Source organism: Thunnus thynnus, chromosome 16, assembly GCF_963924715.1.
Source record: "Thunnus thynnus chromosome 16, fThuThy2.1, whole genome shotgun sequence".
Lineage (NCBI taxonomy): Eukaryota > Metazoa > Chordata > Actinopteri > Scombriformes > Scombridae > Thunnus > Thunnus thynnus.
The window spans coordinates 11541543-11612263 of NC_089532.1; the positions used below are offsets into that span (position 1 = coordinate 11541543).

Here is a 70721-nt window from a genome sequence, read left to right on the forward strand (position 1 = left end):
AAACAAATCTAATCTTCTCTGATTCATGGGCGAGCTTGTCTGTATGCATTTGTGATACATTTCCTCTTTGTGTACAGTATGTACTCAGTCTAAGAGATGGAGACAGAGAGCGAATGAGACAGAATGGCTTCTGACAGTAGAACACAGCATGAGCACAACACTCTGGGACAAAGTCACAAAGCCTTTCATAGCGGGACCACCAGTTACTGTTGACAATGCAGGCTGAGTTCATTTACTGGCAATACTACTTGTCAAACAAGTTACATACCCCGAAGGCTGAATTATGACTTCCTGATCCAAAGAAGTGTTGATGGCTCCCTGACAATAAGGAAAAGCAAATTTTCCTCAAAAGCAGCACAGGATGTATGGATGAACTGCTTCTTCTGTGCTTTTTAAAACTAGTTTAATGGTTTGTTTAAAAAAAAAAAAAAAAAAAAAAAGTTATTGGAAAGTTCATCCTCTCTTTACAAAGTGAGAGTTAGCTACATTATCTATGTATGGCAATGTTTATCAGTCGGACAGTCCACCAGTTTGTCCCAGACAGAAATATCTCAACAATTGTTGGATGGATTGCCATAAAATTTAATGCAGACATTCATGGTCCACAGAGGATGAATCCTATTGATTTTTTGAGATTCCCTAATTTTGACTCTAGTGCTACCATGAGGTTGACATTTGTAGCTTTGGGTGAAATCTCTTAATAACTATTGGATGGATTGCCAGGAAATTTAGTTTATACATGATTTCTTCAGGATGAACTGTAATAATTTTAGTAATCTCTTCACTTTTCATCTAGTGTCATCATCAGGTCAAATTTTTAATTTGTCCAATATTTTTCTCCAATTTATGACCAAATAACAGCAAAAATGACCAGTTATAAATCTTTAAAAAGAGCAACTTTTGTGTTGCCAGGTTGGCGAGTCATTGATAGTCAAGTCATTAATAAACGAGTTTCTCTATTTCTAACAAACCATCAAGTCTGCATGTGTAAGTATTTATAACTTATCAATAAATGTAAAAATACATGTTTTTTTTAGGAAAAAAATGATCTGATTTGTACAAAAGAATATCCATATATTATAAAAACACACTTTTAAATAAATTAAATCTAAATATCTAAATATACTCGGCTACACATGAATTCAAAGGGAACAAACCCTTGTGCAGAATAGGTAGGAGGCAACAATCAGTTAAAGTTGAACAAGAATAATGGGAAAGGCCATAGATACATACATTAAACAGTCAACACTGCACTTGGGACGTTATTAAGTTTTCACTGTCTAATAAGACATCAGAAAAAGTCATCTGCAATTATGAATGTTAATAAGTCACTTATAAATATATATATATATATTTTAAAGAATTCATAAAGTTTGCAGGTGTAAATATTCATAAATATTTTGGATTTTGGTCCTGGTGCCCTGCAGCCAGAAGGTCAGTAGTCAAATGATCCACTGGAAAAAATGGGAGATAAACACCAGCCAGAAAGGAATTTCACAACTTGGCAACCCAATAGTCAATTACTGACATATAAACGACCAGTAAATTATTTATTAACCATTGACAAACTGACCAATTAGAAAGTGGTATAACTTATTTGTCCGTGGACACCCTGAAGCTCTTGTCCACCACAACAGTAACCTGTGCTGCCTTTGAAGTCAATCAGGACCAAATAATGTTACTTGAGCACATATGTACTGTATTTTTTACTCAAGAGTGAAAGTAACCACATGTATTCCTGTTGCTGCCACCTTTGTTTTGTAGCCTGCTTATGTACACTTTTTGGTATATTTTGTGGTCAGTAACTACTAACAGTAACTGTTTTCTCAAATAATGTTTTCACCACAGTTGTAATCACATACATCATCACAGAAAACAACTGTGGGCTATCAAATAATGTGAGAATCAAATAATCCGGCAACTGGCAGTGGTAGATCCCCAGAGCAAGATCCATAACAAATGTGGGTGTACTGGGCTGCTTCAGAGACATCAGAAACTTCTATTGGGTCTTTAACTTTGCTTTGTATTTCTCATTTTTCCTCTTAACTCAAACACAACTTCTAACTCTCACTTTGAAGTTGGATCTTATGTAAGATCACGTTCTTCTTTCTAAAAGTAACAGGAAAACTTTAAGCAGCTAATTTGACTTTTACTCAATTTTAAAAGTACTTGTGCTGTCTACTCTCAGCTTAAGCTTTACTCTATTGTCTTGAACTTCATCAAGAGGGTTTTCTGCCCAGATCTCTAAAAAAATAAAATGATTTGCATTAAATTTGGCAGGCAGGTTATGACAGATTGCGTTATGGGACTTCTGCCATCATTCTTAACTAACTGGGACAGGAGTCAAGAAATCTTTTTACATCTGTAGAGAGATCAAGACTTTGGATGTACATTTTGAGAGCTGAGTGTTTGGTTTAATGAACCTCTCTCACAAACTGCTGGGTGACATTATTCCAACAGTTTTACGCTTTCATCTCAGGATGGTGACGACTCCCTGTAGCCCACTACCACTACCGCCCCCTCCTCCTCATCCTCCCGGTAAAGTGATATCACACGGTGTACAGCTGACACTGCCGCTCCCCCTCGCCGCTCTTCCCACCCCGCCCCACCGGGACAGGCGGCAGCGGGTGCTAAACCGCCCCCTGGGAGCCGCGCTGAGGACGCAGCCATGCCGAGCGATGACACTCAGCAGCCGGACTGCCGCCTCGTCTCCATCTGCATCTCCAGCGCTTCACAGAGGAGGATGCCATGAGATTTCCCACAGGCCCTCACTGGCACCTGGCTGTGAGTGAACCGGGGGGGAAGAGGGGATAACCGACGGCGGATAATGACGTGATGGTTCGGTTGTAGAGCGAGCACACGGGGGGTTGGGGTTGGGGGGTGGGGGGGACTCCGGCCGTCTTTAATGACCGGTGGTGGAGAGGAAATCAACGGACTTTATTGTGTGTAAGTGTATGTGTGTGTGTATGTGTGTGTGTATGTGTGTGTTGAGCCGCGTATTGTACGCTACTGGACCGACCGCAGTTACAAAAATAATTAAATAAAAAGAAACGGTGTCTCAAACAGGTTGCAGAGATTTCCTTCAATCTGAGAGGTAAGAAAATCACGTCTTTACAATCATTCGTGCGCACCACTTAACGGCGCTGCACCAATTTATCCGCTTAATTGAGTAAAGATGAGCCTAATCAGTGATGTAACAGCTGGCAAATTGACCTCCAGCGACCAAATTAGTGGAAACATAAGCTATGTGCGTTTCAGAAAAGTATTAATTTACCCGCTAGATGCCGTCCTTTATAGTTTGATTTGACTTACTATGATTAATAATATATACCTGACAGTAAGGTGAGTGAAATCGATTTTAGGTGGGGTTACCCTCCATCCTGTCACTGCTTATAACAATTCAATATAGAGCAGGCTGTTTGCATTAGACTAAGATGAAGAAGAATGATTACATTTCTAGACTTTGTGGGCATAAATGACCATAAAATCTGTTTTATCTTGCATGATTATGACTGCTCTTATGCAGATTTAGTGTAACAACATATGTTTTGTACAAGCCAGATTTGATTTAAACATTTGGTGTACTACAATTACAACTACAATTTTAAAAACAGTTTATATATATATATATATATATATATATATATATATATATAAGAAGAAGAATGATTACATTTCTAGACTTTGTGGGCATAAATGACCATAAAATCTGTTTTATCTTGCATGATTATGACTGCTCTTATGCAGATTTAGTGTAACAACATATGTTTTGTACAAGCCAGATTTGATTTAAACATTTGGTGTACTACAATTACAACTACAATTTTAAAAACAGTTTATATATATATATATATATATATATATATATATATATATATATATATATATATATATATATATATGGGATAACCCCTGAAGACTCACTGACAATGTGAGAGTGACGCGATGAATAAAAGCAGGAGTGATGAATGATACCAGAGGGATGAATGAGTGAATTTATGATGTGAGTGAAGAGGGATCCATCCTACTGACTTTCAAACAGGCTCATTTACTGTAGCTGCAGTGGTGACCACATCGCTGCTGGGGCCCGAGGCGTCTCCTGACATCACGTTTATAACTGATGTCATGTCTTTTCTTCCTTTCCCAGGGGGCTTTGCAGCACAGTCGAGGATGCTATCCCCCAGATGGTGACTTTCGCAGGTAAGTTGAGTGTTTTTATTCTTGCTACACGCTCACTGTTTTGCTACAGCACAGGTCAAAAGGAAGGCAGCTATAAACCTTTTTGCCACAAGCTTCTTCCACTGGTGTCTGATCTCTGCTCTGCACAGGGATTCTGCTCTGGGCGAAATGTGTAAGTGCTCACTTATGTTTTAGCTCTTATATCCTCAACTGGGGTTTGGATTTCAGTTTTCTATTTTTTTTTTCTGCATAGAATTAACCCCTGCCCTGGCAGGCAATCTAGTTCTTAAGTAGCTTGTTCAAGTGTAAAAGATCCAGAATAAATAACACTGAGGTAATTATGACACAAGGTAATCACTCCAAATACAAAAAAGAGACCAGAATGGGGTTATGCGTTGTCAGTCAAATGGAAAAAACGGATGACTGAATTCCGTTTAGACTATCTGAAAATGAAATCATCTACTTTCCCCCCCCCCCCCCTCCGTTTTTTTTCTCTCGCTCCTCGCCGCCTTTGTTCCCTCCTGCCTTGGTAGTGGGTGTCTCTGTCCTAGATGCGGATGTGTTCCTCTCCTCACACGCTGAGATGAGTGCTTTCAGAGGCGGACAAGGCAGAAAGTCCCAATTTTACTACCTGGCTAAATTGCCCTGTGATGGAAAAATGTTGTTATAGGAATGATACTTGAATAATTGAAGCCCCTGGGCTTTAAAATTGCAGGCACTCACTGTGATTTCCAGCACAAAGTCGGAGGCCACCTCAACGAAATATTCATATCATTATTTAAGAATGGATATATCAAGGACCCTCTCAGGTACTGCCACCCTCGCTCTCCATCGCTCTCCTTCACCCTCTGCGTAAGCTCTCTGTTTCCTTCTCTCAGCTCCTCTATTTCTTCTCTTTGAAAAGAATCCATATTCATCCACATAATGACTTACTTTTATCAATGTAATCTGTCTAATGTCTACTTAAAAAGGAGCTTAAAAAGAAACGCTGATGAGTTTCAGCTTTCAGCTTTAAATATAACATAATACCTCTCTCACATAGTTAAATTCGTCTATTTGTCTGCAATGATACGGGATAATGAGAAAAAATGAAATGATAAGGGCGCCTATCTAAAGGGATTTCAAGGAGACACTCTAAAGAATATATAGAAAAGAATAGAGCTGCTACAATTAGTTGCTTAGTTGCAGTCATTTATCAAGTAAAATTGCAAAACATTTGTTGGTTCCAGGTTCTCAAAAAATATGAAGGTTTGCTGCTTTTCTTTGTTTTATCTCAATGCAAATATCTTTGAACTTTGGTGGACAGAATTCAAGATTTAAAAGATATTTTATGTACTTTGGGCTCTTTGGGAATTTGTGATAGACTTTTTAAAAACTGTTTTTGGACATTTTTTAGCTAAAGTCAGAATAGAGTTAGCTTAGCATAAAGACTAGAAACAGGGGGAAACTTGTACAAAGTTGAGAAAATCTGGGGTTTACACTGTGTTATGTGCTGAACTATTTCTTTGCTGGGAGCAGTGACTTCCTGGAGTATCTGCTGGTTGCCTTGCACTCCTGACTAAGAAATAATCCAGCACATAATCCTCAATGAAACCATCACGTATTGCTTTTACACTTTTTTAAACAGATTAAACAAAAGAGATATAACATTTTAATTAGCTTTAGAGATGCTGGTAGGTGGATTTTGTTACCTTCGGAGCTACACTAACTGTTTCCACCTGTGTGTCTTTGTGCTAAACTAAGCTAATCTGTTGCTGATTCTAGCTTCATATTGAATGGACAGATGTGAGAGAGGTATCTCTTTTCATCTGACTCTCATCAAGAAAACAAGTGTTTCCCAAAATGTCGACCTACTCTTTTAACTTTGAGTTTTCTAATTCAATTTTCATCTCTAATTTTCATGGTTCACTCAGGCATCACATGGGAGAAAAAGCTCCTATTGATCACCACATCATCCCACGTAAAACATCCAAGGGAAGCAGTGTTTTTTGCCTCTCCAGTTTTCGATCAGGGATACATTTGGCAGGGGATGTGTAAGCGTGTGAGCTGAATGTGTGCATACATATATACATAGCAGGCATTCACGTGCATGCTCGTGTGTCTCTGTGCATTCGCATTCAGCTGACTGTTAGGCTGGTTTCGTTTCCCACAGAGAAAACAAATTAAAATATGACACCTCTCTCAGCTGCCTCTCATCTCCTGCTTTTCACTTGCCTGTCAAGAGACGACAAAACCGCTAAATATAGTTCTGCAAGTGGAGTGTGAAACCTCTTAACCTTGCCCAACATTTTTAACATCATAAAGGCTGAAACAAGATGATGTTATGGTAGCCGGAACAGAAGTGTAATCATCTCATCAATCATCTGTTTATGAGTGTGTTTGAAGGAGCGAGAGAGAGAGAGAGAGAGAGAGAGAGAGAGAGAGAGAGAGAAAGAGCTAGAAAAGGAGAATATGTCCTCATCTGTACAAATAGAGTTGGATGATATCAAAATTATGACATTTAAAACTTTTTTTCACTTTAAAGAGTGGAACAAATTAAAAGGTGACAGAAATAAAGGAAAAACCTGAATAAATGACCTATAGAAACCTAATGAATGCAGATGCCTCCATACAGGGGGTGTCACTGAATGATTTGAAGAGCTTGAAAATTATGTGAATTATATGCTACATGCTTCACTGTCACCAGATCTCAACCCAACTGATCAACAACTGATTGGATCAACATGTTAAAGAGCTCTCTCCACCTTCCAGCATCATCAAAACACCAAATAAAGGAATATCTTTGTGTTCATCTAGCAGGGCTCCAGAGGCTTGTTGGACCAATAAAGTCCTGGACTTATTTCCACTGTTGTCTCTGATGTTTTCCCAGTACACAGATCTTAATCAAGATGCAGGCGGCATCTATGTCTGACCTAAAATAATGATCTAAAAAACTGAAACATAAAAGCAGGCAATCACTAAAAAAAAAACAAGAAGCAAACAAGTTTCAAAGTATCTTAGATACCAAAAGAAAATCACATCATGAAAGGCAACAGTTGTATGACGTTATTCTATGTGCAAACATCAGTGCATTTAAAGATAAAAATAAAACAATGCATTATGAGATATTTACATTCTATATAGGAGATCTATCTAGCTTAACCTTATGTATTTTTTTCCTTTAATTTTGCACCCATCTGTATATGGAGAAGCAGATGAATCCCTTCACTTTTTCTCACATTATTAACAAGGTTTCAGTCTTCAGACTTTCTTCAGGTAAAATGATTAAAATTAGATATTTATTTTACCTGATGAAGGTCCGAGGACTGAAATGTTTTAATTAAGTAAGAACAAGTGATCGAAACAGTGCAGGATGACACGCCTTGGTAACCTACTGGTTAAGACACATGTCACATGACCACAGTGGTTTGAATCCAGTAAACCTTTGTGGCATGTTACCCCTGTCTCTCTCTCTCCCACCTTCATTTCCTGTCATCTCTCCACTGTCGCTATAATAAAAAGGAATATTATGCCCTCCAAAAAATATACAGCATGTGTATAAAAAAAAAAAAGAGTGCAGGATTCTTTGATTTGTTCACAGTTAAACGTTTTTGATCCTGATAATAAGACTTTATGGGAAATGGTCTTCCTTCTGTATGCCCATAATATGACAAACTGATACTCAATTCAATTTTCTTTGCTCAACAGCTCTCCACACGAGAAAAACAAAAACATCAATATCTCATTATGTGGGTGTCATTATGTCATTAGCTGAAATCATTTTCTAAAACAGTAAGCTATCATCATATCATCATGATACAAATCCACTGAGAATGAACGAGCAATTATATTGATCATCACGGTTCATCACACTCAGAGTTGTTAGTTGGAGTGACAGCGTTGCCGACAGCAAAGGTCTCTCTCTCTCTCACACACCACTTATTGTTGCCTTCATGCTGCCTTCAAAATCCCTTCAAATCTCATGGACGCACATGGTCCTCGGCATTTCTCTCATACAGTGAGGAATGGGATCCTTGAAGCTCACTTGACAGACACAGTCTTACTGGTCACCTGGGACTTGTACGCTTAATGGCTTAAAGGAGGTTTTGTGTTCAGGAAATCAGATGCCTGTTGGCTCTGCCGAGACTGCCTCATCCCTCTTCATTTCTCGTCCAAGTCAGTGACTGATGGGATTTCTGGCAGATCCTCTAACTCCTTTCAGGCCCCGGTTTAATCTAAGGGTTCTTATATGTGCATGTTTGCTCAGATTTGTGTTTGCTTGTTTCCCAGTTGAACCAGACAGCTCTGAACCCACTGAGAGTCATATATGAATTGCGTTGGTTAAGATACTCTGACAGCATTAGAGTTGAGTCTCCCAACCTGTGTCGCTTGGCCTCTTTATCTCTCCACTCTGTTGGAAACTCTCTAAACTGAGACTTTACCTCGACGCTCCCTTTCTGGCATAATTTGGCTGCATGTTAGTCAAAATCACTTATTTTAGCTTGTAGAAAAATGCCATTGTTGTGTCTGTGTTGATACACAAACAGAGCAGTTCATAATTTCTGCATAAATGTGCTATAGTAGCTTCAGCAGTGTAGCACAGGATCATGCCATGAGAGCCAAAGGAATTAAATTGATAGACCAAGAGGGAAACGATGTACAGTGTGGTGAGAGAGGAGGAATTTGCTGAAAGAGTGAATGGGAGGAAGTAAGAAGGAGATATGGAGGAGAAGGAGGACTGAGGAGACACAGATAGTGAGCGAGAAAGAGAGAGAGAGGAGATGAAGAGATGGAGAAAAGAGGAGCAAGAGAGACTTCACAACGCTTTTAACGACATTATCGTGGCCCGTGGTGTATATAATTTAGTATGATGACGCAATGGAGGAACTGCACAAGGGGAGATGTCTTTGAGGGAGGCTCACATGCTCATTTCAACAAATAGACTCACATTTCTCCTTGTGATTGTGACACTGGTTTAAAATTGCCAAAAATGCAGGTGCATTCAGTGTCAAATGTTTAGATTTATCTACCTGTGTGCAAACCATTTTGCAACTACATTTTGTTCGCTTTCAGAGTCAGAAAGCAGAAAGAGACAAACAAAGAAAAGCCTTCTGGGTAGATTTCACTGTAAGCTGGGGAACATGTGTCAGGCAGGAGACAAACCACCCAACCCTAGAGTAACATTTATTTTAACCTGCTGGCTGAGATTTGCTAGTTATGACAAGAAGTGCCAGAATGTTTAAACCATTTCATTCGGCAGTAAGACTCATATTCACTGCAAATTAACAGCCCTCGGATGCGCATGGCTTTTAAAAAAATTACATCAATACTCCAGTAATGAGAAAGAACCTTTTTTTACCAATTTAATTGGGATAATTAAATGTTGTTCTTACACTGAGAAATATCTGGGTGTTTTATTAAATCATCTCGAACAGTAAATAAACAGTCATCTGGTGTTGTAATTAGGGTAATGGTAGTACTTAAAATGTAGCATTTTCTAGCCTGAACTCAGCTGTGTAAATTAGTTTAAGTGTGTGTCAAAATCATGTGTTTTATATTGTCATTTAAAAGGCCAGTTTCTCTGAGTGCATTAACGCTTGGGTTAACTACCATGCAGAAAGAGGATTTGTGTTTATTTGGTATTTCAATGCGACTGCCAGTGAAAGGAAATCAAAGCGTCTGTGCACATTTTCTATCTCTATTGCACACAGCCAATTTATTACTTTCTGTCAGATAAACTGGCTCTTAAGGTCCATTAGAGGCTAGACAGAACATTTGCTGTGTGTGCGCACGCCTTCATTTCTTGTCATTTACAACATTTTTGCTCCTGTGTGCCAATCAGAGGTTTTAGTTTTGCAAAGCAGTTCACTTCAAGAATTTAGAAATCCCAACTCTTGACTATAATTTGATTGTATGTGTGTGTATTAACTTATATATTTTTGTGCCTTTAACCTGGCTTATATGTTCTCACCACCTCTCAACAGCATATTAAAGGATTTTTAAACAATTTGTCAGTCAGGTACCCATATGAACAGTGAAAGAGGTTTTCCTCACTGTAATCATTGCTCCTGTTCATACTGGCTATTAAAAGATCCCCTTCAAATGAGCTTTCAGTGTAAGTGATGGGGGCCAAAATCTACAGTGTATCCACACAGTCATTTTGTGCAAAAATGCATTTTAAAGTTTATCAGAAGAATATATTAGACTTCAGCAGTCTGAGTTAGACATATCAAGTGGATATCTGCCACATTTACATTTCTTTTTAGCATCAAATTCCCTCTTTGTCTTTACTCGGACAGTGTTTCCCTGTTGAGCTGTAGTGGAAGTATAGTAACAAAAAGAGGGACTTTGGCACTAAAAAGATTGAAAGCGTTGAAAGATATCTATTTGATTTGACTCATTTAGTCGAATGAAACCTCATATTAGCCACAGATTAACTTTTAAATATATTTTTGCACAGAAGGAGCAATGGTTAGTATGAACGGGAGGGATGATTATGACATGAAAATGTTCATTTGGGCTCCTGACTATTGTTTTAAGACAGACTTAAAAAACTGTGAGCATGTCCTTTAACTTGCATGTATTTTGTGAATTGTGTAGAACATTCATCTTTACTTATTATACTGTGTTTCCTAATGACTGTATCAGTATGCAGTGTGTACTATCTAGGGCGATCACATGATTACAATTAGCTATTCAACTTTGAGAGTCTCTGTTGAATTGGTCACAGAAGTCTTAAATGACAAAAGATGCACGTACAAATCAGATTTAGTATGCTGAAACTGTACTGCACATATGCATATAACATGCTGGCCATATGGTTAGTGTGCGCAGTAGTTGCTGCTGCATTCAGCATGCTAATACATCTACACCCTGAGTGTCTGTTTCCCATCCAGAGTGATCCTGTTGGAATTCAGTCACACTGTGGTAGTGCATCTGGTCATGTACAATTTTTGCATATAGTTTATAGATTAATGTTATTCCAGATACAATACCTATGCAATAGCTGGTCTGATATTATTCTAGTGCTGTTTTCCACCATTTCATATCATTGTAATTGAATATTTTTGGGTTTTTAGACTGTTGATGAGATGATGACCTGCTGCTATATTTCTCTGTTATGCTAACCATTTCCTCTTGACAGAAACCTCTTTCTCTTCCTGTAGGAGTTCCAGCGAGAGGAGGTTTTGAGAGTAACACTCCACAGGCCTGTCATGGTTTCCTACCTTTTCACACTAATCCATCTCTGCATCTCCTGCTGTCTTCTAATGTAAGTGTCCTTCTCGGCTGGTAGAGCACAGACAATAATACTAATAACCTCTTAAGAACAACATATTATTAGCCACAAAGATATTGTGACAAATTTAAGGGAAAAGAGAATGATACCTGTTGGTGTGTTGTGTACAAAGCTGCAGCCAAAACACAATTAAGTCAACTTATAGAAAGGAAGCAGAGAAAAAGCCTGAGCCAAGCTCTGTCCAAGTTCAAATATATATTTAGCACTTCTAAAGCTCACTTATTAATATGTTGTATCACATTTGCTTAAAGGTAGAGTCAGTCATTCTGGAGAAAGATATTGTTGATATTTGAACTAAACACCCAAACACCCTCCCTTCATGCTCCTTCAGCAGCTCCGCCCCCCAAATTCATGGACATGCATCACCAAGGCAACGACCTAAAGAGAAATATGGCAGAATCCAGAGCGATGCGTCAGCTGTAGAGTCATTTCTGTTCCTCTCACACATTATCACAAGCGGGAAAAAAAAGTCTCATGTGAGCACAACAGTCCATCCACACTCTCCACCGATACATTGATACAGTTAATAGGTTGAAAACACATATACAACGGGATATTTGTGCGATTTAAACAGCTGCCTGCTCAGATTACGCTTCACTGAATGTGACAGAAACAGACACGGAGTTTAAAAAATGCGGGGGGGTTTCTGTGAGACTGTCTTGGATTCAGTGTAGATTGATACTCTCCAGTTCGCCAGCCTTCCCCCACCATTCAGTGGGTGCTGGAGACGGAAGACTGTCATGTCCTCACACAGACAGCTGCTCTGATGACTTCCCCTGTCCTGTGCACAAGCATGAAAACCCCCTGCTGCTTATTGGCCTGAGTAGTATTGTGTAGCTCGCTCCGAGCCACTGTGTTTACATGCCCGTTTACAGAGCCAGTGCTGTGTATGAACACCAGATTTTTTTCCGCTCAGTTTAATCTGCAGGAGTTTCTGAAGGCTTGTGCAACATGTTTTTCTGCCACGGAGGAAATAAAGTCATAACGAGTGAAACAATGGCATAGCCGCAGGTGTGCCAGGGTGTACCTGTGCCACTCAAAGAGGCAGCTGGTACACCTGAAAATCAGATGCACTATGACTTTTAGTTATAGCCTTGCTAAAATGTTTTATTCATAACCTAGGCTATTATGGTCTAAATATAGTAATTGTTCATTTTAAAATAAGTTGAAAATTAAAAATAACATCTACCGTTATGCACAGCCTGCCTATCAATCAAATTTTTAAAGTTTTTTTGAAGGTTTAGGACCTGTGACCCCAGAAAGCATGCCTGGAGACTAGCAGTGTAAATAGTAAACAATACAATTCCTGCAACTAATGCTAGAATATACTCTAGCTGCTAGTTTATCAAAATGAAACAAAGCTCACTGTTTAACTCCTCCAGACCTCGCATTAATGACCAGCTGCACACATGGCCTACAACAGCCGAGGAGGATGTTTATCCATCACCCTCACCATCAACAAAGTGCAACTCCTTCGGCACTGGCGCCTGCGGACATAGAATCAGAGGACGCAGAAATGACTAACTCTACAGATCTCTCAGCAGTAGATGAACCTGCATACCAGCCCAAATTTCGTGCTTTCCCAGTCACCCAGTCAGTGGAAAGAGCAGGGGTGTTTCAGCTAAATGGCATGACCGGTACAGTTGGCTAGAGTATAGCATTAAATTGGATGCTCTATTTTTGCCAACTTTGCCGCCATTTTAACATTGATGTCAAGGAGGACAGATTTAGCCAAGCAGGACTGAGAGACTGGGGGCATCATGTTCAGTTTTATATAAAACACAAAGCTAGTAAAGCCCGTGCTGCTGCTATGGCCAGACACAAAGGTTTCATGGACATTAAAAGGACTGGAAAATCATCAGGAATGCATCAGGTCACAAAAGACAAACAGGAGCAGTTCACTTACTTTATTGAAAGAAACCAGGCACAAGGGAGACACAGAAAGCATGAACAGAGGAAACTTTCTTGAATTGTTTGAACCGATTTGTGCGTATGACCCCGAGATAAAAATGCTCCTTGATGAGCTTCCAAGTTATACAAAAATGATGAGCCCTGACATTCAAAACAACCTCCTTGAAGCTGCAGCATCGCTTCTCCTACAGAAAATCAAAGCGGAAATGCATGCACAGACTGACACCTATTATGCAGTTTTAGCTGACGGATACAAAGACCTCTCGAAGAAGGACTAATAGCTGTCTGTGTGAGGTATGTGCATAATGGCAATCTGAGAGAGAAAGCTGTCAGATTTGTTGCAAAAGAGGATATGACATCCTCTGGCATTGACAACAAAATTTTGGAAGTGCTGGAACCGCTGCAGCTGGACTATGAATTGTATGCAGTTTTCAGTTTTGACCGGGTGTCATCACGTCAGGTGGGAAACCTGGGGTGCAAGTGCTGCTCAAAAAATTTTTCCCCCATACAGTGTATGAACATTCGCCCTGCTTTAATCTCATGAGTTTGACAGCTTTGAAAGTGTCTCCTACTGTGGCCACTTTTTTGATGTTTTAAATTCACTGCACCATTTCATGACTGGAGCCAACAGACAAGCACGATTTCTACACATCCAAAAAGAGCTTCACCCCAACAGACACTGTCTTGAGCTTGTGTGTTTCACAGATATTAGACAGAGTTCAAAGTCTGAGGCTGTCAGTGGAGTTTTGACTTTATATGACATCGTATTAGAAACACTGAGTGAGTTTGCAGAAGGCTCTGGCCAGACCAAAATAGACACTGAGTCTCTCTTGCAGCAAATACAGAACAAGAAATTCATCTTTCTCCTTGTGGCATTCTCTAAGCTGTTCAGGGCCAGTGATTTTGCGACAAAAGGCCTACAGTCTCCATCTGCTTCAGAAACTAATTGCGTCCATGTGATTGAGGGCCTCATAGAAACTTTTGCTACATTTAGGAATAACTTGAATTTGGGGAATTTGAGAGAATCATCAAGAAAAATGATGTGCAGAACTGGGATGTTACAGGTGCTGGTAACAGGAAATTACCTTCCAGGTTTGCTGAATTGCATGCAACCTCTACAGTGGGCAGGTCTGCGCCCATTAGGAGTGACTTGGATTTGCATTCATTGTGGATTTCAATTCTTGACAGACAGCTTATGAAACTTAACCGTTTTCAGTGCAACTCCAAGTAGGCATTACTGTATGGACTTGTAGTGGAAGGGCCTGAACTAACAGTATTTGTGCAACTGATCAAACGAAAGGTGAATGGCGGTCACTTATACCTGTCCATGATTGAAGTCTTAGACTCATGTGATAAAGGCGTATTCCCCAACACGGTCAGTTTACTTCGTGTTTTGATTACATTGCCTGTTACAAGATGTTCCATGGAGCGCCTGTTCTCAACAGTCAGCATGATAAAGTCCAGCAGCAGAGCAACCATGCTCACAGGAAGACTAATAACCTCATTGCTGGCATTTGAAGGGGAACTTAAAGAGACTTTGTAGTCTAATGAAATAACTGAATCATTTAAGGCCAAGTGACACCATCTTACCCTTTAAGCTTGCACAGGTTGTCTGTGTCCCAATAAAGTTTAATGTAAATGTCATTTGGGGGAATGCTGTGTAGGCCTATGAGCCGTGGTTAATTCATCAGATTCAGTTCTAGTTTTGCCTAGTTGTTATCTATTCTATTATAGGCCTATTTTGTTTTATTTGATAAGCCTATAAAGAACGATTGCACTGTGACATTTAAAATAACAATCAAAGAATGGACTGTGCAATGACTAAAGCACTTTTTATACTGTGTTATGGCTATGTTATAGGCAAGCCTATATGGAGAGTAATGGTTGTAGAGAAAATTAGATGTGGCACACCCAGTTTTTCTGATGCACACCCACAGTCTTTTTTCTGGTCACGCTAGTGGAGTGAAATCAACAGCGAGGACAGAATCATCTGTAGCACAGCCGAGATATTTACATTCTGCTTTAGAGGAACTATTTCACTTTTATGAGGAAAAAAAGGCTTCAAAGATGAGGACTGTCTTCTAGAAATTCTCCCAGCAGTGTGAAAGTGTGCTGTATCTTCAAAAAGTCTTTTTCCGAAAACAGTTTATCCGTCCGCTTCTCACTTCTCTGCAAGCTGTTTCCGGCTGTTGTGCGGGTTGTCACACTGTCGCAACAAGACCCTGGGAAGTCACTGCACCCAGCCGTTATTTGCCAAATAATAGTAACACCTTGTTTGTGTACAGATTAAACATGCACTGTGTTAATTAGTGAGCTTTATAGGTGTCAGTAGGGAAATTCTGAACTTCGGACAGAGCCAGGCTAGCTGTTTCCCCCCAGTCTTCCAGTCTTTGTGCTAAGCTAAGCTAACTGATTCCCAGGTCTTGCAGACATAAAACACCTTACTGAGACCCTTAAAGTGGGTTTTTCTTTTAATGTATCATCCATCTGTTTCCGTGAGGCCTGAAACAACCCCAGCTGTCTGATAACAGCTGCATGATAACCAACTAGTTACAACATATTTCATCAGTTGCAGTTACATCATGATGGTACATGAATATACTAATTCAGCCTACATTGGTTATCTTTGCAGGCAATATAGAAACCTTTGTTGGACGTAAGTATGCTGAATATTCTTTAGCAAATTTTAAGTGTGATCTCCAGCTCTGTCAAATCCACTGTGGCCGCATAATAGGCTCATTCACATTCTTCTTTTGCTACTCTTCTTCTTTTCTCTGTTTTCATATTTCCATCTCTGTTGGTCCCCATCTCTCCGCCTCTCTATTGCTTTCATCTTTCTCTGTATTGCTCTCTCTGAAGGGTTTGATGGAGAGCTGGTCGAATGTCAGCGGGAACTATTGTTATAACCGGAGGAATTCTCGCCGGAGTGATACTGCTGTGCATCGTAGCAGTGCTCTGTTACTGTAGACTCCAGGTATCACTGTGTGTGCGTGTATGAGTGTGTGTGTCAGACATTTGAAATAAGGATTTTTTAAAAAATAAAAATATTTAAGAACTTTCAATTAATATAATACGATTTTTTTTCATAGTATAGAAGCAGAGAAGAGATTTCTGGCACAACTTAACCCACTTCCCAGGTGCATGGAGGAACAATTGCATCTTATTCACAAATGTGTTGTAGATTTAACATTTACAACTGATTGAGATGAAAATATACAAGTACGAATAATCTTATAATATAAGCAGGGGTCACGGTTCTCAGGCACCATGTCTGATTTCAGGCATAGAGCAGTTTTAAATTCATAATTCAATACATTGTACACATTTCCTCCTGGACCACTTTTCAGGCTCAGAAATCTTTTCTTGCTTTAATCCCTGAATAAGATATAAAAATGTAACTAATCCTAATCCTGGTATGTATGTGCACAATAGATAGAATAGTTTCTGGATTCTTCCATAGGTTTTAACTTTTCAATTATTTTTTAGTGTAAGGTTTTACATTTTTTATGTTTTATACAAATAGTGTTTTTAATGTAATTACACTACTTCTGATTATAGCAGTTAGCCTTTAAATGTCTTTGTGTGCATTATATTTATTATTAATACACATATTTTATGAGTAAAAATATATATTATCATTTTGCCCAATTTATTCCTTTTCACCCCATATGAATAGAAAAGATCCTTACTGAGCTAGCTAACTAACATTACTATTATATTATTTTAGCTTAATCATTTTTAGAAACTTAATTCATGTGTGATTCCCTGTTTTGTTACTGACTCTGGGTCAGTCTGGACAAACACCTCTTGCTTGATTTCTTTGTTTGTGATATTAGGATACACAAATAAAAATTGACTTAACTTGGTCCGACACTCTCTCCCCTTGCATCTTTCTTGTCTTGCCCCTGCAGTATTACTGCTGTAAGAAGAATGATTCTGAGGTGGACATGGGCTCCGTGGTGGGAGCGGACCCACTCTCTCACTTTCCCTGCAACGCTTGCAACGCCCTCGCCATGGACGGTGCCGCCATCACCCCCGTCTCTCTGGATCAGCTGGACGCAGGTTCTCATCACAACCTCTGCCCTACCTGCTCGCCATACTCCCTCCGCTCTGGACTCACAGGCGACATGCGTAACGGAGGGGAACGGCTGGGCTTCCATACCTACTATGAGAACCCGTCCGTGTCTCTTCCCCTGTCTGTCAACCCGCAGGTCTCCTCCCCTCTGAGTTACTACAGTCCCACGGACATGTTTCCTCCCCCACCTCGTCCCTACAGCACCCAGGTCTGACCTCTGCTGCACCGTGAAGACATGCACACATATAGAAAACTCTTACTTACACACATCTGACATTCACATGCTCTTGCTTGGGACTCAAATTATTTTTTCAATATCTTCCTCCAGGTGGTGGATTATGATACAGCACAATTACACACACATACCCACATAACCACACATGCCCACATTCATCCAGGGGGGAGCCAGCCCACTGATAGAGCCTCTGTGTGGGCAACAAATCCATGGGCCAACCCTGGGAGAGCTGAAGACAGCAGCATGAAACTGTGTTAGATCAGCAGGGAAATGGTATATAACTCTAGTGCAACCTCAAATGTGGTCCTCTGTGACTGAATCATAAGTGATCAGCCCTAAATCCAGGCATTCAAGCCACACTCGAGGGTGGTTCAGGACACATGGTATAAAAAAAACAGTGTAACCAGCCACACAGAAAGACAGCCTAGTCAATTTGTCATGTTGGTATTAGGTATGCAAATTTTAAGAAATTCCCTTAAATAATCAGCCACATTAATGATCAATTACCAAATAATCATTATAAGGTTATCAAGTATGAAATGCATGATTTTCCCCTGTGAAAGCTTATTTTAAACCATTTTTGCAGCACAACCCAAATATACTGTGTTAAGTATTTGAATCATATTAAATAAATAAACACAAGTAAATTGTTTAAGTCATGAATTACATAAAACTAAATTATGCCGTCACTAAAATTTTCTGCTTCTGCTCTCGCTCCACATGCTGTTATTCACAGGCTGAACTCAATTCAAATGCTGAAACACAGTTCTTCACAAATTCCAGGCTTTTCTGTAGGCAACAAATTTAAAAACTTAAAAAGTATAAAATACTTTTTTTTTCATCCACGAACACCTATTTAAAACAATTAACACAGGATGATTTTGCACCTAAATGAATTTGATATTTGAATACATTAAATAAACACAAATAAATTGTTTAAATTAAATGTTTAATGAAGCAAAATAATGCTAATTCATGTAAATCTTTTGCTCCTCACTTCACCTGTTATTCACTTATAGCCAAAAAAGTTTAAACAATAATTCAACATAAATTACTTTATTAAATATGCAGGGCAGGACACTTACAAACAAAGTATAGCCTGTTCTGTTTTTACAGTGCTGTAAGCTACAAATGCTTATATATATATATATATAAGTATAAAAATAAAATGGGAGAAGTAACAGCTGACAGATATCTTGATTATTGGTTGATCATGAAGGATTGTAAAACATAGATAGATTTTAAAGTCTGTACCCAACACAGGTTCAGAACAGCCACGGAAAATCCCCTTTTCTGGCTTTATGGCCAAAGACAAATCTATATTTTTCTCTCTTTACTTACAATTGTAGTTTTCCACACACAGATGAAATACGATCACTGCAGACACATTGTATGAATATATCAGTTACAAGATACAAAGTCTGAAATGGACCACCTCCTCCAGCACCACTTTCGTTTCTGTTATTCTCTCCCCCACCCCCTCTCCCTCCTGCTAGCGTTAACTGAAAGGGGTTGAAGCACTAGCCTGAAACCCCGCCAACCCCTCCCCCTCCAGGTTACTGTACATGAGGGCTAACAGTTTTTCTATTAGTGGTTGTTGTTCCCCCAACTATAGAAACTGCAACACGGATGTTAAGTGTTCCTGTTCAGAGAAAAGACTGTTGAGAAAAGAAGAAGAAAGAAGAAGTTTTTACGGCTTTTGGGAGTCTTGTGAGAAAAAAGTACAGTTGCTGTTACGGCAAACTATTTGAGAGAGTTTCAGTCTGCAAGAAAAAAAAAAAAACGTGGTGTGAATTATGTTTTGCTTGTATTTTCACTCTTGGTAAATGGTAATGAAACCTCTGAAGCCGATGGGTTCTGAAAGTGTCTTCTATATAAGTTGATGTATTTAACTTTTTCATGTTTACAGAATGAGATGGATGAAAAGAAAGAAAATCTTTAGACTTAGGAGGTGTTGTAGGCAGAAATGAGATACTAGGATCATGTACCGTATTTTGTTGATCTCAAAGCTTAAGTTTTTCTATCTATAAGCCATTATATCTGCTACAGTATAGTGACAAGATGCAGTGTTATTCCACAGTACTGTATATGCCTGAATCTATATATTTTTAAGGAGTGTTGTAGTTTTCTGTGAGGGATGTCAGGGTTTTAAGTGTGTTTTAGTGAGTTTGTACCAAATGTGAGTTTTCAATGCTCTTCCATCTTCATATTTCCTAACTTATAATACAGCAAAGGAACACAATGTAAGAGCATGAAAATAGCACTTTTGGAACCGGAAATTCACCTTATAATTGAGATAAAAATGTGAAACACACAATGATATTGAGTGTTACAGATCAAAGACTATTAGTTCAAAGACATATAAAAGATATTTAGTCATATATATATATTCTAACACCACGTTGTTTCCACTGAGCTGTGAGCTTCATCTTCACATCTCCTAACTTTCCTCACCTCACTTCCCCTTATTGTTAAGAAGTATGTGCTAAATTAGATATGTATAACTAATTTTTTTTTTTTGTTAATTCAGATGTCCACAAAGCATACAGTAGGTGTTCACTGCCACTTAGCTAATATACTCAACAGATATGGTCCCTATAGTTTAGTTTTTGTATCACCGGTTCTGTGACGACCAGTTTGTTGCACCACAAAGAGCACCATCGCTGTATCAGAACTGACCTATGCCCCTTCTTATTTTTAGGGTTTCCTTTTTCTTGTTCTGATTGTTGAAAATTGTATTTTTTAGATTTTTCTGTATTGCAATAGAATACGTTTTGGTATGCCCTGATACAGTGTACTTTAAACAAAAGAGAAAAATCCACCGTGTTTCACAAGCCTTTTTTTGAGGAGGAATAAATGTTTATATCTGGACTTTTTTTTTCCTTTTTTTTTGGTCTTTCCTTACTGACTGTACAGTGACACAGACAGTGGATACACTGGATGTTGAAATCCCAGTTTCTAGTAAAAAAAAGAAAAGAAAGAACCACAGACATATGAAAGTTAAAAAAAGCACAGGGGGACACACACGAAAACTTGAGTGAAAAGAAAGACAGAAGTGAAAAGTAGCTACATGTGGAAACTCAAAGAAAGGGAAGTGAAAGTGAGCTGTCATTGGGAGAAAGAAGGCAAAAAAAATTGAAATGAGGGATTTCAGAACCGTAAGCGGAGAAATTCAGAGAAACTACACCAGTGACTTGGAAATGAGACTTAGAGTATGAGTGGGGGAAGAAAAGTAGGTGTCATTTACATGTGGATCTACTGAATCTTCTTTGTTATTCTGCATTCATGCTCCGGTATTCTGTCGCTTTACCTGCTGGACCCGTTTGCTCTCCTGTCAGGCTGCTCAAACCAGGATAATAATAGATCAGGTCACACAAACACCCCGGGGCAAAATATCACAAATACCACATCCTTTACTCCCTCCTGATACATCAGCATTGTGTTTTAACTTGCTGTTATCATTGAGACGTCTGGCAGGTTTACACATCTGTGCCAGCTCCAGTAAGAGTGTGAACAAAAGGAATGGATGAAAATGGATGATAAGTGAAGTGTTTGACAGAAAAAAAACAGTGTGGGAGCTCATTATCACCAAAATCAGAATCAGGCACGTGGCTTTATTTATTTTAGAGGTGGGGGTTGTGTATGTTTGTGTGTGAGAGAGAGAGAGAGAGAGAGAAGAGATATTCAGGTGACAGAATAAGTAGGTGAGCACTGTAGTGGGTGTGTCTAAGTCGTTCTTTCACACATACTCACAGGTCTCATATAAACCCTGTTGAACCTGTTAATGCCAGTTCACCTGTTTACACACACTCCTTCACCTGACACTGTGCGTATGTGACTCTGGCTATTACTTATTAGGTTGTAGTGTGTGAAAGTGTAGCTACACTGTGTCTATCTGTTGGGATATCTCTGTTATTCACCTTTGGACTGCAGAAGTTTCCTCATTTTAAGACGACTTGGACTTTGTAGTATATCTGTTTTTATACTCTCCCGCTGGACTGACTGACCTCTCGCATGCGAGTAAAACAAAAAACAATTCATCTCTCTGAACTCACTTTACTGATTCACTCAAGAGATGCCATTTTCATATCTTGGACTTCAATTTGTTTGATCGAGGTCTGATTGTGTGCTGCCTGAGCTTTATCTGGTGTGATCGACATACCTGGTGGACTTTCTCGATTTCTCTGAGTGGAGTTGGAAGCTTTACCTGCAAAGGCTGCGTTGGTTTGTGATTGTGTGAGTGTCAGCAGCTCCTTGGGGGGGTGGGGGGGCTGCATATTGAGGCAAGATGATGGAAGAAGTGTCCACGATGATGGCGTATGACGCCCAAGTTGTGGAGCAGATGAGTGAGGAGGAGATCCTGGCCTGTCTCGTGGAGGAAACAGGACCTACGTTCACAGTAAGGCTCACTGTTTCATGGATTCATGTCATTGTTTTGCTTTTAGAGAACTGCTCCTACAAGGTTTCTCTTTAAAGTAATCTTGAGTTTGCATGAAAATGGCTTATTTTCACTTTGGCATCAGCACAATGCTTTAAAAAAATGATTGGTGCAAAATTTAGATTATCTTCTATCAACAGATGAAGCGTTACTACATTCATGATGACAGGCTGATGCAAAAAATACAAAACATAGAAGTCGATGCTCTCTGTTTGCCACGCTTTCTAAACTGACTGGCATGAGCACAACAGACTGCACACTGTAACACAGAACACATTCCTCTCTATGACAGATTTGTGACTGGAGATATGTGGAAATGGATTGTGATTGTTAGATATTTGAGATATGGAAATTGTCATTTCAGGCTTTTAAAAAATAAATCCCTCCTTCTACTATTATTCCTTCATGCATCCTAAATTATCATCCTCCCATGTGCTCAACTCTTTCTTATCTTGTCTTTATCCCTATCTTGATCTCTTTGGGCCTGTTCTTGATTTGTCACGCTCACACTGCACCCGTATCTGTTTGGAGGAGATAGCTTTCTTTAGCTCAGTCAAATATGACAGTTTTTTTTTTTTAAAATATTACAGTATTTAATTATCCTTGACTCTCTCCCCTCAGGTCCCAACGAAGAAAGCTAAACTGGGAGAAAGCCGGCTACAAATAATGGATGATGAGGAAGAAGAAGACCCCTTGGACAAATACCTGGTCAGAAATCTATTGACTTCCTCTAGAAATTGATAGATTTGAGCCCATTGTCTCTTTAAAACTCAACTTCAACTTTAGTCTTTAATCTCATCTGCATTTTGAGATATGATGAATTACATTTCTAAAAGCTGTATTCTCCTCTTCTTTTTTCTGAAATGAGCTGATCTCCCTTCTGTAACAGTCTGAATGATGTTCTGTTGTGTCCCACAGTCTCTGATAGATTGTTCTGTGTGTTTTGCAGAAGGAGAACCGTCGGCTTCAGCAGGCCAGCCTCCGACTGGAGCAGGAGAACGACAACCTGGCCCACAGACTGATCACCAGCAAGGTCGCCCTGAGGAACGCTCTGGACAAGGTACACAAAAAAAAAAGGACACAAGAGTCTAATTATAAAATGCAAAGTCACCTGTTGAAGGTCATTTTTCAGAAACTCTAAAGTCTGGAGTGTAACCCTAATAAAACCTACATGAGCAACTCTGTGCTCGACCTGCTTCTTTGTCTTTCCACAAATTTCTTTAACCCTTACTGTTCAGGACAAATTTGGCCCATTTTTACATTTGAGAGCAGTAAAAACACCCTAAACACCATATGAACATATATATATATATATATATATATATATATATATATATTTGCAGCTGTATTTTGTACATATAGAGGGTGTTCTGGGTTAAATCTAACCCATATTTGTTCAAAAATTCCCACCATTCAGAAATGCTGTTGCATTCTTTATATTCTGCAACATTCATTGAAATCATTATGACTGTTGTTCTCCTGTTTTAGGTAACATGGGATCATAATATATAGGTGTGATTGCGAACGTTTTTTCTCCATAAACCAGTAGTGTAAAAACCTAAAGAATACACTCTCTCTGCTCTCTGGAAGCTTAATTAAGGATTACTCACTCATTTATTAATGACTGATAAGACCGACTCTAATAAAATGGCCTGCAGTGCTGACATGCTGTCATTTTATGTAAAGATATAGAAATCATACTGTAATGATATAAGTGTGTAATTTGTTTCATCAAATGGCTTAACAAAAGCCTGAAATATTCTGATGTACACATAATCACAAAATTAAAGGGGTTGTTTAATTTTCATGTGCAAGTTTGCTAGTTGTGTGGCAGAAGCTTGCAATAGAGGGCAAGATTTACTGACTGTTTAGTATTTATTCTGATTTTCTGCAGAACAGTACATGTTTTGTCAGTGATTTATTAACCTTTGTGTTTGTTGACACAAACACTATCTGTTTACAGGCGGAGGACAAAGTGGACGAACTCACCAAAGACCTTCTGTTGACCAGACGTCGACTGCAGGCGACAGAGGAAGAGAAGAGAGGGAAGGAGGAGGAGGCTGCAATGGTAAGAGTGAAGACTTCCATATGTGTGATGACTTTAAAGCACTTAATGGTCATTATAGTGTGTGAATGTATTTGTAGGAGTGCATGAGTAAAAGATTTTCTTCTCTTCTTATAGTTAAAGGAGGTGTTTCGGAGAGAGCTGGAGAAAGCTGAGCAGGAAGTCAAGAGGTCGTCAGGCATCATCGCAGACTACAAACAGGTACAGAGAATTGATGTTAATGTGATTGGAATAAGTGAAAAGTAGACTTAAAAAGACTCCAGATGTTAAAATCAGATGCTCTTCCTTCTGCTCAGATCTGCTCTCAGCTGACAAACCGTCTGGAGAAGCAGCAGGCCGCCCACAGAGAAGAGTTCGATTCACTCAAGGTAAGAATGGCTCTCCTCCTGTGGAGCTCTACTGTCATCCCTCGTGCTATTATCTCGTCCTTTTATCTAATTTTGAAAACCATTTTGCAGAGTTTGATTTTACAACCTTTTCTGAAAATCTGTTCACCCATTTCAAACCTGGTTAACGCCTCAGCAACTTTATTTTCTCATTAGGGATCATTTTATAGCAGCGGGTGTCAGTGGTCGCTATTTAGGCACTCGTCTAATATTCTGCCTGTCATTCTCACTCTCTGCCTTTGCAGAGCGCCATGAAGGCTTGCCCTCATTGTCAACACGTTGTAGAATCGGATGAACCGTCCGCCACAGGTCAGAACTCTCTGACAGCAGCAGCACCAGCGCCAGCAAGGGACCATCTGACAGCTGAATCAGGCCGGGATGAGAACACCACAGATCCCAGAGAGGCAGAGCAGAGGAGGGAGGACCAGGAGAAGGAGTCCCTGAAGGCCCAGGTTAGGGAGCTGGAGCAGGAGTTGGCCCAGACTAAACTTCAGATGGTGGAGGCCAAATGCAAGATCCAGGTAAGATCAGACTATCAGACAACAAGCATAAAATATTTGGACAAAGAGTATGGTAGACTTGCGCACTCTGGGAATTTAAACATTCACGATCCAGGTCAGATCACAGCAGCTAATCATGCTCTGTCACAAATACACATTTTAAGCATGTAAATAAATCTTCAATACACATACACACACACACACACACACACACACACTCTCTCTCTCCCACACACACACACACACACTCTCTCTCTCCCACACACACACACACACACACAGCAGAATATTTGTGCTTCTGGGTACTTTCCAGCGAATATGTGAACTGTCTAACCCCAAACCCAAGAACTGAGCGGTTTCAACTACCTGCCCAATTTCAATTTATTAAGCACAAATCAATTTGATTGAATGTTAGCAGAATATTTGTGCTTCTGGGTACTTTCCAGCGAATATGTGAACTGCCTAACCCCAAACCCAAGAACTGATTGGTTTCAACTACATGCCCAATTTTGATTTATTAAGCACAAATCAATTTGATTGACTCTTAGCAGAGAAAGAGTTTAACTTCAATTAAACCTCATCAATGTGAAGCATCTTCATTAAGCACAGGCTAATATGAAAATGGGGCTGTGTGGAGTGTGTGAAATCACTCCCTGTTTAGTGCACTATACTGTTCATCATTCTATTTGAATGTGGGAATTCTGATTGCGTAAATTTATCCGATTTATAGTGCCCTCAAAAATTGTTTTGAAAAAACTAATGAGTGTCATGCAACAAGCAGTGAATGGTCTGACAGACAGAATGACACAATGATATTAACTTCTAAGAACTGATGGCTACGAGCAGGAATATCATCGGTCAGATAGGGTGACATCTGATTTTTCTGAATATGAAGAACTCATATTGACAGAGTCTGGGAAAGGAGAAGTGACAGAGAAGGTTAGAGGAAATGAGAGAAAATTGTACACAGATGAATAAACGGATGCGTGTCGGAAAGGATCGTCCTTACAGAACTTTCACCAACGCTTTATTGCTGATCTGACATAATCTGAGTTTTAAAGGATGGATTTTCAAGTCTGTCTTGATAATAACTTTTAATAATAATAATAACTTTATTTATAAAGCACTTTGAAAAAACAAATTGCAAAATGTTTTACAAAGACATAAAAACAAGAGGAATTACCAGATAAATAATAAATAAAAGTAGAATTGTTACAAATAATAAAGACAGGAGAGTATGAATTACTAAAACACAGCAAAATCAAGTGTAAAAAAGTACAAAAAGTAAAAACAGAAGAATAACCAATTCAAGAGATTCCTTAAAACAACAGTCAGGTGCCCAAATGAACATTAACACATGTTTTTCTTGCTATAATAATTCCTCCTGTTCATACTGACCATTAAGGGATCCCTTCATGATCACTTTCAATGTAAGTATTGGAGGTCAAAATCCACAGTCTTCCTCCCAAGCAAAAATGTATTTGAAAGTTTATCTGAAAGAAGGAATTTTATACTAAAAATATTACAAATACTTTGAAAGATATTGATTTGATTTCGGCTGATTGACGGCTGGATCTTTAGACAAACTTTAGATAAACTCTTTAATATATTTAATATATCCTTAAAATCAGGACTGTGGATTTTGCATCCCATCACTTACTTACTGACTATAGTTTGAAGACAAACTTGAAAAATTGTGAATGGATGGACAATAACAACATCTGGTTGCACAAATATGGACTAAAACTAATTCATGATAAGATGCTGCTTTTCTCACATACATCTTTTGTAATACTCGCACAGGAGCTGGAGCACCAGAGGGGAATCCTGACCAATGATCTCCAGGAGGCAAATAACAGTTGGATCAGCAAGGCTTTCACCTCCCTGCGGACGTCCAGTGGGGGGCTCGGCAGTATTAGCTTACCCAGAGATGGGGCTCCAGCAATGGGCTGGAACTTCCACAGCGGCTCCCTTTCTGGATGGAGCACCAAAAAGATATTGTGGCCTCACAGACACAATCGAGAAAATATCTGATAGTTTGGACTGTGATTGTACACAAGTGCAGATCGTCATATCATGTTAAACTGGACACTATAGAAGGATCAGACCTGTCTTATGTAAGTGTGAGCTGGATCTTTCACACTTATGCACACTGTTCAATACTGTAGCTGCTATGTCTTATTTTTACATTAGAGGGCAGTTTAGAGCACAAAATGAGCAGATGAGAGTACCTGAGAGCACCTCAGACAGGTATTAATTCACTTTTGTTGTTCAACACTTTCCAACTGCAGTAATGTATCCATTAATGAAGTTCTTTTAATGTTTTTAAAGCTAATAAATGTCCCATATGAGTTTCTGTGTATTACGTTTATTTGCAAACCATCTGAATGCAATATTAAAGCAAGTAAGACACAAACTTTTTTGTTTCAAATTCACGTGTATGACATAAGGAAACCTGACGCATCAGCATAGACTTAATGTAAAACGGTTCTTTCTGTAGGAGGTTTTGCTGTAATACCCCCGCAGACGCAAGTTCCTCTTTCATTTTGATGTGGACTGCCTTTAAAAGCGCTCAGTTAACCTGCTCCAACACACAGAGAGGAATCACCAGCCAGCTCATTATCTCTGGACTTTGCACATAGAATGAAGTAAAGACCATTACAGACAGAAACAGAGCAAGGAACAAAGGGGCAATAGAGGAGAGTAGTCAATATCTTGCATAAGTGAGGCTTTACTATAATATATCCACAAGTATTTAGACAAACTGAACTCAGGTATTAACTTCTCCTGTCTGACGGACTGATGGCTGTGATGGCTGGCAATGTGTGTGTCACTGTGACTCTTCTCGTGTGTGTTGTTGGAAGTCAGGCGCTGCACCTGCCGAGGGCAGCAGGAACATCAGCGAGTAAGTATAAATCTGAAACAGTGTGCATACAGTGTGTGGTGGGGTGGTGAGGTGGGTATGACTAGGCTTACTTTCAGGGACACACACCAAACTTAAGACCAGTTGACTGGGGACGGCTTGTGCAACTGGGGACAAAAGTCATGTCCCTAATTGGTAAAAAAGCAGATTTTTGGGTTGGTGGTTATTTTTAGGGTTAGGGTTAGGGTAAGTCTCCAGGGAATGAAAGTAAGTCTATGTAATGTCTCCGAAAGTGACCTAGGACAACGTGTGTGTGTGTGTGTGTGTGTGTGTGTGTTTGTGCTTTCAACATGCATGAATCAAAGATCAGGAAATGCAATAGCTCAGTTGTGATTTAACTCTTTTCTGTTGTATGTTCTAAAGATTTGCTGCCTTTTTAAATTTTAAATGTAATTCTGTGTTTTTAAGGCCTCTCACATCAGTGTTTATATGTCATTGCTGCCTCTGGAAAATACTTTGTGCATCTTAAAAGCTTTCTCTGAATAAATTATTAGTACTATTACAAGGAAATAGACTGTCCAAAATGGTAATATGTATGTGATTGTTTCTATTACACATTAAAATTCACACTTTGGTTTAGATGTTTTTCTGCCTGCATGGAGTGATAGTTTAGACTTTTTTCCCTTTGTTTGGTTAAGTTTTGCTTTGTCTTTTCTGTTAGGATTACTTGTATATCATGAATTGCTTAAAACCATGTACCATGGATTTGAGAGAATGCCATTTCAATCTAATTTTAGGTCAACTCTTTATTAACATCTGGCCAGGGACAACAGATGAAAATTAGCCCTGTAGGCTAACACTGTCAAATACATAAATAAATAGAATAAAACAGCTTGTATGAAAACAGTGTGACTAAGTGCAATTTCTTCCACCAGGTCCTCGCTCTCCTCCAAAAGTGCATTGTTGGTGTGCAAGCTTTCCAAACCGGACTCTTTGCTCCTGGCCCGAACCTTCCCACTCCCCACCAACACACTACATTGCCACCTACAGGTAAATACAGCAAATAAAACCTCCTTCTGTGTGCTGACCTAAACAGCTCTTTTAGTAACAGACAGACTCCAGTTGTCAAGTGTCATTAAGGAGCTTATTCTCATTAATATCTTTGTAAATGGGTTTATGTGTCCCTTTCAGTGAGAGAAACAGACAGCTGGAGATCAAGCAGTGCCAGCTCTTCCCACCCGGCTCCTCATCCTCTGCACTGAGCCCAGCATCATCCTCCTCTGATCGGGTACCAGCTGTATTTACCTTTGCAGCAGTGATCTGCAGATACACTGAAGAGGGGTTTTCTGTAATTCAGTCAATTTGCCTTTAGCCAAGATGAAACCAAGCACACATCACTCATGTTTATACTGAATATTATGATGAAATTGATGCAGTTTTCAAGGTTGTAAGTGTATTTGTTGATCCAAAAACTCTCCACACAAAGCTTACAGGCTTTAATTTTGGAAAATCCCTGTTCACATTCCCCCTAATAGCTGTGATAAACCACAAACAAGTCTGCCTGGTTAGAGATGTGTGGAGCAGTATTACTTGTTTTTACCATGAAGTTTTGCAAACAAATGAACAAGTTGTTAGTGTGCACACATAATCCAATTTCTGCTTTTTTTTTTGTGGATATTATATTATAATATGTTGTATTTTTGTATTTCAGCTCTGGCACTGCCACCTGCCCGATTTAAAGCTTCTCACTGACTATATCATCAACATCACAGCAGTTTATTCTGTCGGAAGCAGCTCCCATCTAAGCAGTTTTATGTTGGAGGAGATTGGTGAGAACTGAAATGATATATATGAATATATGATGAATATGTGGCATCAGTATTGATAGAAACACAATTTCTCTACTTAACTTGATATGATGATTTTCACCTTTGTGATTGTTAAATGTTGCTTTCTCTGTCTTTCTTTCTCTCTGTAGTGAAACCAGATCCCCCCGTAGACATCGTGGTTTCCACCCAGCATTTTAAAAACTTCAGAAACTTGTCGGTGGAGTGGTCTCCTCCCCCTACTTGGGCTAACCTGGACATCTTCCCCCTACAATACCACTTACAATACCAGTGGGAAAACAGGGGCAAAACACAGTCTGTCAAAGTAAGAATAATCTTCATCAAAGCTGCTAAATGATGATTTTGTCACAACAATGTGACTAAAAAGTATCTCTGACACATGCACAGATACCAAATGTGGAAGTTCAGAATTACCTAGATTTCTCAGTCAACCTCAAAAATAATGTTCCACTTTGAAAGTTTTAAAAAGTCCCTTTGTCTGTGGAAGTCCCAAGTCCTAAGTCCTTTCAACTAAACAGTGTTGTGCACATAATACTTTAATTTTGTAGTAACTCTGTTAGCTGTAAAACAGAAATATTGGGCTTAACAACAAATCCTAAAGTCTTCAGAAGCTAGTGTTTCACCAACAATTATAGTACTACTTTTTCTACAAAAGATAACTTTTTATAAAGGGTTTGTAACTTGTCACTAATGGTTTAATAATGGATAATAAATAATTTAATGCTAATTCTTCTTACATCAGTTGTGCCCTTAATAAGTCCAACTTTTGGGATGCCAGGTTGAGAAGAATTCTTCTGGCAGGTGTTTATCCTCCTGGGGTAGAGTTTGAATCATCTGTACCAAAATCTATGTATCAATAACTAACACATCTAACCGCAGACTTTATTGCTTCTGTGTGAAGTATTTTTAATGATTACCAACATTTATAAATGCATTATTACCAAATGTAAAGGATAAACACCAACCAGAAGGATTTTTCACCACCTGGCAACCCTAAAGTTGTTTTTATTAATGGCTTATAACTAATCTAGAAAACATTACTAAATGATTATTAAAAAAATACTTTAGTTACAACTTAGAAACCCTTTACAAACTAGGACTTATCAGAAAGTGGTATCACAAAATATTTCCAAGTATTAATTGGACAGCAGTCCAGCTGTCCCCTCATATAGCTGCTATGTTTAGATGTGAAAATAATACAGATGATGTTTTAATTTACATCTTCTCTTCCAGCTGCCTCCATTTGAGGACACCAAGGTTGAGCTGAAGCTGGCGTCAGGAAGGACCTACATGTTCCAGGTGTGCGCTAAGGACCTGCTGGGTCTGGGCGAGTGCAGCGCCTGGAGCTCACCTGTAGAAATCACTACACCATGAACAAAACTGTTAATACTCCCTCTCCCTCTCACTCCTTCTGAGCGTCCAGTGAAGTGAAACATAAGAACTGAACACGTACTTGTTGTTCTTTTAACTGCACAAACAATGCCAGCAAAAGTCACTGTTATTTTGTTTTATTTATGAATGAATATATGGATATTATCTGTACAGTGTACAATCAGATTTTCCAGTTAAATTGTTATTATTTATTTATTATTACATTGTAATAATTATTGTTATTAACAATTTCTGACCAATTTTTTGACCCATTTCAGAGATGTTTTACTACCTTTTTAATTTAATAAAAACAACGCATTTAAAATCAATCTACAGTGCCGTCAGTCAATCACATCCACCACAAGTGGGGTGACAAACTCAGAGTGCCTGACACCCAGAGTGAAGGACGGTGCTTTGGGAAGGTGCACATGAAACTTCTCTGGACTGTACGTGCCTGGGCCAGGAATAACAGAGGAACAATTTGGCTTCTTAGTCCTCCTTTGCATGGAGAAGCAGGGCTGACGCTGGCGGTAAATGTCCGGGTTGGTGCTATTGTATTTTCCTGGTCCGGGGCTCTTGGAGAGGTCTTCAGAGGGAGCTCCGACCTTCCTCCGGCCTGAGAAGCTGTAGCTGGCACTGGAGGGTTTGTGGGGAACCTGACAGCCCAGCACATTAGGAAGAATGTAGCTGATGGGGTGAAGAAGACAATATTTAGGTTGAGCTTCAGAGACTTTGATCTCAGATTTAAAGGATAAGGTTGGCCTGTCTGTCTGTCGGCCTGTAGGTCAATCCACCTCTTTGGTCCAGACCAACATATTTCAACAACTATTCGATGGATTGCCATGAAATTTTGTACAGACATCCATGGTGCCCTTACAATGTATCCTAATGACTGCAATGATCACCTGATTTCTCGTTACTCCACCATGAGGTTGACATTTGAGGTTTTGATTGACATGTCTTGAAACTATTGGATAGATTGCCATGAAATAACTTAAAATAACTTAAACCAAAAACCAAGAAAAAGGGTTTTTTTGAGAAACTCTTTTTGAGTGTGTTTAATTTAAAAAAGCAGCCCATTCTTTCCTCTGAAGACATAAACAGGTTACAAAACTATATTTTGATTTCTTTAAAAGCTAAATGACATCCCTAAACAGCTGAGCACTGTAATTTTTAGAAAAAGTTACTCAAATAGGAGTAAGTAGTGCATTTCTTAGGAAACTTTTTTTCAGCAGTGGATGAATACACATTTGGTGTACCAGTGAATATTTACAGCAGCACACGATTTACTGTACATGGGATTGACTCAAAATAAATGACAGTGCCCATGTTCATTACAATAAGACAACATGTCATCTCATGTATGTGTTTTTAATAGTTTTGAACTCTATGGCACAATGCAATGAGCTACAGTCTATCAGGCTTTAGCCATACAGATAATACTTATTAGTAGCAGGTTCAGTTCAGTGTTGGATTTTGCTTTTCTGTGGGATTTGTTGACAGTAAGAAAAATATAGAATATCACCAGCAGTATCTTTTAATCTATGTATGTCCTTCTGCCTTCACCTGTTGGGTGCTGGCACAGCATCCACAGAGCGATATCTGGTGCGTGTGCTGATGGTATAGGATGGTGGTCTGCGGTGAGAGTTGAGCGGTGGAGCCTTCTCTGGGCTGTAGGCACCTGGCCCTGGAGTCTGGAAGGGCTCACCTACAAGCATAAATTGGTTAGGACAATTCTTCTTTTCTATTATTGTCTTTTCTGTATTACCTCTATCACCTGTGCGCCTCCCTCTGCCCAAAATGGAGTAAGATGGGGTGTCTATTCGGCCAAATCGGGTGACTTTGGCATCAATGTGGTACCTTGGTCCTGGGCTGGAGTCCACAGAGACCACTACAGAAAATAAAATAACACAAAGATTCATCCAAAGACACCTTTTGACCTCATGAAATGCTCTGAATCAATTCTAGAAATGTATTTAACACAATAAAGTTACTGTAACATGAACTCTTAATGAACTCTGTAAGTAAAAACTGGGCCACTGCAACCGATATAACAGATAAAAGATGCAGACTATAAGATTTACATGTGATTTGGTTTGCAAGAACTCACTGGCACTGCTCATACGGCTGTGGAAAGTGTAGGCGGGGCTGCTGGGCTTGGTGAAGTCATGGTTGATGTAGCCAACTGTAGAGGGCAGAGCGTATCGTCCAGGGCCCGGGCCTGACATTGAGAGGAGGACGATGAGGACGGTGATGAAGATGATGCAACAGATTCAGCTCTAAGCAGCAGTATAGCACACCCACCGCTCTTTGACTGTATTGTCTCTGATGATTTCCATATGCAGCTCTTTGACTTGTTTTCTATGGTTTTGCATTTTAACGCTCTTCCTCTGCTTGTTTGGGAATGGATTTTAAACAATGTAGAAATGCCAAAAAATGTATGGAGCAATAACTGTAAAATGCAGTGAGAGATTTCACAGCAAAACCACTATAATACGGTCCATGTGTATCTGCAGACACATACACACACACACACACACACACACACACAGACAGAGGCATATACACACTTCTTATACTGACCTCTTTCTCTAGCAGAGATAATTGGCCGTTTCTTCACCACCTCCTCCATACTCTGCCAGCCTCTTTCTTCCTTCTTCTTTGTCCTCTTCTCCTCCTCTTTGGCTCCTCTGTCACTTTGGACACATCCTTTTCTTGTGTGTCTCTCTCCAGGTGATCCAGGTCTCCCAGGCTGAATTATACATGACCGCAAGGTGAAGAAATCCAATCTTGACCCTGGCAGGGTACGGCCCAACCTGCTCTCCACCTCCTTTAGCCAAGGTCCTTTCAGGACAAAAAGGCTTTCATAGCCGGGACCAAAAAAGTCAGCTCTGTCAGGGCTCAAAAGAGGAGAAGCAGTGTTGAATCAGAACAAAATTAGTACTAAAGAGGCCTCTGTACAGCTAATAATGCATTAAACGTATAGATTTGGATGTAAAATGCTTTTTTGAAGCAAAATTATCTTGAGCGGTAAACTACTGCAATATAAATCATATCAGTAACTTGTAATGTAGTTCATTTGTCATCCTATTCCAAGGCGTTAGGTTACCGAACTGCTGAATGTGTAGTGAACCTCTCAGCTACATGTACGTGTGCTGTAACTAATAGCATCTCAGTGCACATGCTATTAAAAATGAAAGAACTTACACTGAGCTTCTGTTGCAGGTGGATATTTGACAAGTTCAACATTGCTGGTAATGAAAAAGATGGACTGGTGAGTATAAAAACTTGACCAGCGTTGTGTATTATTTTACTTTGTAAATGTAATAATGTATTTATGTATATTCACTTCCACATAATCAATGAAAAGCTGTAGCTATGCTCTTGATAAAAACTAAAACATCACATCCTAACAACAAAACTTCAACTTCTGGGATTGTGAGAATTTTGGGACTTAAAAAATTGGGCTACAGCCAGCTTTAACTGCTAGTTTAGCACCCAGGCAGCATCTGAAAAGTGTCAACTGTGGCAGAAAAGCCCTGAGGAGGATTAACTTTTGGCAAAGACAGAGTCATTTACTTTCCAGTGCCCTCTTGCACTCCCATTCTACTAATTCTACCCCCAAACACAGAGGTAACTAAAGCCTTTAGAGCAGAGCAATGACCAAGACAAAACCCCACACGTGTTAAATATTAAGCACCAGTGACTTCGAGTGGCCACCAACTCAGTAACAAGACTCTGCTCTGTCACCAGCGGGAGATGAAGTCGCTACACGGCTAGACAGGAAACACATCCACCATCTTAAGTTTTCCTGTTTCCCAGTGAGACAAAGCAGTGTGTGAAAAGATGTTACTCATTATGAAGAGACTGGGATGCAGGTTCATTAGGGAGATTATTTGTCAGAGATATCAGCTTTTTATTGCCCCTGATTATGTTTTCATTCCTGTTTGTGTGTTTTTCTGTTAGTTAGAAGGAACACCGTCACAGATTTCAATTACATTTGTTGGAAAGTTGTCATTGACCCAGGAAGACCTAATTAGATTTAGATGCATATAACGTCACCATGTGGTCGGCACATTTTGTTTCATGTTTTGCTATAAATGCTGAATTGTGAGGTAGAAGGATTCTTTGGTTCTCACCCATTTTTATGAACTGATCTTTTTTTGTTGTAAAACACTTTTATCATCATTCCTTGAAATGTCAGCAACATTTTGGATGATCTGATATTCCATATGCTGTTCTTTAGGCTAACTGGGTGCCAAATTATTGTGCTACTTTTGTATTATTGCCCAAAACTCTTTAACACATTTGACGATTGTACCCAAATTAAGACGACATGTGCATGATCATGTGCAAAATTTGGTCAACATTTGATCACTAAAAATTTATCCACAATTTATCCCTAATCTCTAATATTCCCCCAAGATGACCATGATTGCTTTTCACTATGTGTATTTTGACACTTACCTGTATCCAGTTGACTTTTTGAACATTAAAATAATACATTTTGAGGATTCTGTAGCTTTGGCAGACAAATGAGCTGTCTGGATTTTTAAACTGGTTGTACTAACTTCTCTATCTGCTGTTGACTGCTAAGGTGTGTGCTAAAAGGCAGAGAGCAACAGTGACACCCTGATTCAATGGACTATCAGGGAATGATTAAAGCTTAAACAGAAAATATTATTAATACTATTAGCAATGACTGTTCAAATGTGTATTTTCTGGCCTTTTCAGGGACATCTTTGGCTTTAAAACATGCCATCCTTCGACTCTACTGTATTGTTGACATAGTTAAAGACATTTAGTCACTTTCATAAATAGATAAAGAGTTAATACAGAATATTAAATACAGTAAATTACTAATGAAACTTTCCATCTTTCTCTCTGATTTGAGAGGAGATTGATACTGTAGTATTGCTCTACATCTGTTTTTGCTTATTTTGGGGTGATATGAAGTGAAAATGCTCTTTTCTATCCATATTATAATATTTGTTCTTATTGTCCACATAAATTTCTGTTTGGAAACATTTCTCTTTTGACAATCTGACCCAAACTATCATGTGTGTTAGCGGTGCTCTACTACTCTGTGTTGCATACAACTCAATCCCAAACTGTGTTTCTGAAAACATTTTTATAGGACAACATTTAGAGATCGATAACAACTTCAGTCATTGATATTTCTTTACTAACTAAACATAACTTAAGAAATAAAACATAACTTTATACAGTTTTAAATATGCTGGTACAATTCAGTACAAAAATAAAGGCAGTGAAACGTCTCCATACACAAACACCATCATGTCATCAGTCACTGTCACTCAGAAACACGTGAATCCTGGGTGAACCAGTTTGGCACATAATCCACTTATATAACAAAGCATGAATTAGAAATACTGTATGATAATTTGTTACTTTTGTAAATCAGGCCCACAGTGAAAGATAAAGCTTTGATTGGAGTATCCACTGACGTTGAACAGCCACTAGATGGTGCTTTGGATCCACAGGAGAAACCCAAAAAATGTCACAGAATACTTTTAGATGCTTCGGCAACACTTCTGGTTGGTTTGAATCATTGTGCACATTTAGAGTAGGTACACAGCCATGTAAAAAATCTTTACTGATGTCCGAGTTAGTCATGCTACAATGTCCTTTTTGAGCAGAGTAGGCCACATGGTCTCTTTCTAGCCATGCAAAGATACCAGGTTGATTAGTCCATTATTCTTCTCTGTCCTTCCAGGTTGCACCTTTTCAGGCAAATCAGTGCTCATGTTGACTGGAAAAGATGCATAAAGGAAGGAAATCCCACAGTTTCTCTTTGAATGGCTGGTGTCTCCACAAATTGTCCAGAGCAAAATTATAATTCCCATATACGAACACAATCTCTCTTTCTCATTTCTCATACACACATAGACAAAAACACAAATCACACCCACTCAGTTCTTTTCTTGACTTGGTTTCTGCTTGTAAAAGCAGCCTGTGCTATGATTTATCCCCTTGGAGAACCTAAATTAAAAGACAAAATCTGTTAAAAATCAGCTTTTGCAAAACAGAATGTTTTTACTTTGAGCATCTGTGTGTGCAGTACATCTCTGTGTGCATGATTAGATATGAATGCATATGTCTGCGTGTGCATGCTTCATCCCTGCATTAGTGATGCTTACCTACCTGGTTGCGTGCTTTATGGGATTTCTGCATCAGCACTCTCCACTGGTCGTACAGCTTCATGGACATGCTGCTGCAGCCGTAGGCGTGTTTCCGCACCCAGCCGAAGAACTGCTTCAGCTCCCTGCGCAGGGTGGAGTTGGAGTCCCCGCTGGATTTGGAGTCACAGGAGCCCGACATCAGCCGCTCTGCATGAAAGGAAAAGAGGGTGGGAGGGAGAGAGAGAGGAAAATGAGTTGGGGTGGCTTTGGCACTCTGCAATGAAACATCTCAGCAGAAAGTGAGAAAGATGAGAAATACAGACAGGAGCAGAATTAGAGGAAAAAAAGTAAAGAAAGAAGAAGTGAGAAATTACCCAAGTATGTGTAGTGTCCCGTATGAGTGTGCCAGGATTACAGCAGATATTAACAGGAAGTTTTGGCTCTGCATGCCTCTCAAAGTAATCTAAACAGTTTCAAGAGAAACTGAGAGTGGGAAACCCTTAGAGAAAAACTCAAGTTTTTGTAAACCACGTCTTATTTCCATAGTTGCAGCTGTCAGTCCAATCAGTTATGATAGTATTTTACTCAGCAATTTCATGATAACTCTGGGGAAGTAACAATCACTGGTAGCTCAACATTACATAATCAAAGCTTGATATAGTTTGGTTTGGAAGTGATTTGATTTGTTTCATCATCCATGAATAAAACTGCCAATATAATACAAAACAGGCTTGTAAATCCAAGAAGGTGAAAACAGCACCACCATCTTTCTCTTCTTTGAGGCTTCCAGCAGCGGGGGGAGAACTGTGGGACGTGTGGTACACCGTGATATAAAACAAATTTTAGTGGTACAAATTGCCTCCTAAAATGGACCAAAATGTTCCCAAAAAGTGAGATCAAGAGCAAAAAAAGCCCTCTGAGTAAATTTCTTGCTGTGTGTGTGTGTGTGTGTGTGTATGAGTGTGCGCTCACCACTGTGGGGTGTGGATGCAGCGGTAGGATGGCTCCACTCGCTCCAGATTCCGGCTTTGCGAGAGCCGTAGATGCCCACAGGGTTACAGCGGACCTGGATAAAATACATCATTAGCTCTGAAACACAGATCAAATCTGACGTATACCAACGTACACTTTGATACATGTACACACACGCACATACCTGGACAAAATACACCGTTCCAGGTCTCAGTCCTGCCAATCTACAAGAAGTCTGGTTCCCAACGTCATCCATCACCTACAAGAATAAAAAAAAGACACACAAACACTGAAAGGTTGAGCGCCAGAGGTCTGACCGCAGTATTAAATACCAATGGGCATAAACTAAAACACAGCGCAGAATCAAGATGTAGAAAACAAAACCGCAAACCATGTACAGACCTAAACATGCATGCACACCACATTGTTTAGTGGCTCCTGATCAGCATGTTTATGAAAATATTTTAATGTTACCCTCTGGGTAAAATCTGCACTCTATTATTTATGACAAAGCCAGATATGCTGAAACACACATACACACAGGAGCGTGCGCAGGTACTCAAACATGGATACAGGAAAAATAAAGACAGAGGGAAAGGAACGCACACTCTGAAGTTAATAATCTTGTCTAATAGTCCCCACTTTCTCTCTGGCATTCAGTCTGTAAACACTTGTTAAGAAGGACTAAAACAGAAAACAGATCATGGAAATTACAGGCATCAGAGGGCTAATGATGTGACGTGGGGAAGCCAAATCAGCACAAGTTACCGCTGAACGTCTTTACAGCCATATTGAAGACATTAACAGCTGAGATGTATCCCTCCATTCCTTAGCATGACCTCATGATTAGGGCCGGTTCAGAGGGAAATGGCATTTGTTTTCACCACCAAACCCTTGAAGCCACTTGGATTTAAGTCTCCTCTCTACTCCTTTCGAAGCAGTCTCATCCCTCTGCCGCCTCTCCACTCCCCTTCTTTTCTTTTTCCATTTTGCGAGCAAAGACTTGCTTATATTACATCTGTGTAATTCCCCCTTAATTATCAGAGAATCTTCACTCTTACCCAGAGGACTCAAATGAAGTCCGGGAAGTAACATCTGCACTGCTGAAGGTCTCACACTGTATTTTTCAGTCATTAAAAGTTTGGAATGAGGTATAGACAGTGGCTCTGGCCTGTGTTTTTCTCCGGATCAAAACCCGACTTCTAGATTTATCACTGGTGATAGTTTTTGAGCGGCTCAACTATTAACTCATCTGGCAAAGGAGGCCTCAATCAGAGTAGATTAGAGGTGATTACGGCATTAGGATGAGAAACAGCTGGGACAGTGTTAGAGTGATATATCTGTTCGTGTGTAAGAGACAAAGAGAGAGGATTTATAGGATTTATGTCCTTATAACTGTGTGTCCTTGTCCTTTACCTTCCAGTCTTGGCTGTCCTCCAGTCTGTAGCGGATCTGGTATTTGGCCTGAAACAGGAAGTCTTTGAGAGCTGGAGGAGCCTCCCAGCGAACGCTCAGCTGGTCCTCTAACTGCCCGACGCGACTCACACTCACACCTGACGGAGGGTCGGTGGTCACTGGAGGAAGAGGAGTTGGAAGGGGTAATTAAATAGGAACATCCTATCTAGAGCTAGAACAATGCAAAAGTGCCAAAAAATTCAACTTGTTCCAGCTTCTCGAATGTGAATTTGCTGGTTTTCTTTGTCTTCTATGATAGTAAACTTAATATCTTGGGTATTGGACTGTTAGTTGGACAAAACAAGCAATTTTAAATGTTCTCTGGGAAACCCTATATTTTGCCTGTATTTTACATTTTATAGACCAACCAAATTGATCAATTCAAATCAAGTTTGTGCCCTCTCATTTGACACTTTTGCACCAATGATAACATTCAATTCAGAGCTGTAGGCTATTTCCTGCATCACAAGCTGCTTGCAAAATTTTCAAAAGTGTGAAGGCTTGATTATTTAAGAAAATATGGAATAATAACAAATATGTCATGTATAAGTATAGAAAAGTTAACATAATATGAAAACTTTTGTTTCTGGTGGTGCATTGTAGCTAAAAGACAAGCAAGCAATTAGATACTGAATGTCACTTCCTGTTGCCATTTTTTTTTCTTTGAAAGAAAACAATCAAACCTTGTTAAACCATAAATTACCATATCTTCTTCCAGTCTTCAAAGCAGCATTACTTTAATTATTTGACCCACTTAGGGGCAGCAGAACAAGCTGTAAACACAACGCTGTGTTTATGTTAGCAAGTTGTTACGGGTAAAATGTTAGCTAACAGTTGTGTATTAAGAGACACGGAGCAACACTAGCATTCATTTGGAGTTGTCCAATATTCACTCTCCTTTTAGCCTTGTTTTGGTCGGCACCAACTCTTGAAGACAATATCTGGCTCTTTAGATATTTAACCCTCCATATTCACAAGTTAGTAACTTTGTCTGTTGTTTGGTGCTAGGTGAGTTGTAACAGCAAAGCTGTGGGCTGTAAAACCAAAACAACCAGCTGAAAGACACTAAAATGGACCATAGCTGGGAGCAGTAATTCTCTGTGGGTTGGTTACTTTAAAACAGTGCTTTCAAATTACATGTAAAAATTGGAAAGTATTTATCAGAGCAGCTTTAAGGATTTCAGAAATGTTTTCAAAAAAGAGTGAGAGCGTTTCCACACAGAAAAAACAGTGGCTTGTAGATGTGACTCTTATGTAATAATCATAGCAAAATCCCAAATGTAAAAACAACGATGTCATGAGAGGCATAAATTGGGGTATTTTTAAATTTATTGCATCCATTAACAAGTTTATTTCTATCCTAACAACTTACTGATTGACTTCTGGTGGACAGATGGCCCAGATTATTGTTTTGAGCCATGACTCCAAAAATTCATCGCTTAGGGGCTTCTTTCTACATGTCTGGGTTATGTTCGCAGGGTCGAGAAATCCATTTGATTCAAATTTAAAGTGGTAGGAGTGATGTCTCTATGTATAACAGCACATTGAAGGATTGTTTAGCATTGGCAGAGGTTTGAAGTCTCTCGAGTGCTTTTCAGTTTCTGGAGAGATGACTTGTGTGAGCAGGGAGCTTTTTCATCTGACAACAATTATCTTTTTGACAAACAAACATTCGGTGACAGGCCATTATTTTAACTTTACTCGCGTTTTCGGCTTCAGTTCCTTTTCATAATGTCATCCCCTACCGATAAATAAACAAGACGACTCGGGTGGAGAGAAGAAGGTGGGAAAGAGGGGAAAAGTTGGGAGTTGACACGAGGGTTTTAGAGAATTAGTTTCTGTAAAACCATGATCATCCTTTTAGAAAAAAAAGACATCACAAAAGTGGAAACTAAAATTAACAAACTGAAGGTTTTAAAGCTTTGGTAAAACAGTACAGTGGAGGCAGTAATTGCTCAAACCAATGAGTATTGGACATGTGAAATGAGATTGGAGAAAAAAACGTATTTTTCTCAGACGCCCGCTCTTCTTTTTCGCATTAATATGGGGAATTATATCGGGGTGTTTTTGAATTATTTTATGTTGGTTCAGCTAGCAAAAACAATCATTTCAGGATTAAAGGATTAAAACAGTACAGAAGCCAAAAACAACAGTGGTTGCATTAATATCATTTCAAGACCTTAAATAAATTTATTTCTTTATTTAACGATAACGAAGCCATTAATCATCTCATTTTCACAAGTAAACAAAACGTTGTTTTGTCGGGACAACAAGATAATTATCCTGTTATCTTGCGAAAACAAATATTGTTATTTTGAGATAACAAGATATTTTATCATGTAGTTCTTGTTATCCCCAGATAATGAGATAATGAACTTGTGATCCCACGAGAACGGATAAACGGATAAACAGATAAATCTTCTTGGCTTCCATAGAATGGTTAAAGAGGAAAAGGAGAATTTTTAAAATAGTACTTGTCATAACGATGAGAGCGAATGTGGTATTTTTATACATTAAAAAGTCAAGACATGACAAATTACAACTGTAATAAATTAATGTTATGTAATTTCTCAACATATCCTCATCTCAGGGCAAGACACCAATACAAGTTGCCTCTAGTCTCTTGTTTCAGAAGGCTCCCCGTGACTGAGGAATGCAGAAAACTGTAGGTGTTTTCTGCCTCGCCTTCATAACTGATTGGACATGACCGTAGACATGAGTGACTCACAGCGCTCAGCGCAGGTGTGGTTGCTGTGTTTTAAAAACTGCTGCTGTTGTAATAACTGCTTGAAATGAAAAGAACGGCCAGGACAACCTGAGCGAAACAAAAAACGCACGCACAAATCCAGAAACCGCCCACATTCTGACTGCCTCTCTGTTTCTATACTGTTACAAGACCCTGCCCTGCCCTCAGGGTATGTAAACAGGTGTGTGTGTGTCTGTGCGTGCGTGCATACATTAGGGAACGGAAAGGGATTACATTTTGATGGACGCTTGTTTCCGTGCCAGTGGCGCGTTCGCCTCTGAAACTCTATATGGTGTTTCTCTCGGTAAATTTCCCCGAAACAGGAGTGTGTTAGGAATGAACAAGGTGAGGACTTCCAAGCTAATCACGTTGTATTATTTCAGGTCCAAGCCTCAAAAGCCCAAACTCCTCGGGCCTCGGGGGTCTGCTGCCGGCTCGGAGACAGGATTAGGTTAGAGGATCAGTCTGGAACATTCCGACACGACATAAAAGGGGGTTAGTGAGTGTTTTTAATGCGTGTGTTTGAGTGTGTCCAGTGAGCATGAGTAAAAAGAAAATGAGCTCACCATAAGAGAGGGCGTTTTCATTTGTCCCACACCTACGCCTGTCCAGGTGTGTGCATACATGTGTCTATGAGTGAGTGTGCGTTTTTTTTTTTTTTTTTGAAGGATAATGAGAAAAGAGAAGAATTTGGTCTTGTTGCATGCTCCGTTTGCTTAAATCGCACTAAGCTAGGCAACGGACCACATAACAAAGCTTTAAAAGGGAACGCCGCTCAGTTCCTATCAGTGTGAAGCCGGATGAGTACTTGTGAACAACTTTCTCTGAAAGCCAGAAGCCACAGAACTCAAGCCAATGTCCTGTCCGTAGGAATAAAAAAGATGAATGTATAAAGCGATGTGATATTCTTCATCAACATTTTAATACTATCCATTTGAGGCTAAACCTGAACTCATAAAGCTGAAGGTTAATTCGATAAATGGGGGATAAATGAGGTAGAAATGAACGCCTTAACATACAGTTTGCCCCCTTCGCCCCTTAAGTAGCTTTAAGATTGAAAAGAATAATCTTATTGCACACTATTGGACATTATCACATATGCTGTGTACAGTATTCTGCATCAGTGAAACATTCAAAACCAAGACTCAAGGTTTTTTGTGGCTGCATTATTCCATCAAAATAGTCTAGATGTCTTAATTTATACACCTTTCCAAGTGCAGTGGCAGCTTGACATAACTGGTATGTTTGGAAACTTTGAGATCTCCACTAGAATTTACGATAAATTTTGATGGGTTTTTGGTTTTGTAGGCTGCAAAGTGAGAGGTTTAAGAGGTTAAGAAAACAAAGTGTCTTGCTTTCTGTCTAAAGCAAAGAAGTTTTATCTCTTCAGTAGTGCATTATATTAACTGTCTGCCAATTTATTTGAGTATTTGAATTCAGAGTAAATTTATTCGCCGTATAGTGCCCTCAAAATTTCCACCATAGAACAAAAAAAGAAGTGTAAGAGCCATAATAAGAATAGATGAGATGTCTTGATTTAGTGCTCATGTTAATACGGTAGTAGCGAAAATGTTTACAGTTTAACAGTCTGTGGAGCAAGACAGTTTTTTGACTGCTGAGCCAAGTTGAGCAGAAACACAATATATCATTATTTGTTCTAAGTCAACCTTTTAAATGGAGTTACTGCCTCTGAAGATTCATTTCACGTCAAGTTTATTGCCCATACACATACTGTAACAGTTGCGGTAATTTGGATGAGAGGACAGAGAGAAAATTGCCTCTACAAGAAGTGTCCATGGCATTTATACATTTTCTGCTAACAATCCCACAATGCAATGTGCTGCATTTTATAGATGCGAAAATTAACGTTGAGCGTCTCTACAGCTGTCAGTGAAATGATGATGATTAAAAAGTGTCGGAAATCTCAATGTGCTACTCGCTATTGATTGTAGACCTTTTTCACAGAAGACTTTTTGACTTGTCATTGCAGGAAAAGTACAGGTGCAACATTAACGATGGCTCAGTTCCATTCACGTGTCCAAGGAAGCCATAAACCATCGTGCACTGCACCATCATAAATATTATTAATTGCACATTTGCTCTTCCTGTTTTGACTTCAAAATGTCTGCTGGAAAAAGGTAACTTATACTGGCAGTAGTGATTGAGTGACACGGCAGTGTGTTGGACACCGCTTCCAATTCATTTCTATGAAAGTTGCTCAATGGGTGCATATACTGAAAATGTTTTTCCAACTTCCACGGGCTTCCAAGAAGTAGTTATAGCACATTAATCCTTTAAAACTTGTCAATTTTACATTTCTGTTTGTGTATGAATTAAACAAACACAATATAATGTGTTATTCAGTAAGCTAGTAGATCCAGGCTAGACGTTGACCCCAGTTTCCACTCTTTATGCTAAGCTAAGCTAATCGCCTCCCTGCTCTAGCTCCAAAGTAAACGTAGAGACATGAAAGTGGTATAAATCTTCGCATCAAACTCTTGGCAAGAAAGCAAATAAGTGCATTCCTGCAACGTCCACGGTTCAACTCCCAGGTGGGGGACTTTTGTTGCATGTCATACCCCTCTTTCCCTCTCTGTGTTTTCTGTTTCTCTCTACACTGACTGTCAAATAAAGGCAAAAAGCCAAAAAAATCCTTTAGAAAAAAAAAAGATTAAGAAGTCAATTCCCAGCTGCATTTAAAGACGCCAGTGAGTTTAATCAGAATGAACATAACCATTTTAGCAGGCTAATATCCTTTTAGCCTGGATTGAAGTTGCTTTCCTCTACAGATACATAAAACAGATCAGATTTTACTTGAATTTTAAATATCTGTCATTTTGTTTAGTTATTGTTTGTTGGTACTGATTTTCATGGGGTTTTTTTCCTTTTGGTGTAGGTTTTTTATGGTTTTTTTGTTGTTGTTATTGTATAATTTATATAGTTTGACCCTTTAATTTTAAAATCAGTTCACTTATTTGCTGATGTGTATGTTTGTTTTGCCTTTTCTTGTTCTATTCATAGCGTGTGATTTTAAAGTGCGGCTTATTTTTAGTATTTTATGTGGACCACAGGAGACACTTTGTGGAAGTTAACAAGGATTCGGATAAAGAATAAATAATCTGAGAGGAGAAATTTATAAAATCCCTCATTTGTGGAGCTTCTCACAAGTTGTAGACAACCTGTGATGAGAGTCGCAGGAAGACATTGCTTCATTTTTTGAGGTCACAAGCGTAAAAGGTTTGGAAGCCATTGTCCTAGATTACAGCCTGAGGGTCCACTGACACTGAGATCTAAGCTCTGAAACAACAGTTAAAGTAAGCGGGTCAAAGTTCGCTTCTTCTCATACTCACCCACGTCTAGGATGTCCAGGGTGATGACATCAGAGGTAGCCCGGCCCAGCTGGTTGGAGGCCTCCACCCAGATCTCGTAGGGCGTGAAGAGGTGCAGGTCCCGGGTGATGCTGCAGGAGTAGGGCTGCGTATGAGTGTAATCCTCACACTCCTTCTCCTTACCATACCACCTGTGAGGAAAACAGGGAATATTGAAATAACTCTGAACAGCCTTCAACAACACATATGATAAATACACATTGTATTATGTGTCATGTGTTACGTTTATCTGGCACCAGCGGCTTTACTAAGTCTTTATTTACACTAAGCTGACTGCAATAAGAAATCTCCATGCAGCTGACATACCCGTGGGCACTGCATGTCAAGTCATTTCCCTCTTGGTGTTTTTAAATTGCTGATTTAATCATAAAAAAATGTGAATAGAGTTTTTACACCCCATCTGAAACTCATTTTCAAAAAATATATCGCACTCATGAAATGTAACTTTCTACAGATGAGGAACTTTCACCCTCTGGCTACCGCTGCTATTTGTCTTAAAATACAGTCTGCCAAAGAGATAAGGTATTTTGTCTCGAGTCCATCTCCACTTCAGCTTGTTTTAGGAGCTTTTTTGAAACATTTCAGTATCATAAAACTCCCGAAACTGCAGATCATGTCATATGACACTACACATCACACCAACACTATCAGGACATTTTAAATGTTAAATATGTTTGAAATTGGATCACCAAGCAGAGTCTTTGACCCTTTGAAGCTTGGTTTTCACTCCCCTCATTTACGAGGTTATGAGGTTACTATACAATATCTTGTCTTGTCTTGTCAAAATCTATACTGTAATATAGTGTGAACCCCACAAAAAAACCAGATTTTAATGGATTTATGGATGTTAATCCTCTATTACTTAAAGAGTAAGTTCTGCTGATTCCACCAATACGAGTATAGTGTCTTATATGTGTGTTTTGATTTGAGTTATAACTCTGAGAAGAAGGGGTGTGATTTTTTTTTCATGCACACTGCACCACTTGTGTTCAAAAGGTTTATCTTTTAACTTCAAGACAAAGCTGATTTTCAGATTACATAGCGGATTGAATGACTTCTAACAGTGAATATGTTCTGCAGTGTGGTTGTAGTGAGTGTGTGTGTGTATATACCTGAGTTTGTACTTGAGTGTGTACTGTGTGCTAATGTTCGTCTCCCCCTTTCCTCCCGGAGCCCAGCTGCAAGTCAGGTCTTTGGTGTTCCTGGACCAGCAGGTCAGATTGACCGGCTTCTCTGGAGGCACTGGGGACAGAAAGAGGAAGCATTGGGGGTGAGAGAAATGGGTGAAGAGAAGGGAGAGGAGAATAGGGAAAGGGGAGGGGGAGGAAGTGAGATGCAGGGTCAGTGAAGGTACAAAGTTACCTCCAGCCATTACTTCGGCCCCTTCCTCCTGAGTGTAATTCACCCACTAGTGATGTTCCTCAGAAATTGGTGTGTTTTTTTTATTAATTGGTATGTGTCTGTGTGTGTGTGTGTGTGTGTGTGTGTGTGTGTGTGTGTGTGTGTGTGTGTGTGTGTGTGTGTGTGTGTGTGTGTGTGTGTGAGTGTGTGTGTGCGCATACTGTCTGATTTGGTCAGACTCCGGATCCCTGCCAACATTCCTCTTCTCTCAGAACACAGGGTGCTCAACACCAGTGTCGCACAAAGATTAGGATCCTGACTGCATCCCCTTGTATGTGTGTGTGTGTGTGTCTGCAAGCATGTGTCTCTACGTGGTAAAGTTGTTTTTCTGTGTATGGGAACCGCCAGAAAAAGAGCATCAGGACAGCGTAAAACTGTGTTTGTGTGTGCGTACGTTCATGTGCTTCTATTTCTGTGAGGAACAATTCTTAATTTTAGACCTTCAAAAAGAGGACATCTTGGCTGCTCTTCACTTCAAAAACCTGAGGGAATAAAGGATAATTCCAGTTTATCACGACTTGGAGCTTGCTTTCGTAGATTTTGCCATCATTCCTATCTGTAATACGTGGCAAGGAACATGAGAGATTCAGGTTTTATCATTCAGGATTTACACAGAGCCACAGCTTAGCTAAATATTTGGATTTTGGAGGAGAAACAAAGGAAAACTGTAAAATTATTACCTGAATTGTCTGTTATGAACATTCATCATGGACATAATGGTTTAACTCTGATCTTACATACAATACTTGCTATAGTTGTATGTGTATACAGTTTTTCCTATGCAGTGAGGGTCAATTACAGACATTTCTGGTACACTGACCTTCAGTTTTGCCTCCAAATAAAGTGGTTTGGATATGTTGGCTAAATAAATGGCTTGTTATCTGACCACTGGTGTTTCTTGCCCTGCCAGACTTCATTTTCGCGATGTTCCCAGATTGCAGCAATTACTGTAGTGAGTACATATCATCATAGCCAATAGAGATGATGGCCAAAACCTACTAAAAAAAGGACCAAGCAGTAACAAAACAGAATTATCCTTTTTATGACATATAAAAATAATTTGCTTGGAATTGTAATTTGTCTCCACTCTGGTTTTCCACAAATACAGTTCAATATCTTGTTAAAAATTCTTAAAATTACATCTATTCCTTCTCTCTCTTTGAAAAATCCAAAATCTATGAACATACGAACTTTTCTACTAGACAGAAGATGTCCTCTACTTCAATATAGAGTCAATTCTCTGTGTATGTCCACTGGTGGCTTAAAATCTCCACATCACACTTCTATTAATTACATTTTGGACCACGAAAACTATTTGTAATGTCACAAAATCCAGCTTGTACGTCTTAAACTCAGATTTAAGGTGAGAGAAACGTTCTACTGTCAGCAGATGAATGTGAAAACATCCTCCTAGTGTCAAACTCACATCATTCTGCACAGTGAAGCTCAAACATCCAACTAAAGTAACAATAACCAAAACACATTTTTGAGTGGAGGGGGATTTTGACGCTTTGTTTTAGTGTTCAGGCTAGAATTAGGTTCAGGTTGAGGTGAGGATTCTCCCTGAAGAAAATAAGGTTACTTAAAGATTGTCATAAGGCACCACGGTAAGAAGAAAAAGCCCACTGTAAAAAATTAAGAAACTGTTTAGGGGTAGTTGATGTATTATGTTAATGCTGGTCCTCATAAGCATAGAAGTACAAACACGTGTGTGTGTGTGTGTTAAATGTCAGACCCATGCCCTATGAGTGATAGTGCGAGTAATGGACCACACAGGTGGTCAAAGCGTCACACAGTGACACACACTCAAGGAGGCCTCTTGCTGGCCTGAAGGCAAGAACACTAAACGTAAAATACAGCTACAACTGTGTAGGGACACTTAAAAATCTGCCCACTACTTCCTTGTTGTTTGCCTTTATTCCCATTTCCTCTCCACTCCTCTCACCTCAGTGCTGTACTCCTCCTCTCACTTCTCTCCTACGCTTTGTTTTTCCTGTAACACGCCTTTACTTCTACAATTCCTCACATTGATGCAGAGAGGCAAATGCAGATACCACACGTTTCCCCCGGAGAAAAAAAGTTATTTAAGGTTAAAAGGCATCTGAGACACCGAATAAAACATGAATGCAACCAAGCTCAAAAACCATATAGTATACTGAAACTTACTCCCGACGTAGAGGCAGGAGCCGGCCAAGATGTGTCCCTTGTGGTTGTGACAAACCAGGTTGTCACCGGAGGTTTGCCTGGAGGCGTTGAGTCCTGCCAGCGTCACACTGAGGTTGGTCGGGCTCAGCACTCGGTACAAGGAGCCGGGCAGTTGTTGACCATTCAGCGTCCAGAACAGAGAGCTTGCGTGGACGCCGAGGTCGGGGTGGACCCAGCAGCTGGCAGTCAGGTTGGACCCCATGCGAAGGACGGGGTCCTGGGGGTAGATGACTGCTACATCTGGAGGAGGGCAGGAGGAGATGGATATTAGGGGATATCTCAAGGTGGTGATCAGTCCGAAGTTTAGGCTGATGGACAGAAGACTTAGGAAAAATAATCTGAAGAGATAAATTAACTATCTCTTTAAATACCCAAGGTTCAAATGATTGCATTCACAAGTTTAGAGATTAAACTATTCATAGATTAATTGATTTGTTGACTGACAGAAAATTAAACTGCAATATTTCTGATAATCACACAAAAATACCAAATAAGTTCCAGCTTCTTAGATGTGAAAATTTGCGACTTTTTTTGTTTTATGCCACTTTAAATTAAATATCTTTGGATTTGGACAAACAAAACATCGTCTTGGGTTCTCAGAAATTGTGATGACCCTTTTTCACTATTTTTTGACATTTTGACGCTTCCAAAAAATAATTAAAAGATTAATCAATGATGAAAATAGTCATTACTCACAGACCTACATGAGTTACAATATGTTATGATTGATTTAACTTTTTTAATTTTTGATTTAAATCAAGAGACAAACATAAGTGAACATGGATGTCATGAAAAAAATGTGAATTTAGTCGTTTGTAGAATAATGGTGACCCGCAACTGATTCTGAAATCTCAGATGGTATTATATGGTACTATTTTGTGCTAAAGCATGCAAAAACTCTTTTTTTTCTTGAAACTAACCATTCAAAGGCGTTATGAGTTTATTTTTCCTTGTTGTTTTTCATCAGATCTTATTTGCTGTAGTTGTCAGTTTTTAAACCTGTAAAACACTGGGTAAACTCCATAAGTGCTATTAATAATGATCATTTATTATCATTTCTCACAGCTGGGGAAGCTTTTGCTCTCATTAGTGGTGAGCAAAACATCAAAAGGATAAAAAAAAAGGAGAAAGGAATAAATAAATCATAGGAGGAGAGAGGAGAGGAGTTTTTTCATTTGCTTCGGATAGGATTTCAGAAAAATGTTGCCCACCTAAGTAGACATCGCTATGAAAACATGTAATGCGATTTCTATGAAGGAATGACTGAGCAGGGAGTGAGTGAGAGCGTCAACACTTTGTCAGACCACTACAAATCTGCGCCCGGGGCCACATCCAGTCAACTGCCATCCACCTCTGCTGACAGACACTGTGTGGTCCTTTATGGAGGAGCTGCCTTTGAAGAAGTTAATTCAGCTGTAACGCTTCACTAGTGTTAATATCATAACCCCAACTCCACACATTCATGTACACCCATGAACGAAAACACAAGCACAAAGGCGAGTTGTCTTTGTCACTAGATATGGGGCGAAGTGCAGGGGGCCGTGATTAGTCAATAATATGCTGATCCAGCTGAATAACAATCATTGTTTATGTATTCCAGGCGCTGAGGATGGGACATTGCCCCGGAGCAGGGCTGTGAAGCCCTCCAGTGTACGGCCCTTCAAACACTCCAGCAATAGACACAATTACTGCTGTTTATTGCCCCTGCTCGACACGCTCACTGGAGGAAATGGCTTGTAAAATATTATTTGTTTGGAGAGGCTGAGGCTGCTTGAAGCACAGGGCAGGGGATGAGTTTAACCCTGTGATCATGGAGAATGGAGCAGGTTACTGGGCAAGTTGAGATGGGAGCAATGGAAAAGGTTTCATTTCAAAAAAATGTCTCATTCTGATTTGTGGCTGATTTTAAGCTTTGTGCTGGACAGAAAACACTCTGTTCTTCATGCTGTCAGTCTTCAAAGGTGCCTGATATCCCCGACTCTTTCTAAAGAGCTGTTTACTCCTCACTCACCCATGCAACAGGTCAAAGAAATCCTCTGTCTGCTCTACAATAGACATACATGTGGAACATTTTGAGGGGGCCAGCGTGGATGAGCCAAGTGGAAGAAGTCACGCAACATTTAGTGACAATGAACCGTGCAACGCCATCTGAAAGGAGATCATCGAGGAGACAGCAGCAGATTTGTTTTTTTGTTTTTTGTTTTTTTAGATTTACATTTTAGGTATTTAACTGATGCTTTCATACAATATGAGGAGAGATTATCTCGTCTAACGTCAAGTCACATCAGGGCAAGCACAGGCAGGACAAATATGAGAAGTTAATTTCAGGTTAAAAAGCTCTTTTTTCAAGCTTTTGCATGTTTTAGAGTCAGATATTTGATATTGAATGGCAATTTCCAAGATAAAATTCTCTTAACATAAACTAAAACCTTTGTAGGAATATAAGATCCACTTAATTCTAATTACGTGTTTATGCCATACAAACATAGCTTTATTCCAGTGGCATCTGTAAACCATAGCACACTGAGTGAAGGGGAAGCACCATCCATTATTACAGCGAATAAAACAGTAATGACCAATAAGCAGCTATAATAAACAGCAGGACGGCTTATGATCAAGGGCCATTGTCTTCTTCAAGCCCTTAAAACTATACTTTCTTTTATTAGCGCCTTTCAAACAGGATGAATAACAGGAGATCCTCAGTGAGGAGCTGCTCTTTGCCAGTGAGCTCACCATAAAAACTAATCCAGCCACTTAGCGGGTGGAAGCGGACATAACTTTGATTTATTTACGTTACTGTGCATTAAGCTGCCGGTTAACATTCTCCAAAACCCGAGCAAATGATGTCACTGTTTTGTTGCGGTCCGTAAAGCCCCCACGCTCTCCATGTGTTAAACGAATTATGGCCTGACTTGTTGAAATTCAGCCTCCTGGGAGCTGCAGCTCGCTGTGCAGGGATACAACAGATACACTTCACCGGGAGCTCATCAATAACCAGAGCTGTCAAGTGGACACGTTTTAATGTGTCCAGAAAGCTGATTGGATCCGGTATGTGTCCCACAAGCAAGTGAGCCTTATATAAGACAACCTTGGAAAGAATCTGTGGAATCGGTGTTATTAAGTGTTATCCAATGAAAGATTGTCTGTATTTACATGTGTCTTATGTCGTTTTTATCCTCATATGGAAACATGTATTTGTGCTCCTTTTTAGTGAGATTTTAGTGACATTTTATTATTTTTATACCCTTTAATATCACTATAACAATCCTATACTATTCGATGTCTGTAGTGTACAGTAAGTTTGCATTGACTACCTTTCTAAATTGTGTTGTACTGTTGTGATGATCCATTTCTGCAGCTGTTTTATCTTTAAAAAAATTCTTCCATACCAGTTCAGGACACTGTCACACAGAGCTGTTTACAGTAAGATCTTTGGGTGACACATGGATTAAACCGATCTCAGTGGACCAAAGAAAAGCCATCGACCCCATACCAAAACTCCTTTTCCAAGCGAGACCACGTCTTTGCGCATCGATGGACATCTGTGTGTAACTTACGTGTGGACAAGGACAGCACGCCGGGAGTGTGCAGCATGAGGAAAATCAAGCAGATATCCAAGGCGGCTTTCATTTTCCCCCAGTTCGTTTGATCTCTGTCTTGATTCCTCGTCCTCGTGTTGTTGTGATGTCGCTTCTGTCGATCTTGGATGGAAATTACGCACAGTGGAAAGAGGAAAAATAGTACGGGTTCAAGTTGAATGCTCCGGATTTTATTAACAAGACAACCCTGTGGAGTAAAGGGGCGCACTAGAAAAAGTGCGACCCAGTGGAAAAAGTCACCCTCTGAGAACCCATAAGACAACTCGTCCTTAGCAAAGGCTAAAACAATGAGTATATCACGTCCTGCGCGCAGTCTTTTCCCTTCTTAATGCTTTCTGCAGCTAAATCATACACAAGTTCATACTTTTTAAGCCCCTCCTCTCTCTCTCTTCCTACACAGTCGCCAGTCATTTCCCCCTCTTTCCGTCCTTTCACTGCTCCTTTTTTTTCAGTCTCTCCCCCCTTCAGTGATGGGTAGGAGAGTCAGAGCCATTCACTTTCACTGAATCACTCTGTCTCTGTTACTTTCCATGCCTCAGGTCCCTGCTTTACAATATTTCACCATAGGAGGCTGTTGAGTCACTGAGTCTTACAAGAAAGGTCACCAAATCCAAAAATGTCCTTTTCTTTGTTTCTTTTTGTATTTCTTTGTCTACAGAGACTGTGGGAAATATCCTGTTTTTCAATTAAAGAAAATCTCTTTATACCCTCTTGAATCATCAGTTTTCTCCTAATCTTGTAAGTTATGGCTAAGGCATAATAGATAATGACAGAACTGTATTACACTTTATTATAGGTTACTGTAGCCCTAATATCCTATAATGCTTAAATCTCTTAAAAGAATCTGATGACCCTCAAGATGTCATCTTTCTCCACACATATCAGGGAGGATGGGATTATAATTGCTTTTTTAAATAAATAAAATTATCTGTGATTTAAGAAATAGTCACTGGATCAGAAAATAGTTTCATGTGTTTTCTGACCCTTGCAATTGTTTTTATAGTTTTTTCAATTAATTGAAATTGGCTTTAGAGAAAGTTAACCTTCCTTTTTGTAAGATTTCACATAAAACATGGTCAGTTGTAAGTCGGTCCATGTTAAAGAGGTACTGCAGAAATTTAGTGTTGTACTTCAATATAGTTTGGGGACTTGCAAGAGACAGATTATAAAATCTTTTTAAAAAATTGGTCAAAATTGATGCAGTAGAGGCTGAGATATGACTTTAGTCCTTAAAAACACTGGATCCTACATTGCCCATAATGACTTTCCCTACTGGTATAGCCACATCTTTCAAACCAGTTTGCAAAGCAGGGTTTATGTTATACATTTGTATGCTCCAAGCCCAAACTGAAGTGAGTAGTGTTGTCACTTGCATTATTTTGTCAGACTTGACAAAGACCTTACTTGACATCAGACATTATACAACAGTTACAGGCTGAGTAGTATTAATCATGGCTGGTAAACTGATCTTCATATTTAAAATTGGTGGAGTGCCCCTTTAAAGAAAGGTGTTTTTGCTGCCTTCTTGTATTAACATAAACAATGATGTCACAGGGCTGTTTGGTTTGCGTTCAGTCCTACTGTAGTCATAATGCACAACAGGTCGGTCACCACTAAGTATGAATCAAGACACAAGTCTTGGTTTATTTAATATTATTTAAAACAACCTTTAAGTTTTACTTTTACATGTAATATTAGGAAAAGAGGAGGTGTGTGACTAACATTAACAATGACTCTGCTCTATTCAAGTGTCCCAATAAGCCATGACAGTGTGACAGAGTCAGCGTGCACAATACCAGAACTCTGAAACTGATGCAACTAAATGGAATTCAGCCATCACTAATTTTGTTATTTACACCTGTGCTTTTCCAGTTGTGACATGTCAAAATATCTCCCGGGGTTTAAGGCCTATCAGAGGATGAAACACCTTGAGGAAGCTTGCAAATATTTGTCCAGGCAACTAGGACAAATCACAAATCTGGAAAATGTCACACTGCCAAAAGCCTTTAAAGTGCCAAAAGGTAAATGAGAGAAAAATATTCCAAAATTCATCATAAATGTGAATTGCATTATTTCATCATACAACAACATCAATATAGGGGAAATAGACGCATCAAGACCAAAATTTACCATATAAATTAATGTATGTACAGTATATTTTTAAGTTTTCTGTTTTCAAGTCTCAAAAATACTACAACAATCGGTGTACCCAAATCAGGTTTGTTTTAAAGTTTTGTCCTTAATAAAAATGTAATTTCTGTTTGGATAAATTGAAGCATAACAGGTAAAACCTTCCACATTTTAAACTGACAGAAACCAAGGAGCAAAATCTGTTTTTGCCTGTAGCCACCTGATAGATCTTTTTGAGGAGTGATATGATTACATATGTAACAGTCATCTTTTTCTCAGATATAGAGATCACATTATACATTGCCCAGTCAGCATTGAGCATTAAATAAAAGCCCATAGATAGACATCTACAGAACAAGAAGGCAAGACGGAAATTTTTTTCCACAAAGGAAAAGTTGCCCTTGGGCACAGTTTTGGTATCAACTGAGTGAAAGCTACACAGGATCTCAGTGGGAGTCCTCTGACGCAGGAATCCACCGAGTCTGTCACCAGCGGCTATAATGGACTCTGGAGACAAGCAGGGAGCGGAAATGCACTCACAATAGGTCACATTTGGGAATAAGAAATCCACATTTTGGCCCCAGAGTCTGTCTGGAGAACAGAAACTCTGTTCATGTTCATCACCTAAATGGGCGCCGTGACTAATGTTTGACTAATGGTGGCCGAAGACACACACAAGTTAGTCCTGGTCGTCTTCCTCTGGTTGGACCAGCAGTGAGTCAGCAGGAGTCCAGGCAGAGCATGAGCTTAACAGCCATGAAGACCTTTGGGTACCCACAATGTCCCCCTTTCTCTTCGCTCAGAGGGGACTCTTGTTCATGGGGTAGTTCCCACTCGTGCCCTGTGGTGACTGTCCAGGAACTGTGAAAAGAATTTCGTGACACGGCTTGGCTGTTGTGTCACTTTCCGGTCATTTCTCCCAGACGCCCATTCACAGTGTCATGGTTAGAATAGTAGATTTATGACAGGCGTCTTCGCTCTGTCAATGAAAATGTTGTGTCACTGTCTCAACTCGTGTGTTCTATGCTGCTATTGTCTTCCTTGTTTATGCCACCCACACACACATCTCTTGCATTTACATATTATAAACAAACTCTTATTAATGTTTGCACACAAAATCCCACATTTGCATTTTCCTGCACAAATGCGTGCCATAGTTCCATTTAAATACCACATCTTCCAACCAGACAGTCAGTAATCCGAAACACCGCAGAGAGCAGAAGACAAAGTGTTGAGAGGCAGAGAAACTCAGTAAAGATGGTGACAAAGAGTGAGACAGTGAGAGTTAAAAAGATCAAGAGAGCATTTAAACCAGTGCTGAAGTTAGACAAGGAAGCCTGCCTTGTAATAATGCCAGTCATGTGAGGACAACAGGCTTACATCTTTTTCGCTGGAACCACAACATGAGAACACAGGCTCACTGTAAACCAATGTCATATGTTAGACAGGCTGGTTCTCTGTGGAAAGCTGATGAGACTCCATCTCAAAAGCACCTTTTTTAGCAGCATAGTGCTATGTATGTATGGCATTGTCAGTCTTTTAGTCCACCACTTTGGTGTAGACTGAAATATCTCAACAACTACTGAAGAGATATAGGTACGGAGATTCAAGTTCCCCAGAGGATAAATTCCTAATTACTCTTCATGTAGCGCCACCAGCAGGTAAAAGTTTCCATTAATCCAGTGAAATATCCCTTGATATCTACTAGATCTACTAGATGGATTGGCATAAAATTTGGTACACATTCATGCATCCCAGATGATTTATCCTACTTATTTTGGTGATCCCCTACTTCTCTTCCTTTAAGTGAAATGTGTTGACAACTTTTGAATGAAATGCCACAAAATTTGACATCCATGTTCCCCTCAGGATGAATGGAAATAACTTTTTCATCATTATGTCAAAATTTTAATTTACAATAATAATAACTTTATTTTTATAGCACTTTTCAAAGCAAGAATTACAAAGTGCTTCACAGAGCATTGGAGCCAGAAGCTTATATAAAATGTAGAATAAAATAAAACAAATTAAAATAAACAAACAAACAAACAAAACCACTCAAAATCCAAGCACAATAAATATGAAATAAGTTAACAGCAGACTATAGATTGAGAACAGGAAAAAGCCTGTCTGTATGAGTGTATTTTAAGAAGGGACTTGAAGATTGAAACTGAGGTGGTGAGCCTAGGTTCCTCTGGTAAGGCGATCCAGAGTCGGGGGGTCTTGACAGCAAAGGCTCTGTCACCTCTAGTTACCAACCTTGATCTGGGAACAGCTGAGAGATCCTTACCAGAAGACTTCAGACTACAATTTGGTTTATAAGGGGTGAGGAGTTCAGAGATGTTTTTTGGAGCAAGACCCCATTTAGCCTTGAACACAATTAGTAACATTTTTAAAATGATTCTAAAATGAACAGGTAGCCAGTGAAGAGAGGCCAAGATAGGGGTGATGTGATCACACTTCTTTGAATTAGTTAAAATCCTTACTGCTGCATTCTGGACCAGCAGCAGATGGGAAAGAGAACTTTGGTTCAAGCAAGAGTACATCGAATTACAACAGTCCAACCATGACGAGATAAAAGCATGGATGACCTTCTCCAGGTCAGCAAAGGATAAAAAATTCTGTATCTTTCTGATATTTCTTAAATGAAAAAAGTAGGACTACACCGTTATCTGACTTGAGCATCAAAGCAAAGGTCAGAGTCAAAAAGCACACCTGAGTTTCTAGCAACAGGTTCAACATGTAATGACAGACTGCCAAGCTTATTGTGGATCGACTCAATAGAGTTGGTGAGCCAAATAAAACAATCTTCGATTTGCTCTCATTTAACTGGAGGACATTGTTAGACTTCCAACACTTAATCTCACTGAGGCAGGATATAAGAGTATTTAGACCACTGGTATCAGTCGGTGTTGATGGGAGTCATCTGCATGAAGGTGAAAATTTATTTCATATTTATGAATAATATCCCCACATGGAAGCATGTATATTGGAAATAGTAATGGACCTAAGACTGAGCCATGTGGTACACCACAAGTAAGATGGGCAGTGGAAGACAAAGCATTACCAGTAGTGACGGAGAATGTGTTGTGGTTGAGATATGATTTGAACCAACAAAGGGCAGAGTCAGAGATGCTGACCCATTTCTCAAGGTGACTGAACAAGATGCTATGTTCAACCATGTCAAATGCAGCACTAAGGTTCCGAGATGCAACCAGGAGATTGTTAGTAACCCTGGATTGGAAAATGGCATGTAGTGGTCAGCGAGCTATTTATGATATGTAAGATGTATGGGCCAAGGAAGTCAAAGATCTGTAATAAAAACTTACTGGGTATGATGGATATGATGTGGATTTCAGGTGTGTAATTTTCTCTTCTAAGGATGGAAGAGATATGGGTTCAAAGTGGGTGAGATAAATAAAGTTCTGGTGAACCAGTGATGGGATCAATGAAATGTTGCTACCCTGTGGTGTAATCTGGAGCCTAATAAGAGAGATTTTATTGATGAAGCACTTTAAAAAATACATTGACTAAAACTCTGGAGAAATAGGATCATCTTGCTTCCTTTATTGCTGTCTGATATATGCACGTGTATTCTCTCAAAATTTCTAAGTTGTAGTTTAGTTGCCTTTCATGATCATGCAATTCTCCAATACTTTGGTTTATGACACTCCCATCAGCCTTAGCTGTACTTTTTTGTTTAGTGCTAATTGTTAGCATGCCAACACGCTAAGCTAAGATGATGCCATTTGTCCCGTTTTCACATCACATTTCTAATGGAGCCTTATTTGGATTACACAGATGTTATATCCAGCAAAGTAGAGATTGTTGAGTTAAGATTTCACCAAAGTCTTAGGAATTTGACTTCACAATTAAAAAAACATGCAAAATGTTAAAAATATATAAATTTCCAATACTGTCTAATATACACACGTCTCTTGGTTGTACAGGTGAAGTTGTAATAAAGGGCCTTCAGAGTAGCTGCTGTAATGTATTATGAGGTTTGCATTCACAGCGAGGAAAGCCATCTTATAATTATAAAAAAAATAGTAATTATGAATATTTTTTTTGCACTGTCCACCTTAAATGCTAATATACATTGAAGGGAGGGTTGATAATGCCAAATCATATCCAATCACGGTGAACACTTCATCTTTTACTTCTCTCTCTTTCATTTCTATATCTTTATCCTTATATCCAGCTTTCCATTTCAATATTGCAATATTGTATGTCTCTATCAGTATTACAGCTAAGAATAGTGAATGTTCCATGTATTATATGTTGTCCTGTATCAGTCTACCATCATCTTCCAATGAAATCTGTAGAATATTTGAAATTTACTGTACAATTTTCTTTACTAGACTCATAAACATAAGAAATAAGTCTATTTGGCACAGACTGTGTAAGAACTTCTTTTAACTAAGCAAGCATATTTGGAGACTGTTGTAAAGTATATCTACTAGAAAATATTTTTTACTTGAAAGATTTTGTTTCAACATTGCTATTTCCTCTGACGTTTCCTTTTTGGAGAGAATGTATGAGACTGAAGAAAAATATAGTGAAAAATTAAAAAGTAATAGCACTGATCTAATTTCAAATTGCTTACCAATCATTTGGGGTTTTAAAAAGGAGCTGCAATAAGTTACGTCTGTCTCTACCACTGTCACTCATGTTACAGTAATGGGGGCATTTTCTGCTAATTTAACACTCATATAATATAGTCTCCCTAAGTATATATTGAAGGATTTGTTGGATTTGTTCTGCCAAGAGGATAAACAGCTCATCATCAAGAGACTGGAAAACTCTGAGCAGCAAACCAGGGAATAATCAGAGGGATGGATGCAGACAAGACGAGCGCATTAAAAAAAAATACAGTGAGTAGACACACAGAGACAGGACAAGAAAAGTTTGAGATTGTTTTAGAGACAACACGAGAACCAGCAGCCACTGAGACAGAGATATTTGGAGAATGAGCGGGGGCAGAAAGAGGGGGAATAGAGCGAGAGACACAGAGAGAGGGAGGGAGTAATCAAGGAGAATCAGGACGTTTCCTCTGTAATACCCACAGGCCTCGGCTGAGCCCCAGCTCTGCAATCCTCGCTGATTGGAGGGAAGGGTTTGTTTGAAGAGGAGGTCAAGACCATCAGTACCTTGTTAAGGAAAAGTTGTGTCCAGAGGAATGAAGAAGGCTGACTCCTTCCTGAGGAATTCATAGGGGGATAGTGTGTGGTGTGTGTGTGAGGAAGACAGAAAGACAACACTGGTGTTTGAGAGAGAGCGACAGTGTTTTGTGTGTGTGTGTGTGTGTGTGTGTGTGTGTGTGTGTGTGTGTGTGATATAAAGTGAATGGGACTGCCTGTGTGTGAGTGCATGTGTGTTGATAGAGTCACTAAAAAGCAGAGGCGCAGAGGAGGAGGAATCAGATTGTGATTTAAGGAGGACCCATCAACCCCCTCCTCACATAGTTTCTAAAGCCAGGATAGCAGCGCTGGCATTCGCCGCAATAATGCATGACAGATGTACATCAACCGTGCTCTCTCTCTATCTCCCCGTCTCTGTTTCTCCCTCGCTCACTCTCTCTCTGTCTCTCTCTCTCTCTCTCTCTCTCTCTCTCTCTCTCTCTCTCTCTCTCTCTCTCTCTCTATCCTTCTTTTTCTGCCTCCTCCCATCTGGACCCAATGTGTTGTTGGTGATGGGCATCACGCATCAAGGCAAAAACCGCTATAAAATTGAGAAAGAGAGGATTATGGTCTTGTCTTAGGAGTCCTTTAGTTCTGGTGGTTGAATAGTTGACTCTAGAGGGAAATGTTTATTAGAGCTGGCATAGCGTTGATGTGGGCTCTAACACTGCTTTCATCTTTTTTAATGCTCTCCGGTTCATGCACAGTGACAGGAGAGGCCACTGATGTTTGATAGAGGCACAAATGAAGGTGACAATTCACATGAAAATGTTTCAAAAAGTGCTGAAAAAATATTTTTTTTACTGTGTTCTTATGTATATTATGGTTTCACATCTTCAATTATTTAGTTGTAAATATTTTTTCCTTTATTTCACTCATGATTTCCCTTTTTTCCCCTTCAAAATTAGATCTGTCTACCTGATTAAATAAAGGCTAAATCATTGAAAATGTCACTTAAGGTCATAAAAACCTACTAAGACAAAGAGAGGTTAAAGTTTAAAGAAATCCATGGCTGTATACTGTTTTCTCCATTTGTTTTTGATTTAACTGAGGATGCATTTGAGAAAATATTCAAGATAATGTATTCCTTTCCTAACTGAACTTCAACCCTGTGTTAAAAATGGTTCTAAAATATACAGTATGGTTATAGTCCTGAATGTGTTGTGCATTTGTTTAAACCTCCCCTTAAGTACATTAAGACAAACATGTTTCTCCTATTCACTTCTAATATGCTATTTTTTCATGTCTGCACCATTGAAGAATGTGGAGAATTTTGATTACATGTCCAATTTTTCATCTTCTGCATGACTTTATACACATGTCGGTGCAATTCGGCCTGTTGTCTGTAGACTTTAGGATCTTAGCTGATATTTGAAATGTATTTCTTTAGGTCTGAGCAGTGCTTTTCTGCACAGCATGAGTTTATAACCATGCACTGTGGGGCTGAATAACTTAAAGGTTCACACCAGCAACTTCAATAAAGTTGGGGAGCTAACAAAAGACAGATTTTTAAAATAGAAAGATCAAAACTGAAGCAGCAGAGACCACAGTATCTTGACTTTTAGTATGAGTCATGCTCTACATTTCATATAATGCAACATAATATCCACTTCTTTCACACCCCACACCTCCAGTTTGTAATGCAGGGTTTCTGTTAAAAAAATCAAGTCTCAAGTCCAAGCAGATATTTTTTCAAATGTTGTATGCTCCCACACTTTTTTTTTCACAAGCTGAGTCATACTCCTCTTCACCAGTAAAATGAACTTGATGTGTAAAATCAGTGGAGTGCCCCTTTAACTACAGACCTTTTGGTTGTGTTTCTGTGTTTAAACAGCTGAGGGCAGCACATCCACAGTGCACGATGTCACTTCCCCCCCTTCTCATTACCATACCAACACAAAGGTCAATAAAATCCTAGGATTGTTCCACAAAACACAGCCAGCCTTGACAGGAACCCAGCAGCATTACTTTCACATCACCCCTTAATTTAAAAAGTGTGTTCACAAACAAACAAGGTTTTGTTTGAGTCTTTTAAATGCAGTAAAGTACAATCAAGGATGCCAAGGAAAGTGTAGGAGAGGAGAGGAGAGGAAAGAAGGAAATTAAAAGTGATTTGGAAAGGTGAGAAGAGAAATAAGAGCATAAAGAAAAGGAGAAGAGCTTAGACGTTGAAGAAGAGGATGGAGCTGAGTGGAGGAGAAGGCGCAGAGGTAGATGAAAAAAGAGGAAAGAAGAAACAAGTGATCACTGTGATAGAACTGAAATGTGGCCAGCATTGTGCTTTGTCATCGTGCTCTTGTAATTTGATTTATTACTTCCTCTTAGCAGTAAAGGGACTTGAGCACAACGTCCAGGCAACAGGTGTAAACACAGGTGATATTAATATCAGTTCAGAGGGTTCAGTTGCTGAATAAAAATATCAGAATGCATATCAAAGTAGAAATCTTCACTGTTAATCTCAGTCCTGCCAAAACATAGCTACTCCTTCCATGAGTGTTTCTTCTTTTTTTTTTTTTTTTTTTTTTACAAAAATATGTGATTGTCACACACAGTATGTGAGTTTGTTGGGTGACTAATGTTTCAGTTCCTTATATATGCAACCTTGTAAGACTACTAGGTTTACTTACCTTTCAAGTTGCAGATAAAAATATCACAATAAAAACATTTATTGCACATGTACTTAACCGCACCTTCAATTGCATTTTCATTTTTACCACATGAATCACCAGCTGCGTATCACCTTCAATAATGATTTTTACGGGCAACAAATCTAACCATAAAATAGAGTGGTAATTTGAGTTAAGATGAAACATTTATACCTTTATGACACCAGAGGTAGGAAATTGGTTTGCAGCTCTGAAAGTATGCAGAGTGAATGCTGTTGTAATACAATGTACCCAATCTGGCACAGTATCTGCAAGTCATTTTTGTTTTTTCATGTTCTTGGCGTTGGTGGGTGTGGTGTGCCGAGCAAAGATAATAATGTTGCCATTAGAAACTGAAGACTTCCTGAATGTCACCTGAGTTGACACTGTGTGAAATATGCTGCAGAGCAAAAACACACCCATCTGTAACTGCTAGAGGGCCAATACAAATTATTTGATTATACCGAGATGAGGATTTGAGTGAAGTTTGGAAGTAATTGCAAATAATGCAATTAATGTAATTAATTATGATCACTATAGATGACACTGCGATATTCACCTAAATGACTACTATATACTAAAAGTTTAGTCTCAACTCAAACAGTAACCCAGACTCTAATCACAATCTTTGTAATTTAATTTCTATCGTTATCACTTGTTAAAAGGGCTTAAACTGTCTGTGGGTATGAAGAGGATAAGTGCAAATATAATTAACTTGTCTTCCTCTATCACAGATAATCGAGACATCATGGGGAGTCGTAAAACGAGTCTACATGGGTTCTGAAGAACAGGGAGAAGCTTGTGATTGGGTTTTATGAAGTATTCTGGGGGCGGAGTATAATTATTGGTTGATGTTGCGAGTCATTCAAACGTAAGAGCTTTGTTTGTTTTCTTAGAATTAAGACCAAAGGTGTGGCCTATCACCTCTCCTGTTTGACATTTACGTGGACAGGTTATCAAGTGCACAAGGGAGCACGACTGAAGTAAGCCTTTAAGCTTTTTTTTCTCCTAAATATTCTTTTTAAATACATGCACTTATCCTGCATGTACATTGACTTTCAGGCTGTCAAACAAACTCATTCTCTCGATCAGACCAGCCAACAGTCAAATGCAGATAAGCTGGTAATTTAGATTTTGCAATAGACGGTAGAGAAAACTTCACCTCGATATCACTGTCAGATAGCACCAAAATATTAACTTTTCATAATCTTAGAAAAACAAGCTCCATTTTTGGCTTTGTGACAGTGCATTTCATCAGATAATCCAGTTCGGGTTTAAATCATTTATTTAGCTTAAGAAGTAGAAGAATTCTCTCAACCCATAAAGGGACACTTACTCAAAAAAATATGAATCACCATGTTTGGAGACGTGGTTTTCTTTGGAGAGCGACGATAATGAGTGTGAAACTTTACTCTTGTTATTCTTATTCTTCTCAAGATTCACTTACAAGCTCTTTCAGGAGCTTTCAAATGCATCTCACAGTCTTCATCAGCAGATGGTTGTTGTTTTTTGGGGGGGTTTTCAAACTACTATTTTCAAGGTCAAGATATAGAGAAGAGAGGTCTTAAAAGTGCTCAGGTAAGTGCCCAACTCATGACAAACTTCATCCACTGAAGATACAGACTGTGAGATATGGTTTATAGCTTCAGAAAATGCTAATAAGTGGACTTTGAATTTGGATGACCATGTCACCAGTCTTACCAATGGTCATTTGAGACCAGCACCTTAGGTTTAGTAGGTTGAAAAGTGATGAAAGGATGGGAGGATTTGATGCACTTTTGCAAAAGAATGACTATTAAGTGGTGAAAGAATATTCTGATATTTTACTTGAGTAAAAGTAGCAAAAGTAGCAGTACTGTGTAAAAATACTCCATCACCTGCATTCAAATCTTTCAGTTAAAGTACAGAAGTATTATCAACAAATGATCAAAAGTAGAAGTAATTCTTATCGCTGTGATTATTACATTATTATGTATAATATACTATTATTATTATTGATGCAATAATGTGGAAGTAGCATTTTAATGTTGGCTGAGCTGAATGTATTTTAAGAGATTATACAAGTCTCTAACACACTTTTACAGATTAAACTGTTGGGTAGTTTAATCTGTAGAAATGTGTCACATTTTATGAGATGAACATATGTTTGTTTGTTTTTTAAATGTAAAATCCTAATCAGGAAAGTTACTAAAATCAATGCAGTGCAGTAAAAAGTACAATGTTATCATGATATTATGTAAAGTGAGTTATATGTTCTGGCAGCCCCCAGCAGCAGTTGGTTTCAGTTGTTAGTAGCAACTCCTACTGGCACATTTCTATAGCAGCTGCTGCATAACTGACGTCATTACATCCACCATTTTGTGTCCAAGCAAATATTGACAGACATCTTTTATCTATTACTCAAATGCCCCTGTAGGAATATTATCTGTAGGTACTTTTACTTCAGCTGTTTTGCAACTGCTGTTTTGTCATTTTATAGAACTGAGTTTTTCCTATAACTAGTTTACTGCTAGCTGAGCTAAATGTAGCCACTATCAGTCCCTTCAGGATTTCAAGGAGTTTTTTTGTGATTATTGCACCTCAAAATGCTTGATTTTGCAGTGGCTTTTCTAAAAAATTACAATAAAATTTGCAATGGTTCATGTGCTCTTTTTGCAGTTGCAATCGGGAAAAATTGTAAGCAATGGAAAAAAGGATTTTTGAAAACTACTGCCAATGAAGAGTCATATGTAATCACCTCCTTTGATAAAAAGCATACTGCATGTCACAGAAACAATTATATTTCAGTGTTAAATTTTTAATTTATTTTCTGAACATGAGAAGCATGGACTTAAGGTTATATATATAAAAAAAAATACTGTACTTTACCTTTATTAAATTAACTTTCACCTCAACATGCACAACAGGTGGTCGACCACAGAACAGTTTCCCTCCACTGTCTGTGGCAGTAGTTTTTGTTGGCTGCTGAGATTCCATCTTCCACTTGAATGAAATGACATATGTTACTTTTTGAATATATTTTATTAAGTTTTTGCACAGGGAAAATTTACATATATTAAGGTAAAAAGAACACATTCAATAAAATACATCATTAACAACAACAACAACAATAACAATAATAATAACAATAATAATTATAATAATACGATAATCATCATCAACCTTAATCATCAGTCATAATAATACATTGTCAACAATAATACATCATTAAATCATAAATAATGTTAAAATTACAGTGCATAAAGTTACAGTGTTAGCAAGTTAGCATGACATGAAGTGCGACAATTAGTCCAAATCATGAGCTGTCGGAAAAGTTGCGATAATTTAGCAAAATCGTAAGCTCTCACAAATATTGTGAAGATTTCTTGAATTTATGTTAATTATTGCGATAACTGTTGTGTATTTTACTCTTTCTGTTTTTCCACTTATAAACTTCAGCCTATGTCTATGTTTGCCAGACTAATTAATTACATCCAGTTAACATCCTATTAATCTTTCACTGGTTATTCTTTCTGACATGAAGCATGATGTAGGTTAACTAATTTGACAGCTAGCTCAGCTTAGTCAGTCTTTTGTGAATCTAGCTACTAATCAAAATCATTTTGCTAACTCTTGTTTGTGGAATCATGTTGTTTTCATACTTTTAACCACCATCACTGAATTTGTTGTTTAATAGTTTTCACAGTTTCAGAGCCGCTTCCAGTAAAAAGTTCAAGGCAATCTTCTGTCTGCACCAAACTTACATGCTTAGTGAGGGCAGAAGAGGAGCTGGAAGTATATAGTAAAGTCAAATTTGAGCACTCAAGTATGGTACAACAACCTCATACTTCACTAAACCAAGTAAATCCCACTAAAGCTCTTACTTACACTATCACTCTAACAAAAGGCACTTAAGTATTAGACAGTGATCATATCACACTCAGTGGTGTTGTTTGTTCCGTCATTATAATATTCCTATATGTTGCTGTTGATAGCTTGTTGTGGTCCAGTAGAGCTGTTAAAACATCACCACCAGCCAAGATGATTCATCAGAGCAAAACACGGAAATGAAATGGGCAGAGCTTGTGTTATTTTTCTTAATGAAATCTTATCTTTCACACTAATTAGGAGCGGTTCTAAAATTCCGTCTACACAAATTCCAGTGAACATGCGTGTTTATGTGAATGGATAAGATCATTCATGACATTACATGATACTGCTGTAGCATGTTTAAGCAGTGAGCAATAGTTCTTGAAAGCTCGTCCTGCTCAGGCGGAGGTTCAGTTTCAGTTTGAGGAATGCTGCTCCTGACTTAATGCCATGTAGGTTTCTGTACATGCGTATTGCGCGCACAGTGTTTGCAGTGTACTACAGAGTTGCAGAGTCATGTTGGTTGGTGCAGAAATTCCTCCCCAGCACAGCTTTTGGACGTCTGCCCGCAGCGGCGCAGAGCAGCAGCGACACTCTCAGCTCGGCCCTTTCAGTACAAAACAACTTCAGTGTGGGGAATGACACTTCCTCTGCCTTTCTGACTGGATAGGGGGGGGGGGGGAGAGACTTGTGGTTCTCAACAAGTCGCGCCTGAACTCCCCGAGGTGATTCCTGTGATAGTGAGCCGTCTTCCCGGTGTGATATGGGGTTGAACAGCTGCTCTTTGAGGTGTTGCGCTATAGTAGGTGAGTGTGTTTGAAGCTTTTTAAAAGTGTCCCTGCATGTTTCACGTGCTAAGTGGACGCGCCCTATTGAGAGAAAAAAACATCACTCGTGTGTTTGTGATACAGCAGCACTCGTGACATTTGTCGCGTTACTTTTTTCAGCATGTAATACGCCTGTAGAGGATACCCTGTTTATAATTGTTGTCGTCGAGCATTCACTTTATTTCCTCAGTAGTGCGCAGACTCCTAAAAGGGAATTGAAACTTGTCTTGATCTGTAATTCATTTACAGAAGTCTGAGTGTTACTCAAATTGAGCTGTTGTGTGATTGTTTGTAAGTGAAGCATTTGTAATGTTTCTGAAACATCCTCATGGAAGAATAATCATTTAAAGGATGCAATTAGGGCTGCAACTAACTAACAGTTTTTGTAATGGATTAATCTGTCGATTAACTGATTAATCATTTGGTCTAAAATGTCTAAGAATGGTGAAAACTAATAATACGCTTCATTTATACAGATTCTTTTACATATAAAATGCATCTCAAAGTGCTTAACAAAAAAAGAAAAGAGCAGGCAATTTTGTCAACAACTGAAGTACTCAAAAACATTTTTAAAAATACTCTTCACAATTTCGCAGAGCCCACAGTGACATCATCAAGTTACTTATTTATCCAAGAAACAGTCCAGAAGATATTTAATTTGCAATTATACAAATCAAGAAAAGTGCCAAAGCCCCACATTTGAAAAGCTGGGACCGTCAATTATTGAATAATTGAGTAACTGTTTCAACTTTATGTTTGCAATACAAACACCCGGTGAATCCCTGCCAGAAAATATCACATTATTCATCATCAAAGAAGAGGACTAAATAATACTGGGCAATATATCCATACTATATCGATATCGTGATATGAGACTAGATTTTGGATATCGTAATATTGTGATATGGCATAAGTGTTGTCTTTTCTTGGTTTTAAAGGCTGCGTTACAGTGAAGTGATGTAATTTTCTCAACGTACCAGACCGTTGTAGCTGTTCTATTATTTGCCTTTACCCACTTTGTCCATATTGCCCAGCCATAGGACTTAATACTTATTAAGACTGAACTAGAGTTGAAGTGATTAGATGATTAATCAATTAGCTAAGTTTTATTAAACTAATCCACAACAATTTTGATAACTGGCTAATCGTAAGTAATTTTTTAAGCAGAACTGCCAAACGTTTGTTTTTTTTCTATGATAGTAAATTAAATAGTCTATTTGGAGGTTTTAAAATGTTTGTTGGGCCAAACAAGCAATTTAAACATGTCAAAACTTGGTTTTGGGAAATTGTGATGGACAGTTTTCACAGTTTTCTTACGTTTTATAGACAACATAGTTAAACATTTAATTGAGAAAATAAATGGCATAATAAATAATCATTAGTTGTATCCCTGGAATAATGCACCACTGACTACAACACACACTACAAAGCCCCAAAGGAGCAAAATAAGATTATTTGTTGGGTCAAGTGTCAATTTATCATAAGTCATCAGTTCAGCGTGTACCCAAATGTTTTTGTGCACATACTTGCTACCAGTGATATCAAGACTTTTTCTCCGTTTAGTGATAAATAGGCGTAGGGTATATTTATAGTTGCTGATATGGTGAGCAGCATTGGGCAATCGTAGTTCTTCATGTTCTAGAGTTAATTCAGGTTATTTAGAATGCAGCTCAGGACTTGAGTTATTTCTCTGTCAATCAAATGTCTTGAGAGGAGGCTTTTGGTCCGGACTTTCAGACTTTTCAATTTGTTGTGATTCTTTAAAACAACACAATGCTTTCGTTCCTTATCTGAGGAGGCTTTTGTTTCTTTCAAAGAAAATGAAGAAGCACCTTTGTTGTCAACAACCTTTGACCCCAGTCAGCTGTAATTGCAGTTGAAAGATGACACAGCAGAAGAGTTTGTGTCATTGCTGTTATGAAACAGTGCAAAACTCAAAACAGTAGTATATATAGTATAATATAATCTAGTGGCAATAAAATGAATCTGTTCATTTCTCAACAGCCTACAAACCAATCAATGTCAAATATAGGAGGATGCAGCCCACATAGGTGATGATGACAGGACGTAGGTATGTCAGGTTAAGTTCTTGAGTGAGCTTGCATATTTGCAAAGTGAAACCAAAACTAACCGGATCAAATATACACAGTGTAACAAAATCATGAACCTTGGTTCAGACTTTCAGGTGTGAAAAGGCCCTTAATTTGCCAAATATCACCACCTGAAGGTTATCAGTCTGTATTTCTAAACACGAGAAGGATCTTTCAGTTTGTTATGACACGGTTGAGTCGTGTGCTGTTGTGATTCTTTAAAACAACACAATGCTCTCATTCCTTATCTGAGGAGTTGTTCTATTTTTCAAAGCAAATGAAGCAACACCTTTGTCGCCAACAACCTTTGACCCCAGTCAGCTGTAATTGCAGTTGAAAGATGACACGGCAGAAGAGTTTGTGTCATTGCTGTTATGAAACAGTGCAAAACTCGTGGTCATTACAGCCTAGCAGTTTTAGTCAGCATTTTTTCAAAGGTTAATCGAGAATATCTTCACTCATTTTGTGCCCTGTTGTACATTGTATGTTCAGGTCCAAGCTGACTGCACAGGCTGTCCTGCCTGTCACCTGCCAACAGAAACAGCCTGTAAATGGTTAACTCACTGTGTCTCTCTTGTTTCTTCTAATGAGTTCTGAACTAAGCCTGTGATTTATGGAGAACAAACAGTCTTGATGCCAAAAACAATGAGTTATTGTACAAATATTTCTGTCTTAAAAGCACAAATGCCATTTTATGAATACCACAGATCCCTCTTTTCTCTACAACTGTGTCAAAGACTACATGTCACAAAGTATTTTTATCAATGAAGGCCTAGTGGTCTGCATCTCCTTCCTCTCACTTCTCAACAGCCATTTGCGAAATAAATTTGACAAACCCAAACATTGCTACCACCTCTGGTATTACTGGTCAGGACTTTGGTCTAACTGGCATTTCGAAACATAGTTATGATGCATAAACCTGCAGAGCTAGTGTCACAGTGTTC

The 70721-nt window shown here is 39.0% G+C and overlaps 6 protein-coding genes across 10 annotated transcripts in view; 4 read left to right on the top strand and 2 right to left on the bottom strand.

Annotated features, from left to right (window-relative positions):
* The first annotated feature begins 2269 nt into the window (after positions 1–2269).
* On the top strand, positions 2270–20547 carry LOC137200059 (protein FAM163A-like). 3 transcript variants are annotated; one of them, XM_067614737.1, is made up of 6 exons: positions 2271–2784; positions 4148–4200; positions 11325–11428; positions 15999–16022; positions 16226–16340; positions 17278–20547. In XM_067614737.1, the coding sequence occupies exons 5-6, from the start codon at positions 16248–16250 to the stop codon at positions 17653–17655; spliced, it is 471 nt and encodes a 156-aa protein (XP_067470838.1). In that variant the 5' UTR covers positions 2271–2784; positions 4148–4200; positions 11325–11428; positions 15999–16022; positions 16226–16247; the 3' UTR covers positions 17656–20547. The 3 variants fall into 3 exon arrangements, with proteins under 3 accessions (XP_067470840.1, XP_067470838.1, XP_067470839.1); XM_067614738.1 differs by lacking the exon at positions 2271–2784 and adding an exon at positions 2907–3094; XM_067614739.1 differs by lacking the exon at positions 15999–16022 and having other exon boundaries at positions 2270–2784.
* A 921-nt stretch (positions 20548–21468) lies between these two features.
* Positions 21469–27464, top strand: LOC137199558 (rab GTPase-activating protein 1-like). Its single transcript, XM_067613921.1, has 8 exons — positions 21469–22075; positions 22736–22822; positions 23064–23174; positions 24078–24182; positions 24297–24380; positions 24476–24547; positions 24811–25086; positions 26869–27464. The coding sequence occupies exons 1-8, from the start codon at positions 21965–21967 to the stop codon at positions 27097–27099; spliced, it is 1077 nt and encodes a 358-aa protein (XP_067470022.1). The 5' UTR covers positions 21469–21964; the 3' UTR covers positions 27100–27464.
* Positions 27465–27669: 205 nt separating this feature from the next.
* Positions 27670–31293, top strand: ebi3 (Epstein-Barr virus induced 3). The gene is made up of 6 exons (XM_067614902.1): positions 27670–27970; positions 28864–28978; positions 29120–29216; positions 29640–29757; positions 29907–30079; positions 31009–31293. Exons 1-6 carry the CDS (start codon positions 27868–27870, stop codon positions 31147–31149), a joined length of 747 nt encoding a protein of 248 aa, XP_067471003.1. The 5' UTR covers positions 27670–27867; the 3' UTR covers positions 31150–31293.
* Positions 31294–31456: 163 nt separating this feature from the next.
* odf3l2a (outer dense fiber of sperm tails 3-like 2a) lies at positions 31457–33883 on the bottom strand. The gene is made up of 5 exons (XM_067614903.1): positions 33730–33883; positions 33257–33367; positions 32924–33037; positions 32713–32854; positions 31457–31833 (listed from the first exon to the last, which is right to left on the bottom strand). The coding sequence occupies exons 1-5, from the start codon at positions 33776–33778 to the stop codon at positions 31488–31490; spliced, it is 762 nt and encodes a 253-aa protein (XP_067471004.1). The 5' UTR covers positions 33779–33883; the 3' UTR covers positions 31457–31487.
* Positions 33884–36314: 2431 nt separating this feature from the next.
* crlf1a (cytokine receptor-like factor 1a) lies at positions 36315–53513 on the bottom strand. 2 transcript variants are annotated; one of them, XM_067614525.1, is made up of 9 exons: positions 53015–53513; positions 49419–49697; positions 46964–47093; positions 45813–45982; positions 39678–39835; positions 38446–38520; positions 38262–38355; positions 37308–37496; positions 36315–37149 (listed from the first exon to the last, which is right to left on the bottom strand). In XM_067614525.1, exons 1-9 carry the CDS (start codon positions 53085–53087, stop codon positions 37133–37135), a joined length of 1185 nt encoding a protein of 394 aa, XP_067470626.1. In that variant the 5' UTR covers positions 53088–53513; the 3' UTR covers positions 36315–37132. The 2 variants fall into 2 exon arrangements, with proteins under 2 accessions (XP_067470626.1, XP_067470625.1); XM_067614524.1 differs by having other exon boundaries at positions 37312–37496; positions 53015–53509.
* A 13826-nt stretch (positions 53514–67339) lies between these two features.
* The window catches only part of keap1a (kelch-like ECH-associated protein 1a), an 18477-nt gene continuing 15095 nt past the window's right edge, over positions 67340–70721 (top strand). For both annotated transcript variants that reach the window (XM_067613843.1, XM_067613842.1), the window contains exon 1: positions 67340–67666. The gene's annotated coding sequence lies outside the window, so the exon portion shown is untranslated. The remainder of the gene's footprint in view (positions 67667–70721) is intronic.

What these genes read in the sequence shown, in the direction of transcription:
- LOC137200059 (XM_067614739.1), top strand. Translation starts at nt 16,248, where the DNA reads ATGTCAGCGGGAACTATTGTTATAACCGGAGGAATTCTCGCCGGAGTG. An exon ending in TCTGTTACTGTAGACTCCAG is followed by an intron (nt 16,341 to 17,277) that starts GTATCACTGTGT and finishes TTGCCCCTGCAG; the next exon opens with TATTACTGCTGTAAGAAGAA.
- LOC137199558 (XM_067613921.1), top strand. Translation starts at nt 21,965, where the DNA reads ATGATGGAAGAAGTGTCCACGATGATGGCGTATGACGCCCAAGTTGTG. An exon ending in TCATCGCAGACTACAAACAG is followed by an intron (nt 24,381 to 24,475) that starts GTACAGAGAATT and finishes CCTTCTGCTCAG; the next exon opens with ATCTGCTCTCAGCTGACAAA. An exon ending in AGGCCAAATGCAAGATCCAG is followed by an intron (nt 25,087 to 26,868) that starts GTAAGATCAGAC and finishes ATACTCGCACAG; the next exon opens with GAGCTGGAGCACCAGAGGGG.
- ebi3 (XM_067614902.1), top strand. Translation starts at nt 27,868, where the DNA reads ATGGCTGTGATGGCTGGCAATGTGTGTGTCACTGTGACTCTTCTCGTG. An exon ending in CACTACATTGCCACCTACAG is followed by an intron (nt 28,979 to 29,119) that starts GTAAATACAGCA and finishes TGTCCCTTTCAG; the next exon opens with TGAGAGAAACAGACAGCTGG. An exon ending in CATCATCCTCCTCTGATCGG is followed by an intron (nt 29,217 to 29,639) that starts GTACCAGCTGTA and finishes TTTGTATTTCAG; the next exon opens with CTCTGGCACTGCCACCTGCC.
- odf3l2a (XM_067614903.1), bottom strand. Translation starts at nt 33,778, where the DNA reads ATGGAGGAGGTGGTGAAGAAACGGCCAATTATCTCTGCTAGAGAAAGA. An exon ending in TATCTCTGCTAGAGAAAGAG is followed by an intron (nt 33,368 to 33,729) that starts GTCAGTATAAGA and finishes TCTCAATGTCAG; the next exon opens with GCCCGGGCCCTGGACGATAC. An exon ending in GGGCAGAGGGAGGCGCACAG is followed by an intron (nt 32,855 to 32,923) that starts GTGATAGAGGTA and finishes TTATGCTTGTAG; the next exon opens with GTGAGCCCTTCCAGACTCCA.
- crlf1a (XM_067614524.1), bottom strand. Translation starts at nt 53,087, where the DNA reads ATGAAAGCCGCCTTGGATATCTGCTTGATTTTCCTCATGCTGCACACT. An exon ending in GAACGGTGTATTTTGTCCAG is followed by an intron (nt 38,356 to 38,445) that starts GTATGTGCGTGT and finishes TATTTTATCCAG; the next exon opens with GTCCGCTGTAACCCTGTGGG. An exon ending in TGCATCCACACCCCACAGTG is followed by an intron (nt 37,497 to 38,261) that starts GTGAGCGCACAC and finishes CCTTTCATGCAG; the next exon opens with AGCGGCTGATGTCGGGCTCC.